This window comes from Bombina bombina, chromosome 7 (genome assembly GCF_027579735.1).
Source record: "Bombina bombina isolate aBomBom1 chromosome 7, aBomBom1.pri, whole genome shotgun sequence".
NCBI lineage: Eukaryota > Metazoa > Chordata > Amphibia > Anura > Bombinatoridae > Bombina > Bombina bombina.
Window position 1 is genome coordinate 526497930 of NC_069505.1, and position 72089 is coordinate 526570018.

At 39.8% G+C, this 72089-nt stretch overlaps 1 protein-coding gene across 1 annotated transcript; it reads left to right on the forward strand.

Annotated features, from left to right (window-relative positions):
• The first annotated feature begins 7346 nt into the window (after positions 1 to 7346).
• Positions 7347 to 54829, forward strand: LOC128636494 (uncharacterized). The gene is made up of 2 exons (XM_053689503.1): positions 7347 to 7381; positions 53443 to 54829. The coding sequence occupies exons 1-2, from the start codon at positions 7347 to 7349 to the stop codon at positions 54827 to 54829; spliced, it is 1422 nt and encodes a 473-aa protein (XP_053545478.1).
• The last annotated feature ends 17260 nt before the right edge of the window (positions 54830 to 72089 follow it).

A 72089-nucleotide genomic window follows, 5' to 3' on the forward strand; every position in this document is an offset into this window, starting at 1 on the left:
TATTTCTACCCTGGCTAAGCGTACAACTATACCTATTGAGGACAGTTGTGCTTTCAAAGATCCTATGGATAAAAAATTAGAGGGTCTGTTGAAGAAATTGTTTATTCATCAGGGTTTTCTTCTACAACCTATAGCGTGCATTGTTCCTGTAACTACTGCAGCTGCTTTTTGGTTTGAGGCTCTAGAGGAGTCTCTTAAGGTTGAGACCCCATTAGGTGATATTTTAGATAGAATTAAGGCTCTCAAGCTAGCTAATTCTTTTATTACAGATGCCGCTTTTCAAATGGGTAAATTAGCGGCAAATAATTCAGGTTTTGCCATTTTAGTGCGTAGAGCGTTATGGCTTAAGTCCTGGTCTGCTGATGTGTTATCAAAATCTAAGCTATTAGCTATTCCGTTCAAGGGTAAGACCCTATTCGGGCCTGAACTGAAGGAGATCATCTCCGACATCACTGGAGGTAAAGGCCATGCCCTTCCTCAGGATAAGACAAATAGAATGAGGGCCAAACAAAATAATTTTCATTCCTTTCGAAACTTCAAAGGTGGTCCCTCTACCCCCTCCCCTGCCACAAAGCAGGAGGGGAATTTTACTCAATGCAAGTCAGTCTGGAGACCTTACCAGACCTGGAATAAAGGTAAAAAGACCAAGAAGCCCGCTGCTGCTACCAAGACAGCATGAAGGGGCAGCCCCCAATCCGGGACTGGATCTAGTAGGGGGCAGACTTTCTCTCTTCGCTCAGGCTTGGGCAAGACACGTTCAGAATTCCTGGGCTTTAGAAATCGTGACCCAGGGGTACCATCTGGAATTCAAAGATTCTTCCCCAAGGGGTAGATTTCATCTTTCACGCTTGTCTGTAAACCAGACAAAAAGAGAGGCGTTCTTACACTGTGTAGAAGACCTATATACTATGGGTGTAATCTGCCCAGTTCCAAAAGCAGAACAGGAGCAGGGGTTTTACTCCAATCTGTTCGTGGTTCCCAAAAAGAGGGAACCTTCAGACCGATTTTAGATCTCAAAATTCTAAACAAATTTCTCAGAGTCCCATTCTTCAAGATGGAGACCATTCAGACAATTTTACCAATGATCCAGGAGGGTCAATATATGACCACAGTGGATTTGAAGGATGCGTATCTTCACATTCCTATCCACAAAGATCATCACCAGTTCCTCAGGTTCGCCTTCCTGGACAAGCATTACCAGTTTGTGGCCCTTCCTTTCGGGTTGGCCACAGCTCCCAGAATTTTCACAAAAGTGCTAGGGTCCCTTCTGGCGGTTCTAAGGCTACGGGCATAGCAGTGGCACCCTATCTGGACGATATCTTGATTCAGGCGTCACCTTACCAGCTAGCCAAATCTCACACAGACGTGCTGGCTTTTCTAAGATCTCAAGGGTGGAAGGTGAACATAAAGAAGAGTTCACTTGTCCCTCTTACAAGAGTTCCATTCCTAGGAACTCTGATAGACTCGGTAGACATGAAAATCTTCCTGATGGAGGTCAGGATATCAAAGATCTTAACCACTTGCCGAGCACTTCATTCCATTCCTCGGCCGTCAGTGGCTCAGTGTATGGAGGTAATCGGACTAATGGTAGCGGCAATGGACATAGTTCCGTTTGCTCGCTTGCATCTCAGACCACTGCAACTATGCATGCTCAGACAGTGGAATGGGGATTATGCAAATTTGTTTCCTTAGATAAATCTGGATCTAGAGACCAGAGACTTTCTTCTTTGGTGGTTTTCACAGGATCATCTGTCCCAGGGAATGTGTTTCCGCAGGCCAGCATGGGTCATAGTGATGACGGACGCCAGCCTCTTGGGCTGGGGTGCAGTCTGGAATTCCCTGAAGGCTCAGGGTGTGTGGACTCAGGAGGAGGCCCTTCTTCCAATAAATATTCTAGAACTGAGGGCGATCTTCAACGCGCTTCAGGCGTGGCTTCAGCTGGCTTCGGCCAAATTCATAAGATTCCAGTCTGACAATATCAAGACTGTAGCATATATCAATCAACAAGGGGGAACAAAGAGTTCTCTAGTGATGATAGAGGTTTCCAAAATAATTAGATGGGCAGAGACTCACTCTTGCCATCTATCAGCAATATATATCCCAGGAGTGGAGAACTGGGAAGCGGATTTTCTGAGTCGTCAGACTTTTCATCCGGGGGAGTGGGAGCTCCATCCGGAGGTGTTTGCACAATTGATTCATCAATGGGGCACACCAGAATTGGATCTGATGGCATCTCGTCAGAATGCCAAACTTCCTTGTTACGGGTCCAGGTCAAGGGATCCTCCAGCAGTACTGATAGATGCTCTAGCAGTACCGTGGTCATTCAACCTGGCTTATGTGTTTCCTCCTTTTCCTCTTCTTCCTCGTTTGATTGCCAGAATCAAACAGGAGAGGGCCTCGGTAATCTTGATAGCGCCTGCGTGGCCACGTAGGAGCTGGTGTGCAGATCTGGTGAAAATGTTGTGAAACTTTGCCCCCTCCTGGTAGGAATGTATATCCCATACGTCACTGACTCATGGACTCTTGCCACTATGAAAGAAATTAATTTATCATTTTAATTTTTTTGAAGCACAGCTGGCAACTCTGCTGTACTAGTTCCTTCAGCCTTACCTGTGGCTTGTACTAGTTCCTTGCTTGTACTAGTTCATTCAGCCTTACCTGTGGCTTGTACTAGTTCCTTGCTTGTACTAGTTCATTCAGCCTTACCTGTGGCTTGTACTAGTTCCTCCAGCCTTACCTGTGGCTTGTACTAGTTCATTCAGCCTTACCTTTGACTTGTACTAGTTCCTTGCTTGCACTAGTTCATTCAGCCTTACCTGTGGCTTGTACTAGTTCATTCAGCCTTACCTTTGACTTGTACTAGTTCCTTCAGCCTTACCTGTGGCTTGTATTGGTTCCTTCAGCCTTACCTGTGACTTGTACTAGTTCCTTCAGCCTTACCTGTGGCTTGTACTAGTTCTTTCAGCCTTACCTGTGGCCTGGACCAGTTACTGAGGCCTTACCTGTAGCCTGTACCAGATAATGTGGCATGTATTAGTTCCTGCAGCTGTGCTTGTACCAGTTCCTATGGCCTGTACTAGATACTACGGCCTTTCCCATTGCCTGTTCCAGTTTCTTTGGTCATGCTTGTGGCCTGTAGCCTTTATCAGTTTCTGAGGCCTTGTCTATGGCCTGTACTAGTTCCAGCAGTCTTGCCTGTGGCCTGTACCAGTTCCTTAGGCATTTGCTTATAGCTTGTGGCCTGTACCAGTTCCTGAGGCCATGACTGTAGCCTGTACCAGTTCCTATGGCCTGTATTAGTTCCTGCAGCCTTGCCTGTGGCCTTACCTGAGGCCTGTACAGTTCCTTCTGCCTTGCCTGTGGCCTGTACAGTTCCTTATGCCTTGCCTGTGGCCTGTACCAGTTCCTGTGGCCTGTACCAGTTCCTACAGCCTTGCCTGTTCCAGTTGTTTTGGCCTTGCTTGTGGCATATAGCCTTTACCAGTTCCCAAGGCCTTGTCTGTGGCCTGTGCTAGTTCCTGCAGCCTTGCCTGTGTGGCCTGTACCAGTTCCTTAGGCCTTGCCTTTGGATTGTGGCCTGTACCAGTTCATGATGCCATGACTGTGGCCTGTACTAGTTCCTGCATCCTTGCCTGTGGCCTGCATCAGTTCTTGAGGCCTTGCCTGTGGCATGCACCAGTTCCTGAGGCCTTTACTAGTTCCTGTGTCCTTGCCTCTTGCCTGTACTATTTCCTGCAGCCTTGCCTGTGGCCTGTACCATTTCCTGCAGCCTTGCCTGTGGCCTGTACCATTTCCTGCAGCCTTGCCGGTGGCCTGTACCATTTCCTGCAGCCTTGCCGGTGGCCTGTACCATTTCCTGCAGCCTTGCCGGGGGCCTGTACCATTTCCTACAGCCTTGCCTGTGGCCTGTACCATTTCCTACAGCCATGCCGGTGGCCTGTACCATTTCCTGCAGCCTTGCCTGTGGCCTGCACCATTTCCTGCGGCCTTGTCTGTGGCCTGTACCATTTCCTACAGCCTTGCCTGTGGCCTGTACCATTTCCTGCAGCCTTGTCTGTGGCCTGTACCATTTCCTACAGCCTTGCCTGTGGCCTGTACCATTTCCTGCAGCCTTGCCTGTGGCCTGTACCATTTCCTGCAGCCTTGCCTGTGGCCTGTACCATTTCCTGCGGCCTTGTCTGTGGCCTGTACCATTTCCTGCGGCCTTGTCTGTGGCCTGTACCAGTTCCTGTGGCCTGTACCAGTTCCTACAGCCTTGCCTGTTCCAGTTGTTTTGGCCTTGCTTGTGGCATATAGCCTTTACCAGTTCCCAAGGCCTTGTCTGTGGCCTGTGCTAGTTCCTGCAGCCTTGCCTGTGTGGCCTGTACCAGTTCCTTAGGCCTTGCCTTTGGATTGTGGCCTGTACCAGTTCATGATGCCATGACTGTGGCCTGTACTAGTTCCTGCATCCTTGCCTGTGGCCTGCATCAGTTCTTGAGGCCTTGCCTGTGGCATGCACCAGTTCCTGAGGCCTTTACTAGTTCCTGTGTCCTTGCCTCTTGCCTGTACTATTTCCTGCAGCCTTGCCTGTGGCCTGTACCATTTCCTGCAGCCTTGCCTGTACCATTTCCTGCAGCCTTGCCGGTGGCCTGTACCATTTCCTGCAGCCTTGCCGGTGGCCTGTACCATTTCCTGCAGCCTTGCCGGGGGCCTGTACCATTTCCTACAGCCTTGCCTGTGGCCTGTACCATTTCCTACAGCCATGCCGGTGGCCTGTACCATTTCCTGCAGCCTTGCCTGTGGCCTGCACCATTTCCTGCGGCCTTGTCTGTGGCCTGTACCATTTCCTACAGCCTTGCCTGTGGCCTGTACCATTTCCTGCAGCCTTGTATGTGGCCTGTACCATTTCCTGCAGCCTTGCCTGTGGCCTGTACCATTTCCTGCAGCCTTGCCTGTGGCCTGTACCATTTCCTGCGGCCTTGCCTGTGGCCTGTACCATTTCCTGCGGCCTTGTCTGTGGCCTGTACCATTTCCTGTGGCCTTGTCTGTGGCCTGTACCATTTCCTGCGGCCTTGTCTGTGGCCTGTACCATTTCCTGCGGCCTTGTCTGTGGCCTGTACCATTTCCTGCGGCCTTGTCTGTGGCCTGTACCATTTCCTGCGGCCTTGTCTGTGGCCTGTACCATTTCCTGCGGCCTTGTCTGTGGCCTGTACCATTTCCTGCGGCCTTGTCTGTGGCCTGTACCATTTCCTACAGCCTTGTCTGTGGCCTGTACCATTTCCTACAGCCTTGTCTGTGGCCTGTACCATTTCCTACAGCCTTGTCTGTGGCCTGTACCATTTCCTACAGCCTTGTCTGTGGCCTGTACCATTTCCTACAGCCTTGCCTGTGGCCTGTACCATTTCCTGCGGCCTTGTCTGTGGCCTGTACCATTTCCTGCAGCCTTGCCTGTGGCCTGTACCCTTTCCTGTAGCCTTGCCTGTGGCCTGTACCCTTTCCTGTAGCCTTGCCTGTGGCCTGTACCCTTTCCTGTAGCCTTGCCTGTGGGCTGTACCATTTCCTATAGCCTTGCCTGTCGCCTGTACCATTTCCTGTAGCCTTTGATTTATGGAGACTAAAACTTTACACTTATTTTTCCCCAAAAATTTTTAAAATCTAATATAATTTCAAAAACACAGTCTAATCTTTGCTTTGAATATATAATTATATCTAAAAAAATGTAGGCCTAGATTACAAGTGGAGCATACAAATATTAGAACTATTGTGTCTAACTCCACTCAAGAAAAATCAATAGCACTTTTTATTTTTGCTCTCATATTACAATTATTAAAGGGTGTCCAGTATTTAACTGGACAGCTTAGTGTTTTAGCAAGCTGTCCAATAAAATCTTCACAAAGATACAAGATACATAAATGTCCAATTTTGTAAAGTCCCTTAGTGTTACCTGAGTGATAACTTTATGTAAAAGTAAGGGGCAGTCAAGGGAGAATCACTACTCTTAATGTGTGTAACTGACAACCAAACAGGTAAAATAATTTATTTTTATGTTACTCACAGCCAAGGGGTACAGTGACTGCTCAGTTGTGAAAAATAAACATGGCAGGATCATATGTGATGGCTAAGGTACAGTTTTTCATGGAGGACAATGTATGAACGTTTCCTATCAACATAGCTACAGATTGCCTTATATTTTGTGGCAACCCTAGCTATTGCTCGAGTGCTAATCCTAAGGCGCAGGGCCGGATTTATAATAAGGCAGAGTAGTAGTATGTGCCTACAAGAGCCCTCCATTGAGGGGAACCTGTATCTGCCTATTATAAATACCGGTTAGCCAGTGACCAGTAAGCGCAGCATTTGGTTTCCCTGTGCATGTGCAATGCTTAAGGTGGCCTTAACAAATGGCTACCACAAACGTGTGGTGCTGTTATTTCACTGCCAGTTGCCATCTTAGTTTATGTCACCAGTACAGTGGGTGTGGAGAGCAGGTGCCCACAGCCATCTGGACTGTTAATCTGGCCCTGCTAGGGTGCGCTTATCAGAAGGAGTGCTTTAAATTAATGAAACATTCAAATATATTCACACACCACACACACACACATAAGTATAAGACACTATAAAAAATGTTGGCTGCATAACATTCTCCGGTAAACCTTTTTTATAGTCTATTTATAATAGCAGATGTTGCACTATTCTTTGTGCAGGGTCGCATACATGGATAATACACCTTGCACTATCGGATTTGCTCCTCTTGTAATCTTGACACAATTTACACATTACAAACATGCCCAAATGGTTAACGTGTTTTAGAAGCAAGCTACTGATAAATATTAAAAATATTTTGTTTCATACTGGACATTTAACAATTTGTCATTTAGCTATCAAATGAGGTAACTTCACACCTGTAACCTAGTCCATACTTAGAAAATTCTCAACTGCGTGGCCAAATCATTTCATTCCAAGATACATTACACTCTATTTCTATTATATATAATAGAAATTACCTTTACTAGAGAGTTTTAGAAAAACATTTTAAACCAAAAACAACGTCAGGGGTGCTGTGAGTCTTACGCGTTTCGATCATGAATGTTGCCTTAATCATAGCCCATAGCTACTCCAACCTGCCTACTATTTTTTAATCCATCAAAAACTCCTTCAGCTTAACCCCTAATTGGAGAATGATTGCTACAGCTTCTGGCAGGGCAAATACCTGGGCAAATGAGAGGAGTGAGAAGGGTATGGTCAGTGAAAATAGTCGTTCCTGGGAGAGGCAGCATGAGAACAGTGAAGTCTCTGGATAGGGCTGTGTGAGAGCATCAGAGGTGTGGGAGTGGCTTTCTTGGGAGAGGGAGAGTGGGTTGTGGCCAGCCATGACTGAGCTGGAGAATACTGAGGGCACAGGCTTGTAAGATAACCAAGTCCAATGAATGCAAGTGTGATAGGAGCAGATAAGGGTTAGAACACCTAGAGAAGAACTTAATAAACTTCATAAGAAGCCTATTTGGCCATGAATGCGGCATCAAAGGGAGAGATGGGAAAACAGTGGACTGTCTAGTTTAAGTGTCTTTGCTTTGTATGACTTACACAATAATGAATTAGAGTAAGTAAGTCAGGATATTTCTGAGCTGTACATAAAGGGACACTGTACCCAAAAAATTTCTTTCGTGATTCAGATAGAGCATGACATTTTAAGCAACTTTCTAATTTACTCCTATTATCAAATGTTCTTCATTCTCTTGGTATCTTTATTTGAAATGCAAGAATGTAAGTTTAGATGCCGGCCCATCTTTGGTGAACAACCTGGGTTGTCCTTGCTGATTGGTGGATAAATTCATCCACCAATAAAAAAGTTCTGACCAGAGTGCTGAAACCAAAAAAAAAAAGCTTAGATGCCTTCTTTTTCAAATAATGATAGCAAGAGAACGAAGAAAAATTGATAATAGGAGTAAATTAGATAGTTGCTTAAAATTGCATACTCTTTCTGAATTACAAAAGAAAAAAAATGTGTTCAGTGTCCCTTTAAGTTGGTATAGATGTTGGCCTGTATCCATTATCTAGCATCTGGTAGCTTTCAGTTGTCAGAATTACTTGTCAATGGAATGACCCAATTGACTTTCTCAAAGAGTTTGGCCTTATTGTTGACAGCATCATAGGTTACCATGACAGGAATCTATTTCTTTCATGTAATTAGCAAGAGTCCATGAGCTAGTGACGTATGGGATATACATTCCTACCAGGAGGGGCAAAGTTTCCCAAACCTTAAAATGCCTATAAATACACCCCTCACCACACCCACAATTCAGTTTTACAAACTTTGCCTCCGATGGAGGTGGTGAAGTAAGTTTGTGCTAGATTCTACGTTGATATGCGCTCCGCAGCAAGTTGGAGCCCGGTTTCCTCTCAGCGTGCAGTGAATGTCAGAGGGATGTGAGGAGAGTATTGCCTATTTGAATGCAGTGATCTCCTTCTACGGGGTCTATTTCATAGGTTCTCTGTTATCGGTCGTAGAGATTCATCTCTTACCTCCCTTTTCAGATCGACGATATACTCTTATATATACCATTACCTCTGCTGATTCTCGTTTCAGTACTGGTTTGGCTTTCTACAAACATGTAGATGAGTGTCCTGGGGTAAGTAAATCTTATTTTCTGTGACACTCTAAGCTATGGTTGGGCACTTTTATATAAAGTTCTAAATATATGTATTCAAACATTTATTTGCCTTGACTCAGGATGTTCAACATTCCTTATTTTCAGACAGTCAGTTTCATATTTGGGATAAATGCATTTGTTTCAATCATTTTTTCTTACCTTTAAAAATTTGACTTTTTCCCTGTGGGCTGTTAGGCTCGCGGGGGCAGAAAATGCTTCATTTTATTGCGTCATTCTTGGCGCGGACTTTTTTGGCGCAAAATTTTTTTTCTGTTTCCGGCGTCATACGTGTCGCCGGAAGTTGCGTCATTTTTTGACGTTTTTTTTGCGTCAAAAATGTCGGCGTTCCGGATGTGGCGTCATTTTTGGCGCCAAAAGCATTTAGGCGCCAAATAATGTGGGCGTCTTTTTTGGCGCTAAAAAATATGGGCGTCATTTTTGTCTCCACATTATTTAAGTCTCATTATTTATTGCTTCTGGTTGCTAGAAGCTTGTTCACTGGCATTTTTTTCCCATTCCTGAAACTGTCATTTAAGGAATTTGATCAATTTTGCTTTATATGTTGTTTTTTTCTTTTACATATTGCAAGATGTTCCACGTTGCAACTGAGTCAGAAGATACTACAGGAAAATCACTGCACAGTGCTGGAGCTACCAAGCTAAGTGTATCTGCTATAAACTTTTGGTATCTGTTTCTCCAGCTGTTATTTGTATTGCATGTCATGTCAAACTTATTAATGCAGATAAAATTTCCTTTAGTACTGTTACATTACCTGTTGCTGTTCCGTCAACATCTAATTTTCAGAGTGTTCCTGATAACATAAGAGATTTTATTTTTTAAATCCATTAAGAAGGCTATGTCTGTTATTTCTCCTTCTAGTATACATAAAAGTCTTTTAAAACTTCTCTTTTTTTCAGATGAATTTTTAAATGAACATCATCATTCTGATACTGATAATGGTTCTTCTGGTTCAGAGGTTTCTGTCTCAGAGGTTGATGCTGATAAATCTTTGTATTTGTTCAAGATGGAATTTATTCGTTCTTTACTTAAAGAAGTGTTATTTGCATTAGAAATAGAGGATTCTGGTCCTCTTGATACTAAATGTAAACGTTTAAATAAGGTTTTTAAATCTCCTGTAGTTATTCCAGAAGTGTTTTATCTCCCTGATGCTATTTCTGAAGTAATTTCCAGGGAATGGAATAATTTGGGTAATTTATTTACTCCTTCTAGACGTTTAAGCAAATTATATCCTGTGCCATCTGACAGATTAGAGTTTTTTGGGACAAAAATCCCTAAGGTTATGGGGCTGTCTCTACTCCTGCTAATGTACTACTATTCCTATGGCAGATAGTACTTCATTTAAGGATCCTTTAGATAGGAAAATTGAATCCTTTCTAAGAAAAGCTTACTTATGTTCAGGTAATCTTCTTAGACCTGCTATATTTTTAGCGGATGTTGCTGCAGCTTCAACTTTTTGGTTAGAAGCTTTAGCGCAACAAGTAACAGATCATAATTTTATAGCATTATTATTATTCTATAACATGCTAATAATTTTATTGGTGATACCATCTTTTGATATCATTAGAGTTGATGTCAGGTATATGTCTCTAGCTATTTTAGCTAGAAAAGCTTTATGGATTAAACTTGGAATGCTGACATGTCTTCTAAGTCAACTTTGCTTTCCCTTTCTTTCCAGGGTAAATAATCATTTTCGTCCCTTTCCTCACAACAAGGAACAAAAGCCTGATCCTTCATCCTCAGGAGCGGTATCAGTTTGGAAACTATTTCCAGTTTGGAATATATCCAAGCCTTATAGAAACCTATAGCCAGCTCCTAAGTACCTATGAAGGTGCGGCCCTTATTCCAGCTCAGCTGGTATGGGGCAGATTACGTTTTCTTCAAAGAAATTTGGATCAATTCCGTTCTTAATCTCTGGTTTCAGAAACATTGTTTCAGAAAGGTACAGAATTGGCTTCAAGTTAAGGCCTCCTGCTAAGAGATTCTTTTCTTTCCCGTGTCCCAGTTAACACAGCAAAGGCTCAGCATTTCTGAAATGTGTTTCAGATCTAGAGTTGGCTGGAGTATTTATGCCAGTTCCAGTTCTGGAACAGGGGCTGGGGTTTTATTTTATCTCTTCATTGTACCAAAGAAGGTCAATTCCTTCAGACCAGTTCTGGATCTATCATTATTGAATCGTTATGTTTGGATAACAACATTCAAGATGGTTACTGTAGGACTATCCTGCCTTTTGTTTAGCAAGGGCATTATATGTCTACAATAGATTTACAGGATGTGTATCTGCATATTCCGATTCATCCAGATCACTTTTAGTGTCTGAGATTCTCTTTTTAGACAAGCATTACCAGTTTTGTGGCTCTACCGTTTGGCCTAGCCTCAGTTCCAAGAATTTATTTCAAAGGTTCTCGGTGCCCTTCTTTCTGTAATCAGAGAATAGGGTTTTGGTATTTCCTTATTTGGACGATATCTTGGTACTTGCTCAGTCTTCTCATTTTCGAAGAATCTCATACGAATCGACTTGTGTTGTTTTTTTCAAGTTCATGGTTGGAGGATCAATTTACCAATCAGTTCATTGATTCCTCAGACAAGGGTAACCTTTTTAGGTTTCTAGATAAATTCAGTGTCTATGACTCTGTCCTTGTCAGACAAGAGAAGTTTAACATTGATATCAGCTTGTCAAAACCTTCAGTCACAATCATTCCCTTTGGTAGCCTTATGCATGGAAATGTTGGGTCTTAGGACTGCCGCATCAGATGCGATCTCCTTTGCTCGTTTTCACATGCGACCTCTTCAGCTCTGTATGCTGAACCAATGGTGCAGGGATTACTCAAAGATATCTCAATTAATATCTTTAAACCGATTTTACGACACTCTCTGACATGGTGGACAGATCACCATCGTTTAGTTCAGGGGGCTTCTTTGTTCTTCCGACCTGGACTATAATCTCAACAGATGCAAGTCTTACAGGTTGGGGAGCTGTGTGGGGGTATCTGACGGCACAAGGGGTTTGGGAATCTCAGGAGGTGAGATTTCCGATCAATATTTTGGAACTCCGTGCAATTTTCAGAGCTCTTCAGTCTTGGCCTCTTCTGAAGAGAGAGTTGTTCATTTGTTTTCAGATAGACAATGTCACAACTGTGGCATACATCAATCATCAAGGAGGGACTCACAGTCCTCTGGCTATGAAAGAAGTATCTCGAATTTTGGTTTGGGCGGAATCCAGCTCCTGTCTAATCTCTGCGGTTCATATCCCAGGTATGGACAATTGGAAAGCGGATTATCTCAGTCGCCAAACGTTGCATCCGGGCGAATGGTCTCTTCACCCAGAGGTATTTCTTCAGATTATTCAAATGTGGGAACTTCCAGAAATAGATCTGATGGCTTCTCATCTAAACAAGAAACTTCCCAGGTATCTGTCCAGATCCCGGGATCCTCAGGCGGAGGCAGTGGATGCATTATCACTTCCTTGGAAGTATCATCCTGCCTATATCTTTCCGCCTCTAGTTCTTCTTCCAAGAGTAATCTCCAAGATTCTGAAGGAATGCTCGTTTGTTCTGCTGGTAGCTCCGGCATGGCCTCACAGGTTTTGGTATGCGGATCTTGTCCGGATGGCCTCTTGCCAACCGTGGACTCTTCCGTTAAGACCAGACCTTTTGTCTCAAGGTCCTTTTTTCCATCAGGATCTGAAATCCTTAAATTTAAAGGTATGGAGATTGAACGCTTGATTCTTGGTCAAAGAGGTTTCTCTGACTCTGTGATTAATACTATGTTACAGGCTCGTAAATCTGTATCCAGAGAGATATATTATAGAGTCTGGAAGACTTATATTTCTTGGTGTCTTTCTCATCATTTTTCTTGGCATTCTTTTAGAATACCGAGAATATTACAGTTTCTTCAGGATGGTTTAGATAAGGGTTTGTCCGCAAGTTCCTTGAAAGGTCAAATCTCTGCTCTTTCTGTTCTTTTTCACAGAAAGATTGCTATTCTTCCTGATATTCATTGTTTTGTACAAGCTTTGGTTCGTATAAAGCCTGTCATTAAGTCAATTTCTCCTCCTTGGAGTTTGAATTTGGTTCTGGGGGCTCTTCAAGCTCCTCCATTTGAACCTATGCATTCATTGGATATTAAATTACTTTCTTGGAAAGTTTTGTTCCTTTTGGCCATCTCTTCTGCCAGAAGAGTTTCTGAATTTTCTGCTCTTTCTTGTGAGTCTCCTTTTCTGATTTTTCATCAGGATAAGGCGGTGTTGCGAACTTCTTTTGAATTTTTACCTAAGTTGTGAATTCCAACAACATTAGTAGAGACATTGTGGTTCCTTCATTATGTCCTAATCCTAAGAATTCTAAGGAGAAATCGTTGCATTCTTTGGATGTTATTAGAGCTTTGAAATATTATGTTGAAGCTACTAAGTCTTTCCGAAAGACTTCTAGTTTATTTGTTATCTTTTCCGGTTTTAGAAAGGCCAGAAAACTTCTGCCATTTCTTTGGCATCTTGGTTGAAATCTTTATTTCATCTTGCCTATGTTGAGTCGGGTAAGACTCCGCCTCATAGGATTACAGCTCATTCTACTAGGTCAGTTTCTACTTCCTGGGCGTTTAGGAATGAAGCTTCGGTTGATCAGATTTGCAAAGCGGCAACTTGGTCCTCTTTGCATACTTTTACCAAATTCTACCATTTTGTTGTATTTTCTTCTTCTGAAGCAGTTTTTGGTAGAAAAGTACTTCAGGCAGCGGTTTCAGTTTGAATCTTCTGCTTATGTTTTTCATTAAACTTTATTTTGGGTGTGGATTATTTTCAGCAGGAATTGGCTGTCTTTATTTTATCCCTCCCTCTCTAGTGACTCTTGTGTGGAAAGATCCACATCTTGGGTAGTCATTATCCCATACGTCACTAGCTCATGGACTCTTGCTAATTACATGAAAGAATAGGTATTTATGTGTAGTGTGATAGGAGCGCCTAAAGGTGGATTCCTGCTGCTAAAAAAGTTCTTCCCTCAAAGAGAACTAAATGGTGGATAAGAAGAAAAAATGGGGTTTATTTAGCAGCGCTAAAAAAAGCTAGGGAATGATGATACCAATCTAATTTATGTTTTATACAATCTATTTTATTTAAAAATTCTTATAACACATAAAAACAACAGCAAATGCTTTTCCTAATTAATAAAGGGACGTCTCCCTTATACAACACTTATAAAAACAGACTAGAACCATATAATCCTAGAATTTCAGGTATAAAGGAATTAATTCTATAGATAACATATGGCAAGCAACAAATTTCTAAGATAAATGGTGAATTAAATATTTAAAAGGCACAAATGTATCAATCCTAATAGCTTTACAGTTCTTCAGTAACAAATTCAGTTATAAAGTTACACAGTTACTTTCCTTGGACATATAATTGGCTCAGGTGTGCTGGATAGTTAAAAAGGCAAAAAACAGCCAATATTCTGATTTAGGTGCCAAAGCAATCGTGGTTAATGGAAATGGTTAATTTAACAGATGAATACCTTGATGTCTTTAAAGTTCAGTTTGCGTGTTTTAAAAAACGTAGTGCAAATTAGTGTAGAGGTACCTTAATCTGTCCTGGTTGCAACCGCTGATTATCTTCACTGTGAGGGATTCACAGACTGTTTGTTCCTGGTGCTTCTGATAAGTCACCTGACCTTCTCTTTGATTCAGAGGTCAGGGGTGATGATCCGTTCTGGTGATGTAGTTATTCTTTTTTTTTTTGTTTTCCTTTCTTCTTATAGCCCAAATATTGTTTTCATCTGGGTTCCCTCAGACTTCTTAAGGTTTGAAGAAATCTTTGGTCAGTGTTTAGCAGTAACACCGTATTCCCTGAAGTTACCAAAGGTAGATTTTAACTTGCAGGGTCAGGAGAAAAGTTTAAAGTTGCAGGGTCACACAGCTTTGTGACAGTAGTAAATGAAGTTTAGTAGAGTGTAGCAGGTCCCATTCAACGCGTTTCACCCTTCTGGGCTTCTTGATAAAGCCCAGAAGGGTGAAACGCGTTGAATGGGACCTGCTACACTCTACTAAACTTCATTTACTACTGTCACAAAGCTGTGTGACCCTGCAACTTTAAACTTTTCTCCTGACCCTGCAAGTTAAAATCTACCTTTGGTAACTTCAGGGAATACGGTGTTACTGCTAAACACTGACCAAAGATTTCTTCAAACCTTAAGAAGTCTGAGGGAACCCAGATGAAAACAATATTTGGGCTATAAGAAGAAAGGAAAACAAAAAAAAAAAAGAATAACTACATCACCAGAACGGATCATCACCCCTGACCTCTGAATCAAAGAGAAGGTCAGGTGACTTATCAGAAGCACCAGGAACAAACAGTCTGTGAATCCCTCACAGTGAAGATAATCAGCGGTTGCAACCAGGACAGATTAAGGTACCTCTACACTAATTTGCACTACGTTTTTTAAAACACGCAAACTGAACTTTAAAGACATCAAGGTATTCATCTGTTAAATTAACCATTTCCATTAACCACGATTGCTTTGGCACCTAAATCAGAATATTGGCTGTTTTTTGCCTTTTTAACTATCCAGCACACCTGAGCCAATTATATGTCCAAGGAAAGTAACTGTGTAACTTTATAACTGAATTTGTTACTGAAGAACTGTAAAGCTATTAGGATTGATACATTTGTGCCTTTTAAATATTTAATTCACCATTTATCTTAGAAATTTGTTGCTTGCCATATGTTATCTATAGAATTAATTCCTTTATACCTGAAATTCTAGGATTATATGGTTCTAGTCTGTTTTTATAAGTGTTGTATAAGGGAGACGTCCCTTTATTAATTAGGAAAAGCATTTGCTGTTGTTTTTATGTGTTATAAGAATTTTTAAATAAAATAGATTGTATAAAACATAAATTAGATTGGTATCATCATTCCCTAGCTTTTTTTAGCGCTGCTAAATAAACCCCATTTTTTCTTCTTAATTACATGAAAGAAAACATAATTTATGTAAGAACTTACCTGATAAATTCATTTCTTTCATATTAGCAAGAGTCCATGAGGCCCGCCCTTTTTTGTGGTGGTTATGATTTTTTTGTATAAAGCACAATTATTCCAATTCCTTATTTTATATGCTTTCGCACTTTTTTCTTATCACCCCACTTCTTGGCTATTCGTTAAACTGAATTGTGGGTGTGGTGAGGGGTGTATTTATAGGCATTTTAAGGTTTGGGAAACTTTGCCCCTCCTGGTAGGAATGTATATCCCATACGTCACTAGCTCATGGACTCTTGCTAATATGAAAGAAATGAATTTATCAGGTAAGTTCTTACATAAATTATGTTTTTTTTCCCACTACTCTTGAGAGATGACACAGTTTGAGAAACTTTTATTCATAAAGAAAGATACCCTGTACTCCGTAGATTGCTCTCAGGACACCCCAAGATAATAGAAATGTAAACTGTTTAACACTGTCAGTGTACAAATAGTTTGTTATCATTCCATGCATATTATACATGTGTATGGAGCAGACATGGTTTTGTATAAAATATATAAATTATTGAAATAAATACACTTTCAAACACTTTGTTTTGAATGTTTTCGTAAGTAAAGTTATGGACCTAGTTTAGCACAACCAATGTTAAAGGGACAGTCTAATCAAAATTAAACTTCCATGATTCAGATAGGGTATGTAATTTTAAACAATTTTTCAATTTACTTTTATCATCAAATTTGCTTTGTTCTATTGGTATTCTTAGTTGAAAGCTAAACCTAGAGAGGCTCATATGCTAATTTGTAAGACCTTGAAGGCCACCTCTTACATGGATGCATTTGATAGTTGTGTACTGCTAGAGGGCGTTAGTTCATTTGTACCTTATAGATAACATTGTGCTCATGCCCGTGGAGTTACCTAGGTGTCAGCACTGATTGGCTAAAATGCAAGTCTGTCAAAAGAACTGAAATAAGGGGGCAGTCTGCAGAGTCTTAGATACAAGGTAATCACAGAGGTTAAAAGTGTATTAATATAACTGTGTTGGTTATGCAAAACTTGGGAATGGGTAATAAAGGGATTATCTATCTTTTTAAACAATAACAATTCGGGAGTACACTGTCCCTTTAAATCCCATTACTTGGCAAGATAGTTGAAGATGTGGAAAGCAGAATATGTTAAAGGTGCTTTTTGAAAAACTATAATTTCATAAACATAGAATTAAGAGTAACCAATATTTTTTTATTAAAAACAAACATTAAAAAAGATAAATATAACGTAGAGAATGAAAAGGGGTAAGCACATTTAAAGTGATATTCCAATTCCATTATTCACTCTACTTACTATAGCTTAGATTACAAGCGGAGCACATAAAAATAATAATAAATAATAAATAAATAAAAAACACCAGTCAAGTTAAATCAAAAGGGGGGCGGAGCCAGCTGAACAACTGAGCAGACGTGTTTTTTCACAGCTTCGGCTCTAAGCCGACAAATTTTATGATTCTAACTGCTCAAGATCATCTAAATTGCGATATGGCTGCAGCTACAACTGCACCCTGACAAAAGGATAAACCTAATCCTAAAGAAATAACCTAAAGTACGCTAAATGTCGTTTGCTTCCACATCACAGCCAGCCGTTTGGAGTACTGGAGAGTGGCCATCTTAATATCTAAGCAGTACCTACTATATAGCGATCCCCTACAACGGTGGGAATTGGTTGAAGGCTATCCACACATGGAACCAACTACTTTCCTCAGAGCTCTGGAGGGTCTTCTACGCAAGCATTTTCACAAGATGGAAAGACACATGGCAGCGACTTTCAGCTTCAGCCCAGATCCCTTATCAGCGACCCTCTTGAAGCCGGGTGCTGGCAACGGAGACCCACCTGAAGGTCTCAAATATCCTAGCGACTGTGTGACACCCAAGGCCACCCAGGACATAACAACAGTGGACTCTCAGGTACACAGAACGGCTCCACTGCGCACTCATCTTAAAGGGACACTGTACCCAAAGATTTTCTTTCGTGATTCAGATTGAGCATGACATTTTAAGCAACTTTCTAATTTACTCCTATTATCAAATTTTCTTCTTTCTCTTTGCATCTTTATTTGAAATGCAAGAATGTAAGTTTAGATGCCGGCCCATTTTTGGTGAACAACCTGGGTTGTCCTTGCTGATTGGTGGATAAATTCATCCACCAATAAAAAAGTGCTGTCCAAAGTACTGAAACCAAAAAGAAGCTTAGATGCCTTCTTTTTCAAATAATGATAGCAAGAGAACGAAGAAAAATTGATAATAGGAGTAAATTAGAAAGTTGCTTAAAATTGCATGCTCTATCTGAATTACAAAAGAAAAGTTTTGGGTACAGTGTCCCTTTAAGGAACATATTAGATGCTCACGCTCAGCTGATGGACGCGAGCCGACACAATGTTCCTTGCTAGCTACGCACCTGAAATCGACCCTCAATCTACTCACCATCCTACTTGGAAGCCTTGCCCGCGTGGGTGACGAGGCACAACTGTCACAGTCGCCCGCCCAGCAACCCTGCTGCCACTGCCGCTAAGTCCATTTCTTCGATCGGCAGTGGGACCCTGGAGGCACTTTTTTGGGGTTAACCTGAGTGGTTGATAGCTCTACAAGAAACATTGACAGACTGGCACATTTCTTTTTAACCCTACACAAGATTTGGGACGCTTTCACATCTGGCGAGCAGATGTAGGATGAGACCGTACAGCCGGTGAAATTTTGTGCCGCTATACTATTGAACTTTCTTACTACATTTCTTCCCAGTGAACTTTATAGATATATTCCACGGGTCTCTGCAGCTAGCTCATGTTAGATACTGGTTATTACGTTCTGCAGTTATGCCTAGTTAAATGTTTTGCTGTGCTTAGTACTTCTGTGTGTTTTTAGTTACAAGTGAGCGATTTTGACATAAACTATTACTGTTCTGGGAATTAATGGCGGTCACTGACCTAAGCTGAGAACGCATTTAGTCTGCACCTCGGGTTGCAGACTTACACTATACTGCTTCCCATCTTTTATGCTTGTATTATAATCGACTCCGCAAATGTTGTTAAGTTAATTATGTGCTTTGTCCTGTTTCAAGGTTTGTTGAGCGTTGTGTTTAATTCTCTCCTGCTCATATGATTAATCTTACATACTGGCCACACACTAGTATATATTTCTGGTATAGGATCCTCTCATGTGACTACCATACCGCTCTCTTTATTAGGATCCTAGAACGCAGATATAGGGCACTCATGTAGGTCTCCACTATTGATCTGTTGTTGAATATACTCCTACACCACACATATAGCTAATTTCTATTGGCACCTTTTATACATAGTTTTCCTGTATCAATGTCACACTCTGCCTCATATTATTATTGGTCAATATAGATGTTTTAGAGAGAAAATTTAATTTACCTTAGTTGTTAAGATAGCTACATTACAGAGAAAACTGATTGGGAATTGAATTTATATTCTTAGTATATTTATGTATGGATTGAAGACCCCACGCACTCCATTCTTTGCAACTTTGCAGATTTGTGGACTGTGGAGCGGCTGCCAGCGGCCGAGGCGGCGCTCTGTATTCCCTTTTATCTGCTAGCATAACTAACATAAAATATTGCTCCCCTCATGTAGACTATTTCCAATTCCCATTCACACCTATACTCATTACAGTACCCCATACAAGCCATATATCCATAGAATCCAGAGGGACTTAGGTATATTTGGTTTAGCACGTTCTGGTTTATTACTACTATACATTCCCTACACATAATCCTCAGGGTGTATAATGCTAAGCCTGGCTCTTTCTAAATAGTTGATAGGAGTGCACTATAGTTTTGCTCTTCAGCCCTCCTCTGTTCCCATGTTGTTATTACATTATATTATCAGATATGGTAATCCCAGTCCTTATATCTGTTATGTTTGAGACAATGTCATCTATAACTACCATACTTACGTTTTTTGTTTGCCTAAAAAGCCAGTTTGTATGCTTTTCTTTATTACTTGCAAGTTATGATCTGCAAACCTATTAACCTGACGATGCGGCCTCTATTGGGGTGAAGCGTGGCACAGCAATGCAACATTAGCTATGACATCATGGTGGGCTGGACCCACGCTGATATCCACATTCATGGTTTCCCTACCTTCTACATTATATTTATTATTTGCTGTCCATCCAGTTGTTATACTCCCCCGAGCAACTCTTTGACACACTACAACTTAAATGCCTCTTCAGCTACATACCCTATTTATCGCATTCAACTTCCCCCCCCCATCCCCATAATGAACCTCCTAATCTAGAAGGTCTAATTACGCGGCTTCTTTTGCCTATGCCGCAAACTACCTATACTTATACATTTCACCATATTATCTACATAGTAGAACCATATTCTCACATAAATTGAACATGCTAAATGGTTTTTCTCTCCCACCTTGAGTTAATGTTACAGTTTGGTCCAATAGTGGCCTATTGAGTTAGACTAATTTGAAAAGCATAAAATAGAGGTTGTTCAGTTGGGGCCCATGAGTGACCCTTCCACATCAATGTTTACCCACATTATATCAGGTTTATTGTAACTCTGTGGCCCAAGAGTGGCCACTTAACTGTCAGGGTGGGTATATGGTTTGAGCAGCATTTATTACCATGTAACGAAATGCTAAATTGTCAATTACCTATATTATGTACTCATTTATATGATTTGCTTTGGTAGCCTGTTTTGTACCAGCTTATTTTCCTATATACTGTGTATTGACATTTATTGACTGTGTGTTTTGCAAAGAACCTCAATAAAAAATATTTTAAAAAAAGTTAAATCAAAAACTTTTTTATTTTTGCTCTCATATTACAAGATTTAAGTAGTATGTTAGCGGACTAGGAAAAGCATGTCGGCTATCTAGAGTTGCCAGGTGTCCTGTATTCAACTGGACAGTTAAATGGACAGTATACACTAATTTTCATTTAACTGCATGTAATAGACACTACTATAAAGAATAATATGCACAGATACTGATCTAAAAATCCAGTATAAAGCCGTTTAAAAACTTACTTAGAAGCTCACAGTTTAGAACTGTTGAAAAGGTTAACTGGAACATCCACTGCAAATTGGTTCTAATGCAAAAAAGCAGACCCCTCTCCCTTCCTCTGCATATGAAAAGACCCTTTACACAAACAGGAGCAAGCTGGAGTAGCTATACGTCAGTATTCTCCTAAAACTTTGGGGCTTGGTTAGGAGTTTGAAAATCAGCGCAATGTTATTTAAAAATAAGCAAAACTATATAGCTGTATAGGCTATATAAATGGATCATCTACAAAACATTTATGCAAAGAAAAATCTAGTGTATTATGTCCCTTTAAGTATTTTGGCAAGCTGTCCAGTAAAATCTTCACAATAATACTGTACACATAAATGTCCAGTTTTTAAATGTCCACGAGTGTTAGCTAAATGTGAGGGGCAGTAGCGGACCTACTCAAAGGGGGCCCTGGTTGCAAAAAATGTTTTGGGGTAGAAAGTAATAACAATAGACATGCAGGGCCGATTCAGCCCTTAATCCTTCCGAGGTCGATAAAATGAGTACCATTAAATTGGGTAATAATAACAACTATTACTATTCAGCTTCTGATTTGCTTAATTCCGAGAGCAAGCGCTGAAAAAAAATGCTTTGAGTCCCACTGGGAGAAAGGCGCTATATAAATACTACTTATTATTATTATTATTATTACATGCTGCACTAATAAAAGGCTCTCCTGCATTAGGATTGTAAACATTCTACACACACCTATGTATAGACTTGCTGCTATGGCCTTCCCCCCCAGTACTTGGACCCTTCCACCCCTGGTGAGGGACAGTCAAGGGAGTCAAATCATTATTTTTTACGTGTTACTTACAACCAAACAGGTAAAATGATTGATTTTTAAATGTAGCCACCAATCAGCAAGTGCTAACCAGGGTTCTGAACTAAAAATGGGCCGGCTCTTAAGCTTACATTCCTGCTTTTTCAAATAAAAATGCCAAGAGAACGAAGAAAAACTTGATAATAGGAGTAAATTAGAAAGCTTAAAATTGCATCTAAATCATGAAAGAATTTTTTTTTGTTTCATATCCCTTTAATATTAAGTGTCTATCGGCTAAATTACAAGTTGAGCGGTACGGCAATTCCGCTCAAAAATTGAATTTTTGAGCGGAATGGAAGGTCATCTGTATTACAAGTTGCGGCGGTATGGCTAAACCACAAGCGTTTTAGACTGTACCGCAACTCTCCATTCTGCACTCAAAAAAAAAAATGGCTTTTGAGTGCAGGATTTTCATAGCTTATACCGCCACGATCCATTCCGCAAAAAAAATATATAATAGTTATGGATTTTGTGAAACAGAAAAGATTCACAAAACTCATAACAAAAATGTTACAAAGTACACAAATACCCCAGAAACACTATCCCCCGCATCGCAAATACCCCTAATCCGCCGCCCACCCACATCGTGGCTACTAAATAAACCTATTAACCCCTAATTCGCCGTCCACCCACATTGTGACTACTAAATAAACCTATGAACCCCTAAACCGCCGCCCCCGCATCGCAGACACGAAATAAACCTATTAACCCCTAAACCGCCAGCCCCCCACATTGCTACTAATAAATTAAACCTATTAATCCCTAAACCTAACCCGCCCCCCCCTATTTTTAAATTAAACCTACAATAAAACTACCTTAAAATAAATAAAAACTTACCTGTGAAATAAAAAAAAATACTAAACTTACATTTTTTAAACCTAATCTAATACCCCAATTAAAAAACAAAAAACAAACATCAATAGCCCTTAAAAGGGCTTTTTGTAGGTCATTGCCCTAAAGAAATCAGCTCTTTTACCTGAAAAAAAAATACAATTTACCCCCTAACAGTACAACCCCCCGCCCATCCAACCCCCAAAATAAAAAAAACTAAGTCTAAAAAATCCTAAGCTGCCCATTGCCCTGAAAAGGGCATTTGTATGGACATTGCCCTTAAAAGGGCATTCAGCTCTTTTACAGCCCATTTAAAAAAAAAAGATCTAATAAAAAAATAAAAAAAATTAAAAAACCTAAATCTAACCCCGAAATAGGTACTCACCATTCCTTAAGTCCGGCAGTAAAGGTCTTCTTCTATGCGGCGACATCTTCTATCTTCATCTGGAGTGAAGGCGGCACGGAGTGGAGATGGCCGTGGAGCAGGACCGGCGTCTGTGGAGCCATCTACCACAGAGGATCCTCCATGCACACTGAAGATTGAATGCAAGGTACCCGTTTTATATTTGGGGTACCTTGCATTCCTATTGGCTGAAATTTTAAAATAAGCCAATAGGATGAGAGCTACTGAAATCCTATTGGCTGATTTACTAAAGCGAATCATGTCCGCTCGACCTCGTTAGGAGGTTTATATGCTAATTTCTTAGACCTTGAAGGCCGCCTCTTTTCTGAATGCATTTTGAATTTTTTTTTTACCACTAGAGGGTGTTAGTTAATTTGTGTCATATAGATAACATTGTGCTCATGCATGTTGAGTTACCTAGGAGCCAGCACTTGTCGGCTTAAATGCAAGTCTGTCAAAAGAACTGAAATAAGGGGGCAGTCTGCAGAGGCGTAGATACAAGATAATCACAGAGGTAAAAGTGTATTAATATAACTGTGTTGGTTATGCAAAACTAGGTAATGGGTAATAAAGGGATTATCTATCTTTTGAAACAATAAAACTTCTGGTGTAGTCTGTCCCTTTAAATATAGAATGTCACCTGATGTTTCTATTGTTGAGGCGCAATATGTTCACTGTCTTCTGAAGAAGTTCTTTGTATCTTCTTGGGAATTTTTGTTGTGAGACTCTTTTGAGGAATAAACCATCTGGAATACACAGACAAAAGTAAGTCTAACAATTAACCTGTATCTGTGTGTACCTGTCAAGCGAGAAATGTTAAATAGACAAGTATACCGTCAGTGTTTTTCCATGTGCTTCTCTAGCTTCTTTAGGTTCTTGTTGGTGTCCTTCTGGGATGGCTGTCATGCCTTGTTGTGCCCTTATGTGCAAGTGTACGCAAAGCTGTAAACCGTTATCAATAAGGTGTTGCTGGTTGCGTAATTCCCAGTACGTCAGGCGTTTATGCAGTTGCCTTCTAGTGGTGTCATAACAAGGCCTATAAATGCTCACTATGCTTATTCCTCTGTGCTTGGTGATACTATTTCCTCATTATCAATTACCCTAGCTCCATATGACCCATCGTGGTTCTGTTGGCCTCTTCTGCTTCAACATCCCTTCTGAGCTGTATCTCCTGTTGTCTCCCAGATGTTTGACTTCTGGACTGTTCTGAGACTAGGGGGCATATGTATCAAGGTCTGGCAGACCTGATCCGACACTGCGGATCAGGTCCGCCAGACCTCGCTGAATCCGGCGAGCAATACGCTCGCCGTATTCAGCGTTGCACCAGCAGCTCACAAGAGCTGCTGGTGCAACGCCGCCCCCTGCAGACTCGTGGCCAATCAGCCGCCAGCAGGGGGGTGTCAATCAACCCGATCGTACTCGATCAGGTTGTATTGTGGCAATGTCTGTCTGCCTGCTCAGAGCAGGCGGACAGGTTATGGAGCAGCGGTCTTTGTGACCGCTGCTTCATAACTGCTGTTTCTGGCGAGCCTGCAGGCTCACCAGAAACACGGGGCATCAAGCTCCATTCGGAGCTTGAGACATATGCCCCTAGAGGTCGATTTATCAACCTCTTCGGCAGACTTTCACCTGCCTACGACTGCAGGTTCTCACAAGAGAACCTGCACGCCATATTTAACAAGCAGCGGTCATCAGACCGCTGCTTCGCTACCCTTTCCTCACCTCTTAGGTGGCGAATTTCAATCTCCCCCGTCTCGTCCAACAGGGGAGATTGACAGCTCCTGCCCGCACGTGATTGGCTGTGCGTGGGCAGGGGGTGGGATTGCACGCAAGCGTAAAATAGAGCTAAATTTCACCAGGGGAATTGAGCCCGCCAGAGGCGAGCTGCGGCAGACACGGGGGCGCGTATATGATTGATAAATTGACCTTTGCTTCCTGCTTACCCTTGGTCATTATTATTATTGCACTGATTCTCTGGCTTTAATCACTCCTGACCTGATTCCTGCACACTCCTGTTTAGTCTGATTCCCAGTTTGGCCTTAGCTGTTCCTAACCATTACTTTATTTAGAATCTGTGTCCCCATCTGGATCTTTCTGGAGAAGGTTTATGCAAGGGTTTGCTAATATCTGCCTACTGGGTTCCAGCTCTTAAAGGGACACTAAACCCAATTTTTTTCTTTCATGATTCAGATAGAGCATGAGATTTTAAGCACCTTTCTAATTCACTCCTATTATCATTTTTTCCTTGTTCTCATGCTATCTTGATTTGAAAAAGCAGTACTGTAAGCTTTAGAGCCGGACCATTTTTTGTTCAGCACCTGGGTAGCACTTGCTGATTTGTGGCTAAATGTAGCAAACCAATTAGCAAGCACTACCCAGGTGCTGAACTAAAAATGGGACAGCTCCTAACCTTTTATTACTGTATTTTCAAATAAAGATAACATGAGAACAAAGAAAAATTGATAATTGGAATAAATTAGAAAGTTGCTTAAAATTTCATGCTCTATCTGAATCATGAAAGAAAAAAATTTGGGGTTAGTAACCCTTTAACGAAAGGTAATCTAACAGCCAATAATCTCCTTTCTCACAGACCATTTATACACTTGAGAATCAAAACAAATCTTTTTTTTTTTTATTGAGGAATTGTACAATACAATTATTATACAGTCATAATTGAAAGCAAAAGAAAAATACAAACATTGCTCAAAAAACATTTTGCACATCTTAAGTAACAATCCTCATTTTCTGATTTTATTATCCCCGAATACTTCAGTTCGGCCCACTTTTGGATCCATAATTTTTTATACAGAAAAAGATAAGTAGGGATATAATAGTTGAAACATTCCAATAACTATATGAACCGAATATTATGAAGTTTTCATCTTAAGGGTCAAAACCAAAACTTTTACCATCCATGTTCAATCTATTTATACAGTACCCTGTACTAACCTATTTTGGGTGGGAAGAGGGAGCATACACAAAGCTAGAGGTAGGTGCTACAAAATGTTTTCTAATGTGAGGGGCTAAAGACTATTTTATTATTTGATAAAGATTCCCCATTTAGTGTTTAGGGTCAGTAAACTGTAGAGGACAATATTAGCTATGGCGATAAGTAACTGCTAGTGACATCATTTTCTAGGTCTCCAGAAGGTATATACTTATATGGGTAGATTTTGTCTACAGTGGATTTTTACCTCATGCTGTGGTTTAATTATTTCCCTTCCTCCACCCTATTCTTTTCGTATCCTCTCCTGTGGCTCCGGCCGCTAGCCACGTGGAGAGGAACATTTTAATACTGTGTACTTATGGTAAAGGAATGATAGAACATATGAGGGGTAGATAAATCTTGCTAATGTGAGGGCAACATATGAGCATAAGCCATTTAATTAATGCAGCTTGTCCTAGGGTTAATAGCTAGCCTTTTTCCTCAGTAGGGTGTGTATAACAGTTTAATGTATAAAATATATCAAAAATATGGAATATTAATGGGTTAAATAATAGGTCTGAGAAAAAAAGATAATATACTCAATACAGCACATCCTACATTTATATCCCAGCAGGGCATAACTGTTATTATAGAGTAGGAAGCCATGAAGGCAAACTGATTTTGTGCTATTATATTCATCTCCTCCATGTTCAATGTCATCTGTCTTATAGAGATTATTTCACTTTTCCCCCGCTAGAAGACTAGTTGCAAAACCATATTACATATTAAGAACAATATAACATATGTGAATGTTCCAACAGTGTCTTCACTATTATTGTATGACAGAAGACGATAAGTACTATGGAGTGTTAGTGATGAGATGTTGACAGCGTTCTTCAAATCTGGCCATGTGGGTGTCTATGTTATTTTGTGGCGTTGCTTACCATGCGGGGGCCATTTTAGCTACAGGAAAGTAAGAGTCTCTTGCGTTGAATCCCTTTGTTTTTACCAGTTGTCTTCTTCGTAACAGATATATTCCCTCTTGTGAGAAAGCTTTATAATTAGGGTCTATACCGAGATGTTTGGTGTTGGCTGAGTACCCCTGTGTACCGAGGGGGGTAACGTCACATGTTATGAGCCGCCGCTCCAGGCCTCTTCTGTCTTGTCCCATGCTCCGTTGTCAAGTATACAGTGTAATTGAAGATATATAATGTGCCACTGTGTGCTGGTGCCCAGTGGTGATCAAAGCAGATAATTATATACTCTATATATTATAGAGTATCAACAGGAGCTCTAGGAGTGTGAGGCCAACCAGGATCTCTGCTAAGACACGCCCCCCAAAACAAATAAAGTCAAAATTATCTGAGATCACAAAAGTAAATTTTTATATGAACAAACAGAATTTCATCCTATAACCGTCTGAGTCTGTGGTTTAAGGGGGGGGGGGTGTGGAGTCGGAGGGTCTCCTAAATTTGTCAGTTATGTAAGAGTCCCATAGGATTTTGATTTCAAAATACACTTCTTTACGTCTGGTTTTCATATAATGGTATTCCTCTAGATCTAAAACATTTTGACATTGGTCTATCCATTGCGCTAGGGAGGGAGTTGTAGATGTTTTCCAATTTTTGACTATCAGTGATTTTTCACTATTAATTAGAATATGTAGTAACTTAGTTTGGGCGGTTGTAAGTTTTTTAGGGGTGAGGTTAAAAAGCCATAGGAGGGGGTTTTCAGTAATTTTGGGGCCTAGAATAGTGGTTGTTTCCTTTATTACTTTTGTCCAGAAGGAGGCGATCGCTGGGCATTGCCACCAAATGTGTGACATTGTTCCTATCTGGGAATGGCATCTCCAGCATTGGTTGCTAATTTTGCTAAATAGTTTATGGCATCTGGCTGGGGTAAGGTACCATCTGTGCATTAGTTTGATATTCAATTCGAGCATTCTACTGGAGATGGAGGTCTTAGTAATGTTGGCAAATATCTGTTTGACTTCTGGAGGGGTAATATCTAGCCTAAGTTCACTTTCCCATCTATCCATATAGTAAGGGGATTGACCCAGTGATTGATTTTGTAACAGGGCGTACATGTGTGATAAAGTGTGGTTTATTGGGGCATGTTTACTGCATAAAGATTCAAATTGGGTAAATGGTCTCATTATGTTTTTCCTGTCTGGGTGATTAGAAATGTAGGAGTGACACTGGTACAACTTGAACCAGTCTTGTAGAAAGCCGAGCCCGCTTTCTTTTAGTTCATCCACAGTGAACCATCTTTGGTCATTGCCTAATTGGTATGCCATTAGTGATCTGTGTTTTTTTTTTGGTTAAGTATCCTATATGTCCCAAACCAGGGATAAAATCTTGGTTATCGGTAAAAGGGGTTAGTGGAGAGGGTTTACTAGAGAGGAGGGGGTATGCCTTTAGTATTTTTTCCCACATGTTGTAAGTTTCATGTATGATTGCATTATAAGTTGGGAAAATTAGTTTATTAGTTTTCGGTCCCTAGCATAGCGCGCCAAGATGTGTATAGCCCGTTAGGTCATGTTCCAAACGAACCCAAGCCTTTTGGTTGTAATTGGAGAACCAGTCCATTATCCTTTGTAGGAAAATTGACTGTCTATATCTAGTTACCCACCTTGTTTAAAAGTTAGGCACATAATGTGCTTATTAATTCTTGCATGTTTTTTATTCCATATATAGTCTAGTATTTGTTTCTGTAGGGTGTTGAGAAAAAGTGGAGGGAGAGGGATTGGTAGGGTTTGTAGGAGATATAGAATTTTTGGAAGAATATTCATTTTGAAAGCATTTTTTCTCCCTAGCCATGATATATTTCGGGAGCGCCACGAGGACATTTCAGCTATCAGGGTTTTTTGTAATGGTTTAAAATTGGACTAAAAGATATCATTTAAGGAAGGTGTCAGGAAAATACCTAAGTATTTCATTTTTTTTACTTGCCACTTAAAAGGGCAGATTTGTTTTATCAGACGTATGTTATCAGGGGGTAACGAGACGTTGAGAATTTCTGACTTGGATTAATTGATTAGAAAGTTTGAAACTGAGCTGAACTCCGAAAAAGAATGCAAGAGTGGGGGGATGGAGGCTGCTGGATTTGAAAGAAAAAATATGATGTCATCAGCGTAGAGCATTATCTTATGTGTAGTATTTTGTATCTGTATTCCCTTAATATCTTGTTGGGCACATATCTGTATGGCAAAAGCCTCCATCAGGCAAGCAAAAAGTAAGGGAAAAAGGGGGCACCCTTATCTGGTGCCATTTGAAATAATAAACGAGTGGGAGAGTGTTCCGTTTAATTTAACTTTGGCACTTGGATTAACGTATAGGGCAAATATTTTAGAGATGATAGGCTCCCCGAGCCCAAATTTTATCAATACCGATTTAAGGAAGTGCCAACAGATGCGGTCAAAAGCTTTTTCCGCGTCCATTGACACTATGGCTAGGGGAAGTTTTTTAGATGATGCATATTCAATAAGGTGGAGGGCCCTGATCGTATTGTCCCTTGCTTCTCTAGTGGGAATAAAACCCACTTGGTCGTTAACAGTAATATCTAGGAGGATTTGGTTCAATCGGATAGCTAGAAGTTTTGCGTATATCTTCACATCAGAATTCAGTAAAGATATAGGCCTATAATTTTCTACCCTATTGGGACTCTTTCCGGGCTTTGGAATGATGGATATAAGTGCTTGTTTAGGGAATGGGTTATTTTCTGAGATTGAATTAAAAATGGGTAAGAGGTGTGGGATTAGTGTTCTTTTAGTTTTTTTGTAATAATTATTGGTGAAACCATCTGGGCCTGGGGATTTGCCAGTTGGTAGGTCTTTATTGACCTTTTCTAGCTCCTCGTTGGTAAAGGTTTTATTAAGGGAGTCGGATTGTTCATTAGAAATTTGGGGAAACTTTAGTTTATCTAGGTAGGCATTTATTATCTGTTGGTTAGTCTGAGATATATGTTCTGAAGCTGTGTCTGGAGGTGTTAGATTTTATAACGATTCATAGTAGGATCTAAAGGCTTTTGGCTATTTGTTCGGTTGTAGAGCATTTTCTTTGGTCTTTGCCCTTTATCTCCAGTATGAAGGCTTTATATGTTTTACATTTCAATTTACGTGCAAACAAGTGACTACATTTGTTATCCCCATCGTAATAGGATTGCTGTAGTTTAAGAGCTTGGGTTTTATATTCGTAAGCTAAAATGGTTTTAACTTTGTTCCTTTGAATTTCCACGTTTTCTTTGATGATGGAGTTATTAGGGTCTTTTATTTGGTCTGATTCTAAGTCTGCAAATTCATCTAGAGTTTTCTTTAAGTTTGTATTATTCACTTTAGAATAACCTTTGGAAACTGGTGTCTGGGTGTAGTGGCAATAGACTATTTAGACAGGTAAAGTATCTTGTAACAAAGATAACTAGAAGGTAACTGGAGAGATATTCTAGACCTGTAAGATTACAGACTAAAGGGTAATCATGCTACATGTTCATACGGGGCAAACGTGATGTGGCTTGCTAGAGGTATACTATAATATTTATTCCGCTGTAGGAATTGAAAGGCCTAGCGGATGGCTATACTCGTAGGTCATTTGTTAGGGATTACTAACCCCAACAGAATCTATTCTGATGAAACTAGAAAGGTAAGTTATGCAGGAGCAGAATTACACTGTTACAAACCCATACAACAGATATATTAACTAAATAATACAATGTAACCAAGTAGTAGAGGTGCTGGATATGTAGTGGTTCAGCTACTGCAATTCTCTCCAGGGCAAAAGTTCTAGAGGCCTTTAGTTGGCCTGAGTATAGACAAAGTTTGTTATATTAAACAAAAAGTTATTATCTCACCACTTCTCCAAGTTGGAAAAATCAAGAGAGTCCATCTTCTGGATTCAGTAGAGGGGATGGAGAAGTTCTATCTTTGCGTCTTCTGAAGGGAACCTTATGCCAGAGTTCTTTATTTTTATGATGTTCACTTGGTAGGGACCCAGAATGGCTCTCAGCTGTACTCATCTGGTGGTCTTTCACAGATATGCCTAGGCCACAAACATCTTTTTATGTTCGTAAAATATGTTTAAAATGATTAAAGGGACAGTCTACACCAGAATTTTTATTGTTTAAAAAGATAGATACCCTTTTTTACCCATTCCCCAGTTTTGCATAACCAACACAGTTTTAAAAATATATTGTATAGATCTGTGATTACCTTGTAGCTAAGCCTCTGCAGACTGCCCCTTATCTCAGTGCTTTTGACAGGCATGCAGTTTAGCCAATCAGTGCAGACTCCTAAATAACTCCACAGGAGTGAGCACAGTGTTATCTATATGACACATATGAACTAGTACTGTTTAACTGTCAAAAACGTTCAAAATGCTCTGAGCTAAGAGGCGGTTTTCAATGGTTTAGCAGTCAGTTTGAGCCTACCTCGGTTTAAAATACCACCAAAGGAACAAAGCAAATTTGATGATACAATTAAATTTGAAAGTTGTTTAAAATTACATGCCCTATCTGAATCATGCAAGTTTAATTTTGACTAGACTGTCCCTTTAAAGGGACAATCAACTCAAAATGTTGTATTGCTTAGAAAGAAGATAATCCCTTTAATACCCATTCCCCAGTTTTGCACAGAAAACATAGTTATATTAATACACTTTTTGGGCTCCATGTACTAAGCAGTCAGCGAGCTACCCGCAACAAATCTCGCGTCAAAACTCGCAAACTGATATGTACAAAGCCGTCAATTGTGTTAAAACTCGCATCTTTAAAATTGCGAGCGTACTTATCCGCCAAACCTCGCTACTGCTCCATTTTTCACTGTAATTAGACACATTTGACCACCAACTCGCCAAAAAACGAATGTACTAAAAAATCTATTTGTCCGCTCGCTACAATTTCCGCTCCCACCTCGCTATTTTTGCCTCGCCACCTTTTAGGTGGCGGGCAAGGTACAAAACAATAGGAAAGTCAATCTAGACGCCAGTCTAGACATATATAAAAGGCAGTAATATCAGCATTGTACTTACAGCATAACTGGCGTCTAATTTGTCTCTCATTTCCATGTACATAAATTGCGCCCAATTTGTCGACTGTAATTAAAGAGTAATCTATTTAAATTTGTATTGTTAGTTGTCAATCTTTATAATTATTTTTATATTAATATTTATATATTATCAGATCCAGATGAAGCCATATCCAAATTGTAAATAAATATTACAAAAATAACGCTCTGTTATCACTCTTCAAAAAATTTTGAACAATAATAAAGTTGTTTAGATAAGTTGAACTTTTATAGGAGCAAAATTCTATTCCCGCGACTACTATGATGTTCGTGACACCTTGCATGTCACGTGTTAATAATTGGCCAGACAATTCAACTAAAAGTTAAGTACCATCAGCTTAGTCGCGGCGAGCGAGGCGTCAAATTTATCAACAATCCGCAACTGCTCGCGGCGGGCTAGACTTGTCTATTTATTGGGGGAATATTAGTACATAGCGACAGCGGACACCATTTCGCCCGCGGCGAGTAACGGCGAGTTTATCCGCGTCTACAATGACGGATGAATTGACGGCTTAGTACATGGAGCCCTTTATCTCTGTGATTACCTTATATCTAAGCATCTTCTGACAGCCTCCTGATTATATGATTTTTATTTATTATCTATTGACTTGCATTTAAGCTAATTAGTGCTGTGTTTTTAGAACCCACAGGTGTGAGCACAATGTTATCTATATGGCTCACATGAACTAGCACTTCTCTGCTGTGAAAAGCTAATACAAAAGCATGTGATCATCCATATTCACACCGCCTAGGATATCATACACCACAGCTATTGCTACAGATTGGCTAACATCTCTTCCCATTTAAGGTATGTGATTTAAAAAGACATAGCAGCTAGTCCTTATCAGTCTTCTTTGACTTTTTGCTTAATGTCAATTTTTGTAGGCTTGCAGTTACAATTCTGTGTTTATACTTTGTTTTTGTATTTTTTATTTTATTCAAGATATTTTTTGCTTTTGAATATTTTTGGTGTTTTTTTTGTTTGTTCACGTTTGGATTTTCTGTGACTCCCATCTTCTTCTTTGATGTTGCCTGGTCTGTTGCTTTCTCTTTTCATTGACTCATCTCACTCAATCAAGTTATTACTCCACTAGGTGATAAGACTACCCAGAGGGCAGTCTGTGTTTAAAAAGAAAAAAAAAACAAGCTAAAGTTACAAACAATAAAAAAATAAAATTAAAGAAAAAATAAACAAAGGTATCCAAAATAAAAAAATATAAACCTAAACGAATACCCCTATAAAAATAAAAAAATCGCCCCCTAAATAAAAACACCCTCTAATCTAATACTAAATTACCAATAGCCCTTAAAAGGGCCTTTTGTAGGGCATTGCCTTAAAGGGACATAATACTCATATGCTAAATCACTTGAAACTGATGCAGTATAACTGTAAAAAGCTGACAGGAAAATATCACCTGAGCATCTCTATGTAAAAAAGGAAGATATTTTACCTCACAATCTTCTCAGCTCAGCAGAGTAAGTTCTGTGTAAAAAGTTATACTCAGCTGCTCCCAGCTGCAGGTAAAAAAATTAAAAAAAATGAAGAAATGAACAGCAACCAATCAGCATCAGCAGTGCTGAGGTCATGAACTCTTGCTGTGATCTCATGATATTTGACTTAACTCTCATGAGATTTCATAGTAAGCTTCCTTTACCTGATTGGTGAAATAATATGAGAGTGCACGATGCTAGTCCCTTCAGATGTCCCAGGACAAACACACTAAAATGCTGCTTAGAAATCCTTTACAATGGGAGGTGGCTACTGAGGAACTTTTGAGGTAAAATATCTTTCTTTTTTACATAGAGATGTTCAAGTGATATTTTCTAATCAGCTTTTTACAGCTATGCTGCATCACTTTCAAGTGTTTAAACATTTGGGTATTATGGCCCTTTAAGTTAAACAGCTCTTTTACTTCTAAAAAATACTATATCCCCCCTAACAGTAAAAAAACCCTACCCACCAAACCCCCCAAAATAAAAAAACTAACACAAAAAAACTAAACTGCCTATTGCCCTTAAAGGGGCATTTGTATGGGCAGTGCCCTGAAAAGGGCATTCAGCTCTTTTACTGCCCTTAAAAGGGCAATCAGCTCTTTTTCAAGCCCCAAAAAACCCTAATCTAAAAAAAAAAAACACTCCAAAAATTAAAATAAAAAAACCTAAACCTAAGCCCCAAATAGGTACTCACTGTCCGGCGGAGAAGGTCTTCTTCCATACAAATCCATCATCTTCTATCTTCATCCGGAGTGAAGGAGGCACGGAGAGGAGGTGCGGAGCTGTGTTCCCGATGCGTGGATCCTCAGTGACGGTCCTCAATGGAGGCGGTCCTTGGAGGCGTGGAGGTTCTACTTCATCCGATGTTCATCGTAGACTGAAGATTGAATGCAAGGTACCGCAATCAAATTTTAAAATCTGCCAATAGGATTAGAGCTACTGAAATCCTATTGGCTGTAAAAATCAGCCAATAAGATTTCATTAGCTCTCATCCTATTGTCTGATTTTAAAATATCAGCCGATAGGAATGCAAGATACCTCAATAAATATGGGGTACCTTGCATTCAATTTTCAGTGTGTGGCAGATGATCGCATAAAGAGGAGCCTCCACGCCGCGGAGGATCACCACATCTGGGAAGACCGTTTAGGGGTTAATACATTTATTAGGTTCATTAGTGATGTGGGTTAATGGCAGTTTAGGGGTTAATAGATGTATTAGGTAGTTTGCGATGTTGGGGTTGGCGGATTTAGGGGTTAATAATTTTCGGCTAGATTACGAGTTTTGCGGTGAGAGCTGCTCGGTACTAACCTGCACGTTATTGTCACCGCTCACTTCCCTACAGCTCCGTAACGCAGCCCCGTTGATTCCTATTGGGAAACAAAATTTATGTTTACACCTAACACCCTAACATGAACCCCAAGTCTAAACACCCCTAATCTTACACTTATTAACCCCTAATCTGCCGCCCCCGACATCTACATAATGTTATTAACCCCCTAATCTGCCGCTCCGGACATTTCTGCCACTATAATAAACATATTAACCCCTAAACCGCTGCACTTCCGCATCACAAACACTAGTTACATATTATTAACCCCTAATCTGCCGCCCCTAAAATCGCCACCACCTACCTACATTTATTAACCCCTAATCTTCTGCCCCAACGTCGTCGCCACTACTATACTAAATGTGAAGAAGAATAGAAAGAGGGCGCCACAATAGCGTGATATCGTCTGGAATGCAGGTACAGATATATGTAGATATTATGCTTACCAGATGGTGTGGCACTGTGCTGTGACCAGTGCAAGAGAGCAGGCTAGCACTTAACAGTGGCTAGTACACTGTAGGAGCCAGGCTCCAAAGGCACTTGTTCTAGTTGCAACTTGGTATCTATCTCCTGCTATCTGGACTTCAGGTTCTGCAGAGGAGTGATCTTATGTGTGTTGTTCAATAGGCATATATGAACCACAACACAGACAACTTCAAATAAAAAAATTTGACTTTTATTTTATGACGCGTTTCTCAACCTGCAAGGGTTGTTTCATCAGATAAAAAGTGAATGTCATCCTTAACAATTGTTGGCAATTTATACACATTTGTTTAAAAAGAGGAAGTTGTCATCAGAAATGTAATCCAATAGAAAAACATTGGTGTGCATTCAGCTGTGGAACCAGCACAGGATCCCAGCTGTTACAATTTAAAAAATTGGACTGATTTGCAAGGTTGTACATATGTGAGAATCTAAACTTTAACCTTTTAATTGCAAAATGAAAATGAGTGAAAATAAAACAATCTTGTCACTTTGTATTTACTGCCATTTGTTACATATATAACTTCACTGAATTGTTTGTTATCACAGATGCTATTCTTATGCATTTGAAAAATAGTATATTTAGTTAATAAATGTTGACAGATAAAATATGTGTGCATTGGAAGTGAAGTAATTCATAATCCAATTCTGAATGAAAGACAGAGTTTTGAACCTGTTGTTTATATTTAAGCCTATGGTAAATGTTAGAATAGAAAATGTGTATGTGAGAGGTATAATAATTTGTGATCAAAGTCTGAATGGGAAACTAAGTTTTGAACCTGTTGTTTGCATTTGAACATGTGAAAATTGTTGAATTCTTATAAAAGATGGATACTTGTATGAAATATCACTTTGTTTACTTTAATAGTTATTATATAAACCCATATTGATTTGTGTGGTATACATTATTCTTTGTATATTAGGCAAGGAAGAAGATAGATGTGTGTATGTCAAAAATAAAAATAAAAATAAAAATAAATGTATAACAAAAAATACATGTAAAAATTAAAATGAAAAAATGTCAGAAAAGATGAAAAAAAGTGATGTAAAAAATGATGATAGGTTGAATGATCAGAATCCAAATGGGAATCTGATCATCCAACCTGTTGCGAATATAAGAATTAAAAATTGTATTGGAAATAGCTATTTGTGTAGCCCCAAAGTGATTAATTGTAGTGGATTGGTGCATGAAATGTTTTGGTGTAATGAAAATTCTGAATCTAAAAGATAAATATCTTTGTACATCAGGAAACCTATACACAAAATAAATTGTTCAAATGAACAAAGAATTGGAGTGCATGTGTATCCATACACACATAATTATAGGAAATAAACCCTTCTCCTTGTGTGAATAAACTGTGTGTATGTGTTTGTATATATACCCATGTGTATGTTTGTGTGGGTACAAAGTGTGTGTATGTGTATGTGTGTATGTGTGCTGTATGTATATATGTATATGTGTGTATGTATATATGCATATGTGCGTGTACACCCACACACACACAAAAAACACACGTGTGTCCGTGTGTGTGTGTGTACACTAGAAACGTAAAATATTCAAGAATTAAAAATAAGTGCTTGCTCTCGCTTTCTTCATATCATGTAGGAACAATGGTAATTTTATTTGGGAGTGTAGTTTTAACCTGTTTGCCAATAGTGCCTCTGACTAATGGATATTATAGAGTGTAATGAAAGAACCATAGTGATGCCATTTGGGAGTGTTGTTTTAATCTATTTGTCAATAGTGTGTCTGACTTGTGGATGTTGTAAAGTATATTAATATTTTGTATCAGACAAAATAACGGCTGTGAGTATCTATCAATTGAAGGCTGCTAGATCCAGGTTGGCATTCAACCCTTGGGGATGAAGGGTCTTCAGTCGATAGATCCAGTATGTTTCACGCTGTCTGAGTCTAATAAGTCTATTGTAATCAGGACTCTTTGGGATAAAATCAATGGGAATGTATGTATAAGTGTATGGATTTCCATTGTGTTTAGTTAGACAGTGATTTGGTATGCTATGCTTAATTTTGTTTTTTCTACAGTTCTTACAGTTGCGGTGATGTTCACCCCATCTGTTTCTCAGTTTTCTGGAGGTGCGGCCTACATATTGGAGGCCGCATATGCACTCCATATGATAAACGATGAAAGATGAGTTACAATTGAAAAAAAATGTATTAACCCCCTAAACCTAACACCCCCTAACTTAAATATAATTAAAATAAATCTAAATATAAATTACTAACATTACCTAAATAATTCCTAAATACTTACCTTTAAAATAAACCCTAAGATAGCTACAATATAACTAATAGTTAATTTGTAGATAGCTTATTTTTATTTTACAGGTAAGTTTGTATTTATTTTAACTTTGTAGATTTAGGCTATGTTTTTTTTAATTTTGGGGGGCTTTTTTATTTTGATAGGGCTATTAGATTAGGTGTAATTAGTTTAAATATCTTGTAATTTGTTTTTTTATTTTGTGTAAATTAGTGGGTGTTTTTTTTTTGCAATTTAGGTATTTAATTTAGGTAATTGTATTTAATTTAGGTAATTTATTTAACTGTAGCATAAGGTTAGGTGTTAGTGTAAGACAGGTTAGGTTTTATTTTACAGGTAAATTTGTATTTATTTGAGCTAGGTAGTTATTAAATAGTTCATAACTATTTAGTAACTATTCTACCTAGTTAAAATAAATACAAACTTGCCTGTAAAATAAAAATAAACCCTAAGCTAGATACAATGTAACTATTAGTTATATTGTAGCTAGCTTAGGGTTTATTTTACAGGTAAGTATTTAGTTTTAAATAGGAATTATTTAGGTAATGATAGTAGGTTTTCTTTAGATTTATTTTAATTATATTTGTTAGGTGGTGTTAGGGTTAGGGTTAGGTTTAGGGGTTAATACATTTAGTATAGTGGCGGTGACTTTGGGGGTGGCAGATTAGGGGTTAATAAATGTAGGTAGGTGGCGGCGATGTTAGGGACAGCAGATTAGGGGTTAATAATATTTAACTAGTGTTTGCGGGAGTGCAGCGGTTTAGGGGTTAATATGATTATTATAGTGGCGGCGATGTCCGGAGCGGCAGATTAGGGGTTCATATTTTTATTTTAGTGTTTGCGATGCGTGAGGGCCTCGGTTTAGGGGTTAATATGTAGTTTATGGGTGTTAGTGTACTTTTTAGCCCTTTAGTTATGAGTTTTATGCTTCGGCTTTGTAGTGTAAAACTCATAACTACTGACTTTAGATTGCGTTACGAATCTTGCGGGATAGGCTGTACCGCTCACTTTTTGGCCTAAAAAAAAAGCTTGTAATACCGGCGCAATGGAAGTCCCATTGAAAAAGACTTTATGAAAATTGCGTAAGTTAATTTGCGGTACGGCCAAAAAAGTGTGCGGGGCAGCTGTACCTACAAGACTCGTAATAGCAGCGGTAGTGAAAAAGGGCGTTATGAGGCTTAACGCTGCTTTTTTACTCATAATGCAAAACTCGTAATCTAGCTGTTAGTGTTTGTTTGTTTTTGTAACTTAGTTTTTTTTTGTGGTAATTTACGGCTAGATTACGTGTTTTGCGGTATGAGTGAAAAAGCAGCGTTAAGGCTCTTTTTCACTACCGCTGGTATTACGAGTTTTACAGGTTTAGCTGCACCGCACACTTTTTTGGCCGTAACGCAACTTAACTACCGCAGCTTTCAAAAACTCCTTTTTCAATGGGACTTCCATAGCGCCGGTATTACGAGTTTGCCTGGAAGGCCAAAAAGTGAGCGGTACAGCCAATACCGTCAAGATCCATACCGTAAACTGAAAGTCAGTAGTTATGGGTTTTATGCTACAACGCCGTAACATAAAACTCATAACTAAAGTGCTAAAAAGTACACTAACAACCATAAACTACCTATTAACCCCTAAACCGAGGCCCTCCCGCATCGCAAATAATAAAATAAAATTATTAACCCCTAATCTGCCGCTCCCGACATCACCACCACTAGAATAAACATATTAACCCCTAAACCGCCATACTCTTGCATCTCAAACACTAGTTAAATATTATTAACCACTAATCTGCTGCCCCTAACATTACTGCCACTCTACCTACATTTATTAACCCCTAATCTTCCGCCCGAACGTTGCCGCAACTATACTAAAGTTATTGACCCCTAACCCTAAGTCTAACCCTAACACCCACTAACTTTAATGTAATTAAAATAAATCTAAATAAAACCTACTATTAATAACTAAATAATTCCTATTTAAAACTAAATACTTACCTGTAAAATAAACCCTATGCTAGCTACAATATAACTAATAGTTACATTGTATCTATCTTAGGTTTTATTTTTATTTCACAGTTAAGTTTGTATTTATTTTAACTAGGTAGACTAGTTAGTAAATAGTTATTAACTATTTACTAGCTACCTAGCTAAAATAAATACAAATTTACCTGTAAAATAAAATCTAACCTGAGTTACACTAAAACCTAACCTTAGACTACAATTAAATAAATTACATTTATTAAATATAATTAACTAAATTACAAAAAACAAACACTAAATTACACAAAATAAAAAAGAAATAATCAAATATTTAAACTAATTACACCTAATCTAATAGCCCTATCAAAATAAAAAGCCCCCCCCCCCAAATAAAAAAAAAAACCTAGCCTAAACTAAACTGCCAATAGCCCTTAAAAGGGCCTTTTGCGGGCATTGCCCCAAAGAAATCGGCTCTTTTACCTGTAAAAAAAAATACAAACACCCCCCCAACAGTAAAACCCACCACCCACACAACCAAAACCCCCAAATAAAATCCTAACTAAAAAAACCCAAGCTCCCCATTGCCCTAAAAAGGGCATTTGTATGGGCATTGCACTTAAAAGGGCATTTAGCTCTTCTTCTGCCCAAACCCTAAGCTAAAAATAAAACCCACCCAATAAACCCTTAAAAAAAAACTAACACTAACCCCCGAAGATCCACTTACAGTTTTTTAAGACCCAACATCCATCCTCAATGAAGCCAGAAGTCTTCATCCGGGCGGCATCTTCTATCTTCATCCATCCGGCGCGGAGCGGCTGCCTCTTCAAAACATCCAGCGCGGAGCATCCTCTTCTTTCCACGGCTCTTCTGGAATGAAGGTTCCTTTAAGTGACGTTATCCAAGATGGCGTCCCTTGAATTCCGATTGGCTGATAGAATTCTATCAGCCAATCGCAATTAAAGGTGAAAAAATCCTATTGGCAAAAGCAATCAGCCAATAGGATTGAGCTTCATTCTAATAGATTGCATTCTAATAGGATGCGATTGCATTAAATTGGCTGATTGAATCGGCCAATAGGATGAAGATAGAAGATGCCGTCTGCCCGTCTGGAGGACCACTTCTTGCCGCTTGGATGAAGACTCTCCCGGCTTCGTTGAGGACTTTTTGCCGCTTGGATGAAGACTTCTCCCGGCTTCGTTGAGGATGGATGTTGGGTCTTAAAAAACTGTAAGTGGATCTTCGGGGGTTAGTGTTAGGTTTTTTTAAGGGTTTATTGGGTGGGTTTTATTTTTAGCTTAGGGTTTGGGCGGAAAAAGAGCTAAATGCCCTTTTAAGTGCAATGCCCATACAAATGCCCTTTTCAGTTTTTTTTTAGTTAGGATTTTATTTTGGGGGTTTGGTTGTGTGGGTGGTGGATTTTACTGTTGGGGGGTTGTTGTTTTTTTTTACAGGTTAAAGAGCTGATTTCTTTGGGGCATTTTTTTTTGTAATTTAGTTAATTGTATTTAATAAATGTAATTTATTTAATTGTAGTCTAAGGTTAGGTTTTAGTGTAACTCAGGTTAGGTTTTATTTTACAGGTAAATTTGTATTTATTTTAGCTAGGTAGCTAGTAAATAGTTAATAACTATTTACTAACTAGTCTACCTAGTTATAATAAATACAAACTTAACTGTGAAATAAAAATAAAATCTAAGCTTGATACAATGTAACTATTAGTTATATTGTAGCTAGCTTAGGGTTTATTAATAGTAGGTTTTATTTAGATTTATTTTAATTACATTAAAGTTAGTGGGTGTTAGGGTTAGACTTAGGGTTAGGGGTTAATAACTTTAGTATAGTGGCGGCGACGTTGGGGCGGAAGATTAGGGGTTAATAAATGTAGATAGGTGGCGGCGATGTTAGGGGCGGCAGATTAGGGTTTAATAAGTGTAATGTAGGTGTTTGCGGTGTTGGGGCGGCCGATTAGGGGTTAATAAGTGTAATGTAGGTGGCAGCGACATTGGGGGCGCCAGATTAGGGGTTAATAAGTGTAATGTAGGTGGCAGCAACATTGGGGGCGGCAGATTACGGGTTAATAAGTGTAATGTAGGTGGCAGCGACATTGGGGCGGCAGATTAGGGGTTAATAAGTGTAATGTAGGTGGGGGCGGCAGATTAGGTGTTAATAAAAATAATGTAATGGGGGCGGCAGATTAAGGGTTGATAAGGGGTTGATAAGTGTAGGTAGGTGTCGGCGGTGTCAGTGGTGGCAGATTAGGGGTTAATAAGTGTAGGTAGGTGTCGGTGACATTGGGCGTGGTGACATTGGGCGCAGCGACATTGGGGGGCGGCAGATTAGGTTTTAATAAAAATAATGTAGGTGGCGGCGACATTGGGGGCGACAGATTAGGGGTTGATAAGGGGTTGATAAGTGTAGGTAGGTGGTGGCGTTGGCGGCAGATTAGGGGTTAATAAGTGTAGGTAGGTGGTGGCGGTGGCGGCAGATTAGGAGTTAATAAGTGTAATGTAGGTGTTGGTGATGTCGGGGGCATCAGATTAGGGGTGTTTAGACTCAGGGTTCATGTTAGGGTGTTAGGTGTAAACATAAATTTAGTTTCCCCATAGGAATCAATGGGGCTGCATTACGGAGCTTTACGCTCCTTTATTGCAGTTGTTAGGCTTTTTTTCTGCTGGCTCTCCCCATTGATGTCTATGGGGAAATCGTGCACGAGCACATAAAACCAGCTCACCGCTGACTTATATGGTACTGGTATTGGAGTGCGGTATGGAGATCAATTTTGCTTTACGCTGCCATATTGCCTGCTTACGCCGGGGTTTTTGCAAACCTGTAATACCAGCACTGTAGGTAGGTGAGTGGTGACAATAACTTGCAAGTTAGTACTAAGCAGCTCTTACGGAAAAACTCGTAATCTTGCTGTTTGTAATTTCTTATTGTAGTTTTAAATAATTTGAGTAGGGTTAGGGTTTTTTAATATGTAATTTAGTTAATTTAATTGCTAGTTTAATGTAATTTTAGTATAATAGTTAGGGTAGGTTAATTAATAGTTTAATTTAATTCTACAGGTAAGTTTTTTAATTTATTATAAGATAGGGATGTTCTAATTTTAATGTAAAGTTAGCGGGTTGTTAGGTTTAGGGGATAATAGCTTAATTTAGTTTATGTCGATGTGGGGGGCTGGCGGTTTAGGGGTTAATAGGTTTAGTTAGTGGTAGTAATGTGGGAGGCCAGAGGTTTAGGGTTAATACTTTTATTTAGTTATGGTGGGGTCCGGGTGCGGCGGAATAGGAGTTACTACATTTATTTTGTTGCGGCGGGGTTGGAGAGTGGCGGGATAGGGGTTAATAACATTATGTAGGTGGCGACGATGTCGGGACGGCAGATTAAGGGTGTTTAGACTCGGGGCTTATGTTAGGGTGTTAGGTGTAAACGTTACTGGTTTTCTACCATTGAAATCAATGGGATATCTGGCAGCATCGCACTTAAAGGGATACTGAACCCAAATTTTTTCTTTCGTGATTCAGATAGAGCATGCAATTTTAAGCAACTTTCTAATTTACTACTATTATCAATTTGTCTTCGTTCTCTTGCTATCTTTATATGAAAAAGAAAGTTCAGAAAACTGGACAGCACTTGTTTATTGGTGGATTAATTTATCCACCAATCAGCAAGAACAACCCAGATTGTTCATCAAAATTGGCCCGGCATCTAAACTTACATTCTTGCTTTTCAAATAAAAATACCAAGAGAATGAAGAACATTTGATAATAGGAGTAAATTAGAAAGTTGCTTAAAATTGCATGCTCTATCTAAATCACAAAAGAAAAAAATTGGGTTCAGTGTCCCTTTAAGCTTTCACTGCTTTCAGACTCCCATTGATTACTATGGCATCCGCGGCATCCAGGGTGGCGGATTGAAAACCAGTTACGCTGAGCCAGAAGAGCCGCATGCATACCGGTTAACTATTTGATAACTTTAATAAAGTGTCAAATAGTGCCGAATGTTTATTCAGAACATCTGTAATGACGTAAGCATCGATCTGTGTCGGATTGAGACCAGCGGATCGTATGTTACATCACAGATTTCAACTTTTGCCAGTCTGTAGGCTTTGATAACTAGGCCAAATCAAGCTCGCCACAATTACGCTGCGGAATTCCAGCATATTTGCGGTTGACGGCTTGATAAATATCCCCCTATTTCTCCTCTTGTCTGTGTCCCTCTTACTATTTTTTCTCCTGGCTGTGCTCCCTCATTATCTCTGTGTCCCTTTCACAATCTCTGTCCCAGTCTGTGTCCCTCTCACTATTTCTGTCCCTGTCTATATTCCTCCTATTATCTCTGCTCTTGTCTATATCCCTCCCGGTATCTCTGCTCTTGTCTATATCCCTCCTGCTTTCTCTGCTCCTGTCTATATCCCTCATGATATCTCTGGTCCTATCTGTATCCCTCCTGCTATCTCTGCTCCTGTCTATATCCCTCATGCTATCTCTGCTCCTGTCTATATCCCTCATGCTATCTCTGCTCCTGTCTATATCCCTCCTGCTATCTCTGCTGTTGTCTATATCCCTCATGATATCTCTGGTCCTATCTGTATCCCTTCTGCTATCTCTGGTCCTGTCTATATCCCTCATGCTATCTCTGCTCCTGTCTATATCCCTCCTGCTATCTCTGGTCCTGTCTATATCCCTCATGCTATCTCTGCACCTGTCTATATCCCTCCTGCTATCTCTGCTCCTGTCTATATCCCTCCTGCTATCTCTGCTCCTGTCTATATCCCTCCTGCTGTCTCTGTTCCTGTCTATATCCCTCCTGCTATCTTTGCACCTGTCTATATCCCTCTGTGAGGATTTATTATATAATTAATGTGAACCCAGTTGTATCTACTCCACTCAGTCTCACACCAAACCTAGGTACCTTGATAAACTAGGAACCTTATTCTGCTCATTGACTGAGGGTGACCTGTTTAGGTCAAAAGTAAATTACAACTATCTTTAGTTGCTGGAGATATGCACAACAATGTGAATGTGCTAATACTCTCCTAAATAATATAATAGCATTTGCTAAACAATAGATAATCTCTTTGGATATAGAATAAATTATAACTTTATGTAATTGAAGCTCTGTTAGTATCTCTTTAAATAGAATGTAGCTTATCACTCAGGTACAATGCTTGAATGTTCAGGTTAGTAAAGTTCATATGCAACCTTATTTATGAATGCAGCAGGATTGTTATGGCAATGTATTGTATGCAGAAATAACCAGGATATATGCAGAAGATGTTAAATATGCAAACTTTCCATTAGTAACGTATATGTATAAGCTTGAATTGTTAGTATATACAGTCTTTGGAACATATGAAATTAGCGTAACTTCAGCAATAACTTTATGTTTAGTACGATACCCAACACTTCATGACCAGCGAGTACTTGTGAAGACTTTGCTAGCTAGCAATAAGTTGTCCTGAGAAGCAGTGTAGAATCCGGCAACAGAGAGGAGCTGCGACACTGACTCCCGGAGTGCTGATGACGTCAGACGCCGAACCACTGCAGACACGCTGTATGTCAGTTAGCGTTTCAGAATGAAGTATGCTGTCCTGTGATTGAAAAGAACTTTGCAGATATAAAGTTAGAAAACAACTTGACGAAAATAGAGAGAGCTTCTTGAAAGTTGTGATCACTCCTCATGCGAATCAAATTACCAAGCATCGTTGAATTAGAGAGGAGGGCTTATAAAGGCATAACGGTCATGTGATATTATGTTTAAAGGGACAGTGAAACGTGGAAAACATGAAGTATAGAGATTGAGAATTACTGTGATATGACAGGACACCCCCCTTAACGATCTGCTCCGCAGATCAGGGTTTGGGACGGTCTGGATGTCTGCGATGAAACAGAGATACCAATCTAGGGGCTGATAAGTTAGTGGATGGTTCCCAAGAATCCTCTTCTGATGAATAATTTTTCCACCGAACTAAATACTGTAGAGAATTCTTATAGAATCTAGAATCCAAAATGGAATCAACTTCATATGATACTTCATCCTCAATGAGTGTCCTAACTTGAGTTGTCAAGACTTGATCTCTGACTGGAACATAAGGTTTCAAAAGGGATACATGAAATGTTGGATGTATCTTAAAAGAATTTGGTAGTTGTAAAGTGACAGCATTAGCATTAACAATCCTAATAATTTTGTAAGGACCAATAAACAGAGAACCAAGCTTTTTACTGGGAATGTGAAGCTTCAAGTGTTTAGAAGACAACCAAACTAGATCTCCCACCTTATACTCAGGAGGTTTCGTTCTCCTTAAGTCATAATAACGTTTTTGCCTTTCTTGAGATTGTAGTAAAATCTGTTTTAGTTGAATGAATCCATCAGCAATTGTATTCACAGTGTCATTTACCAAGGGACAAGAACTTTCTGATCTTTGAAGAAGATGATAAGAGGGATGAAACCCATAGTTAATGAAAAATGGAGTTGTATTGGTAGATGAATTAATGGTGTTATTATAGGAGAATTCAGCAGTAGGTAGAAGAGAAGACCAGTTGTCTTGCTGAAATGTACAGTAGCATCTTAGATATTGCTCTAAACTCTGATTAGTCCTTTCGGTCTGACCGTTTGTTTGAGGATGGTAAGCTGAACTCAAACGGCGATCAATATGCAAACTAGAACAGAGTTGTGTCCAAAATCGAGAGGTAAATTGTGTACCCCTGTCAGTCGTAATAGACTTAGGTAACCCATGCAATTTGACAATATGTTTGATGAACAAATCTGCTGTTTCTGAAGCTGTTGGCAAAGTGTGAATAGGTATAAAATGTGCCATTTTTGAAAAGAGATCCACAACAACCAGGATGACTGTGTTGTTAGAAGAGGGAGGTAGATCGACAATGAAGTCTAGGGCAATATCTTGCCAAGGTCTGTCAGCGATTGGAAGAGATAAAAGTAAACCATAAGGGTGAATTCTTTGAGATTTACATTTGGTACATACAGCACACCCTTGTATGTACTGTTTTACAGACTGAATCATATGCGGCCACCAGAAATCCCTTTGATTTAAATGAAGAGTTTTCTTGAAACCAGGATGTCCTGAAAGTGGAATATCATGTGCCATAGCTAAAATGTCATTCCTAAGAGATTCTGGAACATACAGTGCATGACCATGGTAGAAAAATCCATCATTACCTTTATGAATCCTAGAATCATTAATCAATGGATCATTCTGTTGTTGTTCTTTGAGAATAGATGTTTTCCCCACCAAGAGGCCAATGAATTTTTCTGGTGGTATTATTGAGTTTAGTTCAGAACTCTCAGTTAATGGAGTTGAATATCTAGATAGAGCATCTGCCTTTGTATTTCTTACTCCTGGACGATAAGTGATTATAAAATCAAATCTAGTAAAGAATAAACTCCATCTGACTTGTCTGGAAGAAAGACTTTTGTTAGTTTTTAGATATTGTAGATTACGATGATCTGTAAATATGATGATTGGAAATCTTGCCCCTTCTAATAGATGTCTCCAAAATTCTAATGCAGCCTTGATGGCTAGAAGTTCTTTTTCCCCAATTGGGTAATTAATTTCGGCCGAATTCATAACCCGAGAATAATATGCGACAGGATGAAGCATGTTGGTAGAAGAATCTCTTTGAGACAGAATGGCTCCTATTGCAAATTCGGATGCATCTACTTCTAATGTATATTGTTTCGATGGATCTGGGAATTGTAGGATTGGAGCGGTAATGAAACTATGTTTGAGAGCGTTAAAAGAATCATCTGCCTGTTGGTTCCAGTGGTATTTGTTATTCTTTCGGGTGAGTAGTGTGAGAGGTTTTGCGATAGTAGAGAAACCTTTAATAAATTTTCTATAAAAATTTGAGAATCCTAAGAATCTCTGGAGCTCTTTCTTATTTTTTGGAATAGGCCAGTTAGTGATAGCTTGTACTTTGTTGTCCTCCATGGATATTCCTTTTGGTGAAATATGATACCCCAGGAAAGAAATAGTATCAGAATTGAATATACATTTTTCTGCCTTAACATATAAGTTGTTCTGTCTTAATCTTGAAAGAACTGTTCTGACATGTTGTATGTGATCCTCTTTGGAATTTGAATAAATGAGAATATCGTCCAAATAAATGACAATGTATGTGTCAAGTAAATCTTTGAAAACATCATTAATGAAAAACTGAAAAGTTGCAGGTGCATTGCACAAACCAAAAGGCATGACACAATATTCATAGAGACCATACCTAGTACGAAAGGCAGTTAACCATTCATCACCTTTGCGAATTCTAATTAAATTATATGCAACTCTTAAATCCAGTTTGGTGAAAATGGTAGCACCCTGTAACCTCTCTATGAGTTCTGGAATAAGAGGTAAAGGATATCTATTTTTTATTGTACAGTTGTTCAGTTGTCTATAGTCAATTATAGGCCTGAGACTGTCATCTTTATTCTTCACGAAAAAGATCCCGGCACCAGCTGAAGATGTAGAAGGCCGAATAAAACCTTTCTTTAGATTTTCCTCAAGATATCCTTTGAGATGAAGCAGTTCTGGTTCAGAGAGTGGATATATACGACCATAAGGAATTTTACTGTTTGGTTTTAAATCGATAGGACAGTCGTAAGGTCTGTGGGGAGGTAGAGATTGAGCCTCAACCTTATCAAAAACATCATAAAAATCTGAGTACTCTGTTGGTATATTTATCATATCAACCTGTAATATAGTTTGTGATTGTGTACAGTGTTTTTTACAATATGGTGAGTCGAAGGAAATAGTACCACTATTCCATGAGATGGTTGGTTGATGTTTCTTTAGCCATGAAAGTCCTAGAATTATGGGGTACAAAGGAGAATGAATAACCTCAAAGGTACACAATTCAGAGTGACCTGATGAAAATGTTAATGATAATGGATCTGTATGATGGGTAACAGGACCTGAATTGATAAAAGAACCATCAACGACTCGAATAGGTAATGCAATTAATTTTTTAATTATAGGAATCTTGTGATTTTCAAAAAAAGATGAATGAATGAAATTATTAGTTGCTCCTGAATCGATTACCACCTGGGCTTTAAGTTGATGTTGATCCCACTGTAGACAAACAGAAAGAGTAAAGTGAGATGAGTTTTTTATAACAGTCTCATTTAAATGAGCTATCTCTTGCTTACCCTTTTTTGATTTTAACAGAATTGGACACTCCTTTACTCCGTGGTCCTTAGCAGCACAATATAAACAAAGATTATGTTGTCTTCGTCTAGCCTTTTCTTCAGGTTTAAGAGGACCTTTGACAAAACCTATCTCCATAGGCTCATCTGTTGAACGGACAGTGGAAACTGAATGAGAGCTATAGGCTTTCTTGGTAGATAATTCTGATGACCCTCTTTCAATCTTCCTTTCCCTCAAACGACGATCAATAGATATAGACAAGGTCATAAGATTTTCTAAGTCCTTAGGAATAACCACACGTGCCAATTCATCTTTTAGAGCATCCGCTAATCCAATACGGAATTGATTTGTCAAAGCTGGGTTATTCCACTGTGTGTCAGGTGCCCATCTTTTGAAATCAGTTATATATTCTTCTACAGGGCGTCTACCTTGTCGCAAATGTCTGATAGAATTTTCTGCTGAAGCTTGTTTGTCGTGATCTTCATATAGTAAGGACATGGCATTAAAAAATGATTCTAATGAGTTTAAGATAGGATCTTCTTTCTCATAGTATGCATTAGCCCATGCCTTGGCTTCACCAGTGAGATAAGAAATTACCGTTAGAACTTTAACCCTTTCGATAAGATAGGTTCTTGGTTTCAATGAAAATAATAAAGTACATGAATTTTTGAAGTCTCTAAATTGAGTTCTGTCTCCAGAAAATCTCTCAGGTGGACATATTTGTGGCTCAGGAGAAACAAGAGGGGATGGTAAAGTTTGAGCAGGTACATGATCCCTAATATATTTTCGTAATTCCTGATTTTCAACTTGGAGGTCCCTAAGACCCTGGATCATTCTATCCATATTTTGAGAAAGGGTTCCAACACGGTTGGACAAATCAGTAACATCCATTATAGATACAAGTGGGTTAAGGGTGGCTTGGTAATATGTGAGGATTTATTATATAATTAATGTGAACCCAGTTGTATCTACTCCACTCAGTCTCACACCAAACCTAGGTACCTTGATAAACTAGGAACCTTATTCTGCTCATTGACTGAGGGTGACCTGTTTAGGTCAAAAGTAAATTACAACTATCTTTAGTTGCTGGAGATATGCACAACAATGTGAATGTGCTAATACTCTCCTAAATAATATAATAGCATTTGCTAAACAATAGATAATCTCTTTGGATATAGAATAAATTATAACTTTATGTAATTGAAGCTCTGTTAGTATCTCTTTAAATAGAATGTAGCTTATCACTCAGGTACAATGCTTGAATGTTCAGGTTAGTAAAGTTCATATGCAACCTTATTTATGAATGCAGCAGGATTGTTATGGCAATGTATTGTATGCAGAAATAACCAGGATATATGCAGAAGATGTTAAATATGCAAACTTTCCATTAGTAACGTATATGTATAAGCTTGAATTGTTAGTATATACAGTCTTTGGAACATATGAAATTAGCGTAACTTCAGCAATAACTTTATGTTTAGTACGATACCCAACACTTCATGACCAGCGTGTACTTGTGAAGACTTTGCTAGCTAGCAATAAGTTGTCCTGAGAAGCAGTGTAGAATCCGGCAACAGAGAGGAGCTGCGACACTGACTCCCGGAGTGCTGATGACGTCAGACGCCGAACCACTGCAGACACGCTGTATGTCAGTTAGCGTTTCAGAATGAAGTATGCTGTCCTGTGATTGAAAAGAACTTTGCAGATATAAAGTTAGAAAACAACTTGACGAAAATAGAGAGAGCTTCTTGAAAGTTGTGATCACTCCTCATGCGAATCAAATTACCAAGCATCGTTGAATTAGAGAGGAGGGCTTATAAAGGCATAACGGTCATGTGATATTATGTTTAAAGGGACAGTGAAACGTGGAAAACATGAAGTATAGAGATTGAGAATTACTGTGATATGACACCCTCCTGCTATCTCTGCACCTGTCTATATCCCTCCTGCTATCTCTGCTCCTGTCTATATCCCTCCTGCTATCTCTGCTCCTGTCTATATCCCTCCTGCTATCTCTGCTCCTGTCTATATCCCTCCTGCTGTCTCTGTTCCTGTCTATATCCCTCCTGCTATCTTTGCACCTGTCTATATCCCTCATGCTATCTCTGCTCCTGTCTATATCTCTCATGCTATCTCTGCTCCTGTCTATATCCCTCCTGCTATCTCTGCTGTTGTCTATATCCCTCCTATTATCTCTACTACTGTCTGTATCCCTCCTGCTATCTCTGCACCTGTCTATATGCCTCCTGCTATCTCTGCTGTTGTCTATATCCCTCATATCATCTCTGGTCCTATCTGTATCCCTCCTGCTATCTCTGGTCCTGTCTATATCCCTCCTGCTATCTCTGCACCTGTCTATATCCCTCCTGCTATCTCTGCACCTGTCTATATCCCTCCTGCTATCTTTGCACCTGTCTATATCCCTCCTGCTATCTCTGCTCCTGTCTATATCCCTCCTGCTATCTCTGCTCCTGTCTATATCCCTCATGATATCTCTGGTCCTATCTGTATCCCTCCTGCTATCTCTGGTCCTGTCTATATCCCTCATGCTATCTCTGCTCCTGTCTATATCCCTCCTGCTATCTCTGGTCCTGTCTATATCCCTCATGCTATCTCTGCTCCTGTCTATATCCCTCCTGCTATCTCTGCACCTGTCTATATCCCTCCTGCTATCTCTGCTGTTGTCTATATCCCTCATGATATCTCTGGTCCTATCTGTATCCCTCCTGCTATCTCTGGTCCTGTCTATATCCCTCCTGCTATCTTTGCACCTGTCTATATCCCTCCTGCTATCTCTGCTCCTGTCTATATCCCTCATGATATCTCTGGTCCTATCTGTATCCCTCCTGCTATCTCTGGTCCTGTCTATATCCCTCCTGCTATCTCTGCTGTTGTCTATATCCCTCCTGTTATCTCTACTACTGTCTGTATCCCTCCTGCTATCTCTGCACCTGTCTATATCCCTCATGATATCTCTGGTCCTGTCTGTATCCCTCCTGCTATCTCTGCTCCTGTCTATATTCCTTCTGCTATCTCTGCTCCTGTCTATATACCTCCTGTTATCTCTGCTCCTGTCTATATACCTCCTGTTATCTCTGCTACTGTCTATATACCTCCTGTTATCTCTGCTACTGTCTATATACCTCCTGTTATCTCTGCTACTGTCTATATACCTCCTGTTATCTCTGCTACTGTCTATATCCCTTCTGCTATCTCTGTTCTTGTTTATATCCTTCCTGCTATCTCTGCTCCTGTCTATATCTTTCCTGCTATCTCTGCTCCTGTCTATATCTTTCCTGCTATCTCTGCTCCTGTCTATATCCCTCCTGCTATCTCTGCTTTTGTCTATATCCCTCCTGTTAGCTCTGCCCTTGTCTATAACCCTCATTCTATCTCTGCTCCTGTCTATATCCCTCCTGCTATCTCTGCTCCTGTCTATATCCCTCCTGTTAGCTCTGCCCTTGTCTATAACCCTCATTCTATCTCTGCTCCTGTCTATATCCCTCCTGCTATCTCTGCTCCTGTCTATATCCCTCCTGTTAGCTCTGCTCTTGTCTATATCCCTCCTGCTATCTCTGCTCCTGTCTATATCCCTCCTGCTATCTCTGTTCCTGTCTATATCCCTCCTGCTATCTCTGCACCTGTCTATATCCCTCCTGCTATCTCTGCACCTGTCTATATCCCTCCTGTTAGCTCTGCTCTTGTCTATCACCCTCCTACTATATCTGCTCTTGTCTGCATCCCTCCTATCATCTCTGCTCTTGTCTATATCACTCCTGATATATCTGTTCTTGTCTATATCCCTCCTGCTATCTCTTCTCCTGCCTATATCCTTTCTGCTATCTTTGCTCCTGTCTATATATTTCCTGCTATCTCTGCCCCTGTCTATATAATTTCTGGTATATCTGCTCCTGTCTATATCCATCCTGCTATATCTGCTTTTGTCTATATTCTTCATACTATCTCTGCTTTTGTCTACATGCACCTGTCTGTATCCCTCCTGCTATCTCTGCACCTGTCTATATCCCTCCTGCTATATCTGCTCTTGTCTATATACCTCATGATATCTCTGGTCCTATCTGTATCCCTCCTGCTATCTCTGATCCTGTCTATATCCCTCATGCTATCTCTGCTCCTGTCTATATCCCTCCTGCTATCTCTGCTCCTGTCTATATCCCTCCTGCTATCTCTGCTCCTGTCTATATCCCTCCTGCTATCTGTGGTCCTGTCTATATCCCTCATGCTATCTCTGCACCTGTCTATATCCCTCCTGCTATATCTGCTCTTGTCTATATACCTCATGATATCTCTGGTCCTATCTGTATCCCTCCTGCTATCTCTGATCCTGTCTATATCCCTCATGCTATCTCTGCTCCTGTCTATATCCCTCCTGCTATCTCTGCTCCTGTCTATATCCCTCCTGCTATCTGTGGTCCTGTCTATATCCCTCCTGCTATCTCTGCTCTTGTCTAAATCCTTCTTGCTATCTCTGCTCTTGTCTATATCCCTCCTGCTATATCTGCTCTTGTCTATATCCCTCCTGCTATCTCTGGTCCTGTCTATATCCCTCCTGCTATATCTGCTCCTGTCTATATCCCTCCTTCTATCTCTGCTCCTGTCTATATACCTCCTGTTATCTCTGCTACTGTCTATATTCCTTCTGCTATCTCTGTTCTTGTCTATATCACTCCTGCTATCTCTGTTCTTGTCTATATCACTCCTGATATATCTGTTCTTGTCTGTATCCCTCCTGCTATCTCTCCTCCTGCCTATATCCTTCCTGCTATCTCTGCTCCTGTCTATATCTTTCCTGCTATCTCTGCCCCTGTCTATATCTTTCTTGGTATATCTGCTCCTGTCTATATCCCTCCTGCTATCTCTGCTTTTGTCCATATCCCTCCTGTTAGCTCTGCCCTTGTCTATAACCCTCATTCTATCTCTGCTCCTGTCTATATCCCTCCTGTTATCTCTGCTCATGTCTATATCCCTCCTGTTAGCTCTGCTCTTGTCTATAACCCTCCTAATATATCTGCTCTTGTCTGCATCCCTCCTGTCATCTCTGCTGTTGTCTATATCACTCCTGTTATCTCTGCTCCTGTCTATATCCCTCCTGTTATCTCTGCTCCTGTCTATATCCCTCCTGCTATCTCTGCACCTGTCTATATCCCTCCTGCTATCTCTGCACCTGTCTATATCCCTCCTGTTATCTCTGCTCCTGTCTATATCCCTCCTGTCATCTCTGCTCCTGTCTATATCCCTCCTGTCATCTCTGCTCTTGTCTATATCACTCATGATATCTCTGTTCTTGTCTATATCCCTCCTGCTATCTCTTCTCCTGCATATATCCTTTCTGCTATCTCTGCTCCTGTCTATATATTTCCTGCTATCTCTGCCCCTGTCTATATAATTTCTGGTATATCTGCTACTGTCTATATCCATCCTGCTATATCTGCTTTTGTCTATATCCCTCCTGTTATCTCTGCTCTTGTCTATTTCCCTCCTGCTATCTCTGCTCCTGTCTATATCCCTCCTGCTATCTCTGTTCCTGTCTATATCCCTCCTGCTGTCTCTGTTCCTGTCTATATCCCTCCTGCTGTCTCTGTTCCTGTCTATATCCCTCCTGCTATCTCTGCACCTGTCTATATCCCTCCTGCTATCTCTGCTACTGTCTATATCCCTCCTGCTGTCTCTGTTCCTGTCTATATCCCTCCTGCTGTCTCTGTTCCTGTCTATATCCCTCCTGCTATCTCTGCACCTGTCTATATCCCTCCTGCTATCTCTGCTGTTGTCTGTATCCCTCCTGCTATCTCTGCTACTGTCTATATCCCTCCTGCTATCTCTGCACCTGTCTATATCCCTCCTGCTATCTCTGCACCTGTCTATATCCCTCCTGCTATCTCAGCACCTGTCTGTATCCCTCCTGCTATCTCAGCACCTGTCTGTATCCCTCCTGCTATCTCTGCACCTGCCTATATCCCTCCTGCTATCTCTGCACCTGCCTATATCCCTCCTGCTATCTCTGCTCCTGTCTATATCCCTCCTGCTATCTCTGCTACTGTCTATATCCCTCCTGCTATCTCTGCACCTGCCTATATCCCTCCTGCTATCTCTGCACCTGCCTATATCCCTCCTGCTATTTCTGCACCTGCCTATATCCCTCCTGCTATTTCTGCACCTGCCTATATCCCTCCTGCTATCTCTGCACCTGCCTATATCCCTCCTGCTATTTCTGCACCTGTCTGTATCCCTCCTGCTATCTCTGCCCCTGTCTATATCCCTCCTGCTATCTCTGCTCCTGTCTATATCTTTCCTGCTATCTCTGCACCTGCCTATATCCCTCCTGCTATCTCTGCACCTGTCTATATCCCTCCTGCTAGAGAATGATGCAAATTTATTAATAAAATTAATTGGAAAGTTGTTTAAAAATGTATGGTCTATCTGAACCGTGAAAAAACATGTGTTTCATGTCCCTATAATCACACCCAATCTCAGAAAGCATGATATTTTTATATTAAGGACACATATGAATTAAATGTACCTCTGTGTGCTTGAATAAAATATTAATAATAGTCATCTGTTTCTCCTGTAATAAAAGCAGTGGTACTGGGATATTCTTTTGCACTTCTTAAAGGAAAACGTGATCTGGATTTAATGTGCGTTCATTAATAAGCTCATGTTCCCGGCACTTGCAGGATTCACACAGAAGGATGTTGCCCATCTGCTTAGTGGCCTCAGAATTTTCTTCACGTAATGAGGGGGAGTAATTCGGCCTTGGGGAGGTCATAAATCCAGTTGTAATCAGAATACGAAAGAGATGTGAACTTATGGGATGGAACAGCCTCAGGGCCAAAATTAACTCAGTGATTCGGCTAATGGAGACATGAAACACTGCAGATGGTGTGGCTGGATATTCAGATGGGAGCAAAGTGACCTAATGACAGGGTCAGTCACATGTAGGAACAAACACCTAGATTACGAGCTTGGCGTTATGAGTGAAAAAGCAGCATTATGGCCCATAACGCTTCATTTTCCCTAACGCTGTTATTACAAGTGTTTTAGCCAGTCACGCAACGTCAGTACCGCACTTTTAAAAATGTCCTTTTTCAATGGGACTTCCATAACGCCAGTATTACGAATTTGCCTGGGAGGCTAAAAAGTGATCGGTACACCCTATACCGACAAGATCTGTACCGCCATCTGAAAGTCAGTAGTTATGAGTTTTACGTTACAAAGTTGTAACATAAAACTCATGACTAAAGTGTTACAAAGTACACTAACACCCATAAACTGCCTATTAACCCCTAAACCGAGGCCCTCCTGCATCACAAACACTATAATATACTTATTAACCCCTAATCTGCTGCTCCGGACATCACCGCCACTATTAAAGTGTATTAACCCCTATTCCTCTGCTCCCCAACATCGTATATAAACCTATTAATCCCTAAACCGTCGCCCTCCCGAATCGCAAACACTATTTAAATATTATTAACCCCTAATCTGTCATCCGCCCACACCGCCGCTATAAAAAACCTATTAAACCCTAAACTGCAAGCCCCCACAACGAAATATACTTAAATAAACTATTAACCCCTAAACCTAACGACCCCCTAACGTTATATTAAAATTACAAATTCCCTATCTTAAATTAAATTAAAACTTACCTGTCAAATTACAATAATTAATTTTAAACTAAAAATTAAACTAATATAATTATGAAACTACAATTAAACTAACTACCAATTAAAAAAACCTAAACTACATATTAAACAAATCCTAACACTACTCTAAAATTTACAAAGTAACTAATTAAAAAAAATAAAAAAAAATAAATTGCGAAAAATAAGAAACAAATTATCAAAAATAAAACGAATTACACCTAATGTAATAGCCCTATCAAAATAAAAAAGCCCCCCAAAATAAAAAAACCCTAGCCTACAATAAACTACCAATAGCCCTTAAAAGGTCCTTTTGTGGGGCATTGCCCCAAAGATATCAGCTCTTGTACCTGTATAAAAATACAAACACCCCCCCAACACTAAAACCCACCACCCCCCCAACCAACCCCCCCCCCAAATAAAATAACCTAAGCTAACCATTGCCATGAAAAGGGCATTTGTATGGGCATTGCCCTTAAAAAAGCATTTAGCTCTTTTGCCATGCCCTGAAAAGGGCAATCAGCTCTTTTATAAAAAGCACAAACACTAAAATAAAATAAAAACCCACCCAAAAAACCCTTTAAAAAACCTAACACTAAGCCCCGACGATGCACTTAAAGTTATTGAAGTCCCGCTTGAAGGATCCATCCAGCCGGCAAAGTCCTCATCCAGGCGGCAAGAAGTCTTCATCCAGGCGGCCTCTTCGATCTTCATCCAGCCGGCGAAGTCCTCATCCAGGCGGCAAGAAGTCTTCATCCAGACGGCATCTTCTATCTTCATCCATACGGCGCGTAGCGGGTCCATTCTGAAGACATCCGGTGCGGAGCATCCTCTTCATATGGTCTCCACCGTACACTGGAACTTCAATGCAAGTGACGCCATCAATGATGGCGTCCCTTGCATTCCTATTGGCTGAAAGATTTCTGTCAGCCAAAAGGAATTAAAGCTGCTAAAATCCTATTGGCTGTTCCAATCATCCAATAGGATTGAGCTCTCATCCTATTGGCTGTTCCAATCAGCCAATAGGATTGAACTCTCATTCTATTGGCTGATTTGAATAGCCAATAGGATGAGAGCTCAATCCTTTTGGCTGATTGGAACAGCCAATAGGATTTTAGCAGCTGTAATTCCTATTGGCTGATAGAAATCTTTCAGCCAATAGGAATGCAAGGGATGCCATCTTTGATGGCGTCACTTGCATTAAAGTTCCAGTGTATGGCGGAGACCGTATGAAGAGGATGCTCCGCACTGGATGTCTTCAGGATGGACCCGCTCTGCACCGGATAGATGAAGATAGAAGATGCCGTCTGGATGAAGACTTCTTGCTGCCTGGATGAGGACTTCGCCGGCTGGATGGATCCTTCAAGCGGGACTTCAATAACTGTAAGTGGATCGTCGGGGGTTAGTGTTAGGTTTTTTTTAAGGTTTTTTTGGGTGGGTTTTTATTTTAGCTTAGGGTTTGGTCTTTTCCTAAAAGAGCTGATTGCCTTTTTCAGGGCAATGGTTAGCTTAGGTTATTTTAGATAGTTATTTTATTTGGGGGGGTTGGTTGGGTGGGTGATGGGTTTTACTGTTGGGGGGATGTTTGTAATTTTTTTTACAGGTAAAAGAGCTGATATCTTTGGGGCAATGCCCCACAAAAGGCCCTTTTAAGGGCTATTGGTAGTTTATTGTAAGCTAGGGTTTTTTTTTATTTTGGGGGGACTTTTTATTTTGATAGGGCTATTAGATTAGGTGTAATTCGTTTTTATTTTTGATAATTTGTTTCTTATTTTTGTGTAATTTTTTAATTTTTTATTTTTTGTAATTTATTAATTTTAATTTTAGTAATTTTAGTGTTTTTTTTAATATTAGGTTTTAGTGTAAGGCATTTTAGGTTTTATTTCACAGGTAAGTTTGTATTTATTTTAACTAGGTAGTTAATAAATAGTTAATAACTATTTACTAACTGCAGGGAGTGCAGAATTATTAGGCAAGTTGTATTAATTTTATTATTGAACAACAACCATGTTCTCAATGAACCCAAAAAAACTCATTAATATCAAAGCTGAATATTTTTGGAAGTAGTTTTTAGTTTGTTTTTAGTTTTAGCTATTTTAGGGGGATATCTGTTTGTGCAGGTGACTATTACTGTGCATAATTATTAGGCAACTTAGCAAAAAACAAATATATACCCATTTCAATTATTTATTTTTACCAGTGAAACCAATATAACATCTCAACATTCACAAATATACATTTCTGACATTCAAAAACAAAACAAAAACAAATCAGTGACCAATATAGCCACCTTTCTTTGCAAGGACACTCAAAAGCCTGCCATCCATGGATTCTGTCAGTGTTTTGATCTGTTCACCATCAACATTGCGTGCAGCAGCAACCACAGCCTCCCAGACACTGTTCAGAGAGGTGTACTGTTTTCCCTCCTTGTAAATCTCACATTTGATGATGGACCACAGGTTCTCAATGGGGTTCAGATCAGGTGAACAAGGAGGCCATGTCATTAGATTTTCTTCTTTTATACCCTTTCTTGCCAGCCATGCTGTGGAGTACTTGGACGCGTGTTATGGAGCATTGTCCTGCATGAAAATCATGTTTTTCTTGAAGGATGCAGACTTCTTCCTGTACCACTGCTTGAAGAAGGTGTCTTCCAGAAACTGGCAGTAGGACTGGGAGTTGAGCTTGACTCCATCCTCAACCCGAAAAGGCCCCACAAGCTCATCTTTGATGATACCAGCCCAAACCAGTACTTCACCTCCACCTTGCTGGCATCTGAGTCGGACTGGAGCTCTCTGCCCTTTACCAATCCAGCCACGGGCCCATCCATCTGGCCCATCAAGACTCACTCTCATTTCATCAGTCCATAAAACCTTAGAAAAATCAGTCTTGAGATATTTCTTGGCACAGTCTTGACGTTTCAGCTTGTGTGTCTTGTTCAGTGGTGGTAGTCTTTCAGCCTTTCTTACCTTGGCCATGTCTCTGAGTATTGCACACCTTGTGCTTTTGGGCACTCCAGTGATGTTGCAGCTCTGAAATATGGCCAAACTGGTGGCAAGTGGCATCTTGGCAGCTGCACGCTTGACTTTTCTCAGTTCATGGGCAGTTATTTTGCGCCTTGGGTTTTCCACACGCTTCTTGCGACCCTGTTGACTATTTTGAATGAAACGCTTGATTGTTCGATGATCACGCTTCAGAAGCTTTGCAATTTTAAGAGTGCTGCATCCCTCTGCAAGATATCTCACTATTTTTTACTTTTCTGAGCCTGTCAAGTCCTTCTTTTGACCCATTTTGCCAAAGGAAAGGAAGTTGCCTAATAATAATGCACACCTGATATAGGGTGTTGATGTCATTAACCCCTTAATGACAACTGACGTACCAGGTACGTCATGCATTAACAACCAGTTAATGACAATAGACGTACCTGGTACGTCAGTTGTCTAACAGAGTGCTGGAAGCGATCGCAATCACTTCCAGCAGCTCTCAGGGTATTGCAGTGATGCCTCCATATGGAGGCATCCTGCAATACCTTTTTAGAAGACTCCGATGCAGAGAGAGCCACTCTGTGGCCCTCTCTGCACCGGTAGCGATGTTGCCGTTCGTTGGTGGGTGGGAGCATAACAGGGAGGCGGGTGGGCGGCCCATCGCTACCCGGCATCCGGTTCCTGTAAGTGCAATGTGCACGCCGGGTGCCGGGAGCGTGCGGGGGCGTGTGTGCGTGGGGACGCGCGTGATTAGCTGGCCACTGACACCAATGAGGAGGGAAGAGGGGGGAAAAAAGATTAAAAAAAATAAATATATAAGGATCTGGGAGGGGGAGGGGGTTGGGGTATTGTGGGGGGCTGCTACACTACAGAAAACATTAATAATGGCAAAAAGACAAAAAAATACTTTTGTTTTTGGGGCAAATTGGGTACTGGCAGACAGCTGCCAGTACCCAAGATGGCGGCAATTAGGTAGGGGAGAGGGTTAGAGAGCTGGGGGGGGGGGATCATGGAGGTTGGGGCTAAGGCAGTGGTCCATCACAGCTAAAACGTTTTATTTTTTTTTTATTAAAAAAAAGAAAAACTCCTTTTATTTAGTACTGGCAGACTTTCTGCCAGTACTTAAGATGGCGGGGACAATTGTGGGGTGGGGGAGGGAAGAGAGCTGTTTGGGAGGGATCAGGGGGTGGGATGTGTCAGGTGGGAGGCTGATCTCTACCCTAAAGCTAAAATTAACCCTGCAAGCTCCCTACAACCTACCTAATTAACCCCTTCAGTGCTGGGCATAATTTATGTGTGGTGCGCAGCAGCATTTAGCGGCCTTCTAATTACCAAAAAGCAATGCCAAAGCCATATAAGTCTGCTATTTCTGAACAAAGGGGATCCCAAAGAAGCTTTTACAACAATTTGTGCCATAATAGCACAAGCCGTTTGTAAATACTTTCAGTGAGAAACCTAAAATTGTGAAAAATGAATTTTTTTTTAATTGTTTGCTCGCATTTGGCGGTGAAATAGTGGCATAAAATATATCAAAATGGGCCTAGATCAATACTTGGGGTTGTCTACTACACTACACTAAAGCTAAAATTAACCATGCAAGCTCCCTACAACCTACCTAATTAACCCCTTCACTGCTGGGCATAATTTACGTGTGGTGTGCAGCAGCATTTAGCGGCCTTCTAATTACCAAAAATCAACCCCAAAGCCATATAAGTCTGCTATTTCTGAACAAAGGGGATCCCAAAGAAGCATTTACAACCATTTGTGCCTTAATTGCAGAAGCTGTTTGTAAATAATTTCAGTGGGAAACCTAAAGTTTGTGACAAAATTTGTGAAAAAGTGAACTTTTTTTTTTATTTGATGACATTTGGCGGTGAAATGGTGGCATGAAATATACCAAAATGGACCTAGATCAATACTTTGGGTTGTCTTCTAAAAAAATATATATATATACATGTCAAGGGATATTCAGGTTTTCCTGACAGATATCAGGGTTCCAATGTAACTAGCGCTAATTTTGAAAAAAAGGGGTTTGGAAATAGCAAAGTGCTACTTGTATTTATGGCCCTATAACTTGCAAAAAAAGTAAAGAACATGTAAACATTGGGTATTTCTAAACTCAGGACAAAATTTAGAAACTATTTAGCATGGGTGTTTTTTGGTGATTGTAGATGTGTAACAGATTTTGGGGGTCAAAGTTAGAAAAAGTGTGGTTTTTTTTCAATTTTTTCCTCATATTTTATATTTTTTTATAGGAAATTATAAGATATGATGAAAATAATGGTATCTTTAGAAAGTCCATTTAATGGCGAGAAAATCGGTATATAATATGTGTGGGTACAGTAAATGTGTAAGAGGAAAATTACAGCTAAACGCAAACACTGCAGAAATGTAAAAATAGCCTTTGTCATTAAGGGTAAGAAAATTGAAAAATGGTCTGGTCATTAAGGGGTTAAACCACACCCCTTCTCATTACAGAGATGCACATCACCTAATATGCTTAATTGGTAGTAGGCTTTCGAGCCTATACAGCTTGGAGTAAGACAACATGCATAAAGAGGATGATGTGGTCAAAATACTCATTTGCCTAATAATTCTGCACTTCCTGTAGCCTACCTAGGTAAAATAAATACAAACTTACCTGTGAAATACAAATAAAACCTAAGCTAGCTACATTATAACTTCCAGTTACATTGTAGCTAGCTTAGATTTTATTTCACAGGTAAGTATGTATTTAGTTTAAAATAGTTATTATTTAGTTAATAATTGTAACTTTAATTTAGCTGTATTTAAATTATGTTAAAGTTAGGGGATGTTAGGCTTAGGTTTAGGGGTTAATATATTTATTTAGTGGTAGTGATGTGGGAGGCCAGAGGTTTAGGGGTTAATAGTGTTATGTAGGGGGCGGCAATGTTAGGGGCAGCAGATTAGGGGTTAATAACTGTATGTAGGTGGTGGCGATGTTAGGGACAGCAGATTAGGGGTGTTTAGACATGGGGTTTATGTTAGGGTGTTAGGTTTTTATATTAAATGTATTTTCCCCATAGACATCAATGGGGCTGCGTTATGGAGCTTTTCATTCCGCGATCGCAGGTGTTAGACTTTTTTTTGGCCGGCTCTCCCCATTGATGTCTATGGGGAAATCGTGCACGAGCACGTAACAGCAGCGCTTGTTTTCGGTGCGGTATGGAGTTCAATGCTACCATATCGCCTGCACAAGCCTGCTTTTTTTAAACTCGTAATACCAGCGCTATAGGGGGTTGAAATAACACCGCTTTTGTGGCGGTCGTTAAAAACCCTATAGCGCTCAAAACTCATAATCTAGCTGAAAGTGAGCTAATGACTGTAACATGTTTAAGGGTTTAAAGTGTCAATCACATGAAGGAGCAAAGTGACCTAATGACAGTGACATGTTTAATGGGTTAAAGGGTCAGTCACATGTAGGAGCAAAGTGACCTAATGACAGTGACATGTTTAATGGGTTAAAGGGTCAGTCACATGTAGGAGCAAAGTGACCTAATGACAGTGACATGTTTAATGGGTTAAAGGGTCAGTCACATGTACGAGCAAAGTGACCTAATGACAGTGACATGTTTAATGGGTTAAAGGGTCAGTCTCATGTAGGAACAAAGTGACCTAATGGCAGTGACATGTTTAATGGGTTAAAGTGTCAGTCATATGTAGGAGCAAAGTGACCTAATGACAGTGACATGTTTAATGGGTTAAAGGGTCAGTCACATGTAGGAGTAAAGTGATCTAATGACAGTGACATGTTTAATGGGTTAAAGGGTCAGTCACATGTAGGAGCAAAGTGACCTAATGACAGTGACATGTTTAATGGGTTAAAGGGTCAGTTACATGTAGGAGTAACGTGACCTAAAGACAGGGACATGTTTAATGGTTAAAAGGGTCAGTCACATGTAGGAACAAAGTGACCTAATGACAGTGACATGTTTAATGGGTTTAAGAGTCAGTCACATGAAGGAACAATTGTGACCTAATGACAGTGACATGTTTAATGGTTTAAAGGGTCAGTCCCATGTAGGGATAAAGTGACCTAATGACAGTGAGATGTTTAGTGGTTTAAAGGGTATGTCCTGTGTATGGTCATAGGTGGCTAATAAGAATGACATGCTTTAGTGACAAGCTAGTTTGGAGACAACAGTGAAGTTAAATTTACTTTTTTCACAATTTACCTGTCTCAAACAAGAGAGATGGATCATGGGGACAGATGGCGTATAACACATATATATGCTATTTTCTCTACAGGGATTCTGACCTGTGCCTGAAAGTACAATTTCAATCAATGTCTTTAGAAGAATGTTCTGTCAAGGCAAGTGGACTGATTGCTAAGTCACAAAGTATTTGGGTCCTTCTCCTGCTTGTAATCAAGAAATTGCAGAGCAAAATAAAGAGATGATGTAGGAGGGAATCTTAAAAGTAGCAGAAGAGGGAGTGAGAGTGACAAAGGAAGAGGCACAGTTAAATAGCCAGAGACAAAGAGAGTTGTTAATATATAAAGAGGGAGAGATAGAGAGAAAATCATAGACCGAGATAGATACATTAATAGATTTGATTTTCAGGAAAATGAGAGAGAATTTTAATAATTCAGAGAGAAAGTGAATTCTATGTGAGAATGTGAGAGAGAGTGGAGAGAGAGAAAAGAGAGAGAAAAAGAGGGAGAGAGAGAAAAAGAGGGAGAGAGAGAAAAGAGGGCGAGAGAGAAAAGAGAGAGGGGGAGAGAGAAAAAGAGAGAGGGGGAGAGAGAAAAGAGAAAGAAATAGAAAAGAGAAAGAGATAAAAGAGAGAGAGAGAGAGAGAGAGGGAAAAGAGAGAGAGAAGAGAGAGAGAGTAAAGAGAGAAAGAAAAGAGGGAGAAAGAGAAAAGAGCGAGAGGGGGAGAGAGAGAAAGAGAGTAAAGAGAGAGAGATAGTAAAGAGAAAGAGATAAGAGAGAGAGAGGGAAAAGAGAGAGAGAAGAGAGAGAGAAGAGTGAGAGAGGGGGAGAGGAAGAGATGGTGAGGGAGAGGAGGTGCATCAAAGAGAGGGACAGGAGATATCATAAGATATATGGAGAGGGTGAGACAGGAGAGAGTGGTGAAACGAGAGAGAGGAATGACAGAGAGTAAAAAGAGAGAAATGAGAAGATAGATAGATAGATGGACAGACATCCAGCGCTACGGAAATTTGCACCACTATACAAATAAATTATATTTATAATAATAATGGACAGATAGGTAGATCAAAAGATATAGATAGATTGATAGATTGTGATAAAGTGATATAGACAGCTCAACAGATAGATAGAGACATAGATAGAAACATCTAGATAGGTGGATTAAAAGATAGTTAGAAACATCTATATAGATAGAAACATCTAGATAGATAGATAAATAGATAGAAACATCTAGATACATAGATAGAAAGAAAGACATATTTAGATAAAGAGATATAGATATACAGACCATTAGATAGACAGATAAATAGAAGGAAACATCTAAATAGATAGACACATCTAGATATATAGATAGAGATAAACATCAAGATAGATAGATAGATGATAGATAGAAAGATAGACAGGTGTAGATACAGAGATATAGGTATACAGATCAATAGATAGACAGATATATATATATATAACATCTAGACAGATATAAACATATAGATAGATAGATAGATAGATAGATAGATAGATAGATAGATAGATAAAATATAGACTGAGAGATATAGATATAGACAGATATATCTATATAGATAGACACGATAGATAGATAGATAGATAGATAGATAGATGATAGATAGATAGATAGATAGATAGATAAAGGAAAAGATAAAAAAGATAGAGTTAGTGAGATATAGACCTATACACTCACACACATAAATAGAGAAAGAGAAGACAGAATGAGAAAGTGATAAAGTAGAGCAAGGAGAGGGAAATTGGTAAATGGCTTTTGACACATTTAATGGTCACTGTAAATTGTATGAATTTTTTTTTTTTTTTAAAGAAAAATGCAATTTTCAAAGCAGAATCAGGGCAATGTATACTTCGTATTATGTATTTCCTCTCCTGTGACGCTAAAAATGTCTTAAGTCCCAGGACGTGACAATATGTGGGATGGAAGGCTTATCGGAGCGGTGTTTACAGAGCTACCATGAAGTACCATGACACCACTTTCCCTGAATGAAGTAGGATTATTTCTCCTTGAAACCTGATTTCTGCATGGCCAAGGGGATTAAACTTGACAGATGATATATTGTAGGGTCCTTCAAAAAAAAAAAAATCTCCATAAGGTTAAGAGGAAAGATGAGTTTGAGTGTTTTTATTCTGAAAAGATTAAAAAAAATATGTTGCTGTTTGTTAATTAATGCATAACTTGCCTTTAAAGAAAACTGAAATTTTAAACCCATTACACAGTACAGTCATTATGTTACTTTGCTTGTTGATGAGTCTTTATCATTAAAGGGACAGTCTACTCCAGAAATGTTTCAAATGATAGACAATCCCTTTATTAGCCATTCCCCAGTTTTGCATAACCAACACTGTAATAATACACTTTTTCCCTCTGTGATTACCTTGTATCTAAGCCTCTGAAGACTGCCCCTTTATCTCAGTTCTTTTGACAGACTTGCAGTTTAGCCAATCAGTGCAGGCTCTTAAATAACCCCACTGGAGTGAGCACAATGTTATCTATATGGCACATATGAACACGCAGAGTCTAACTGTCGAAATTCACTGTGATAAGAGGCAGCCTTTAAGGGCTTAGAAATTAGCACATGAGCCTAGCTAGGTTTAGCTTTCCAAAAAAAGCAAAGCAATTTTGATGATAAAAGTAAATTGGAAAGTTGTTTAAAAATTGCATACCCTGTTGGAATCATGAAAGTTTAATTTTGACTAGACTGCCCCTTTAAGGGCTTAATCACCGCTCTGCAGGTCTGTGTCTTGTGGAAGGAGTTAATCATTGCTGTGCATTTCTGTTTATCAGGGAAGGATTGATGACCCCTTTTCAGGTCTCTGTATTATGAAAGGAGTTAATCAATGGTCTTCTTGTCTGTGTATCAGGAAGAGTGTTAATCACTGCAGTACAACGTTGTATCAGAAAAAGAAGGGATATTATTATGCTCATTGTATACGGAAGGGGTTATTTACTACTGTAGCAGGTTTTAACTTTGTACCGAAAAAAATAAGAACAATAGGGGACATTTTATCTCCATCCCTTTATTTTATTTCCCTTCCTTCTGCCTCCTCAAAAAAAGTCTAATATGTGGTTAACAAAGAAAAAGGTTACACACAAATGCTATAAGAAGAGATGTGGCATATGTACATACATCAAGACGGGTGATATATTCACCTCAAGCATAACACATAAAGAATACATGATCAGGTATTTTTCTACGTGTAGCACTACACATGTAGTATATCTTATCACATGTAAATCATGTTTTGTACAGTATGTAGGGAAAACCAAAAGGACCTTATGAGAACATACGTGACATAAAAAATCCAGATGTAAATACATCTGTTACAAACCATTTTAAAAATGTTTCATTCTTCGGATATAACTCAGGTTATGGTACAAGTAATAGCTCATGTCCCAATCCCAACTAGAGGGGGAGATAGGGAACAGATCTTAAATAAAAAAAGAAGTCAAGTGGATCTTTAACTTAGATGCTAGGGTTCCAGATGGTTTGAACATACAAAATGATGTAAATGTATTTATAAAATGAAACAAACAATGGAGCTCTCAGTGCTTGTACATAGTTTCTAAATGTCTTCTCATCAATTTGTTACAATCACAGGTACATTGTTGCTCAATAAGATATAAATAACTGTTTCCTTGTGGGATCATTCTTTGTTATTTGATACATACACATTTGGATGAAAATGTCATAAAATCTAGTCATCAAAATAAAGAATTAAGAATATACTTATTGAAAATGGATACATGTTTAAATAACTATTGGCTAGATAACGAGTTTTGCGTTATGAGCCGCTCGGTACTAACTTGCAGGTTATTTCCACCGCTCACCTCCCTATAGCGCTGCTATTACAGGTTTGCAAAAACCCGGCGTTAGCAGGCAATATGGCAACGTTGAGCTCCATACCGCACCCAAATACCAGCGCTGCTTTGAGCTGGTTTTACATGCTCATGCACAATTTCCCCATAGACATCAATGGAGAGAGCCGACTAAAAAAAAAGCCTAACACCTGCAATAAAGGAGCGTAAAGCTCCGTAACGCAGCACCATTGATTCCTATGGGGAAAGAAAATTTATGTTTACACCTAACACCCTAACATAAACCCCTGAGTCTAAACACCCCTAATATGCTGCCCCCGACATTGCCGACACCTACATTACACTTATTAACCCCTAATCTGCCGTCCCTGACATCTCCGACACCTACATTATACTTATTAACCCCTAATCTGCCGCCCCGACATCGCCAACACCTTCCTACACTTATTAACCCCTAATCTGCCATCTATACTGCCTGATACCAAGTTGCCAAACTCTGCCTGCCTATGTTGTTGCTTAACCCTATAGTGCCTGATACCAAGTTGCCTAACTCTGCCTGCCTGACTACGTTGTTGCTTAACCCTATATTGCCTGATACCAAGTTGCCAGACTCTGCCTGCCTGCCTGACTACACTGTTTCTTGACCCTTTACTGCCTGATACCAAGTTGTCTAGATCTGCTGGTCTAACTACTCTTCAGTTTGCTCCACAACCTGTGGTCTGTCTACTTTCCAGCTATTGTGGGAGTACCTTATATGCAGAAGCTGTTGTGGGTCACGTCCTAGTTTACACTCAGTGTGCTAGCGTGTTAATCTGCCGCCCCTAACATCGCCGCCACCTACATTACACTTATAGACCCCTAATCTGCCTCCCCCAATGTCTTCGCTACCTACCTAAACTTATTAACCCCTAATCTGCCGCCCCAACTTCGCCGCCACTATAATAAAGTTATTAACCCCTAAACCTAACCCTAAGTCTAACCCTAACACTAACTAACTTTAATATAATTAAAATAAATCTAAATAAAAATTACTATCATTAACTAAGTAATTCCTTTTAAAACTAAATACTTACCTGTAAAATAAACCATAAGCTAGCTACAATATAACTAATAGTTACATTGTAGCTATCTTAGGTTTTATTTGTATTTCACAGGCAAGTTTGTATTTATTTTAACCAGGTAGACTAGTCAGTAAATAGTTATTAACTATTTACTAGCTACCTAGTTAAAATAAATACAAATTTACCTGTAAAATAAAACCTAACCTGTCTTACACTAACACCTAACCTTACACTACAATTAAATAAATTACATTCATTAAATACAATTAACCTAAATTACAAAAAAAAACAACACTAAATTACACAAAATAATAAATAAATTATCAAATATTTAAACTAATTACACCTAATCTAATAGCCCTATCAAAATAAAAAAAACTTGCTAAATACTCCTGCAGCTCCGGAGTCAATGAAGACTTGAGTTTGGAACTTGATACTTCCGAAACAGAGAGTAACCGGAACAAAGAGTTTGGGTTTGAGAGAAGCAAAGGGTTTTGGCTTAACTCTGTCCCTCGATCAGTAGTTAAGCCCTGGCTTTTACTGGCTGGGTAGGACAGTCTTTCAACAAATTACCTTTAATTCCACAGTACAGACACATTCCTAAAGTGCACCTTCGAAGGCGTTCAGCTTCGGTCAACTTGATAGCTCCCACTTTCATGGGTTCTATCTCAGAGGTGTTGGAACTGGAGGTAAACAGATTAGGATAACGAGGAGTTAGACAAATAGTTGTCTTAGGATGAGGTCTCCTGTTCTGGTCTCTTTCTTGAAGAGGCTCTATGTACCGGGCGTCAAGTTTAATACACAAGTTGATAAGGTCTTCAAGAGAATCCGGAGAATCCCAAAATACGAGTTAATCTTTTAAACGTTCACAAAGTTCTTTGCAAAAGGCAGCTCGTAAGGCCCCATTGTTCCAGCGGCTAAAGTCTGGAATTCTATAGCATACTGGGCCACTGTAAGGGAACCTTGACTTAAATCCAACAACCCAGCCTCGGCTGCCGCAGACCTTCCTGGTTTATCAAAAACGGAAGAAAATGTGGACACAAAGGATTCCACATCATTAAGTAGAGGTCATCTTTTTCCAAAAGAGGTGAGACCCAAGCCAACGCTTTACCTTTCATAAGGGAGATCAAAAAGATGATTTTGTAAGATGAATTGAAAAACATTTGAGGATTATTTCTGAAGTGTAGGCGACACTGGTTCAAGAATCCGCGGCAGTCTTCAGGCTTGCCGTCGTATTTGTCAGGGAGTGGGATTCTAGGAATCAACTTTTCTACAGATTGAGGTGGAATGTAGACAGCATCAGAACTGGCAGCAACTGCAGCGTCAGAGGTAGGAGTAGCTTGAACAGGAGAGGTGAGATTATGCTGTAGTGCTGTAATCCGATCAAGTTTGGAATCCAAGGATTGCAGATGTGCAGAGTGAGTTCAAAGGAGCTGTCCTTGGAGGGTCACGGCCCTGGACAACTCAGCGGGGTCCATCTTTGGCCCGTTTGTAATGTCAGGATTAGGTAAAGTCCAGGATCTCAATTAACACGCTAGCACACTGAGTGTAAACTAGGATGTGACCCACAACAGCTTCTGCATATAAGGTACTCACACAATAGCTGGAAAGTAGACAGACCACAGGTTGTGGAGCAAACTGAAGAGTAGTTAGACTGGCAGATCTAGACAACTTGGTATCAGGCAGTAAAAGGGTCAAGAAACAGCGTAGTCAGGCAGGCAGAGTTAGGCAACTTGGTATCAGGCACTATAGGGTTAAGCAACAACATAGGCAGGCAGAGTTTGGCAACTTGGTATCAGGCAGTATAGGGTTAAGCAACAACCTAGTCAGGCAGGCAGAGTTAGGCAACTTGGTATCAGACACTATAGGGTTAAGCAACAACATAGGCAGGCAGAGTTTGGCAACTTGGTATCAGGCAGTATAGGGTTAAGCAACAATGTAGTCAGGCTGGCAGAGTTATGCAACTTGGTATCAGGTAGTATAGGGCTTAGCAACAACGTAGTCAGGCAGGCAGAATTTGGCAACAGTCAGTGTAGGATTAAGCAATACCGTAGCCAGGCTGGCAGGGTTTGGCAACTTGCAAACAGGCAGATAGTTTAGCAGCAGGAGCGTACTCACAGAACAAGCCACAGTCATGAGGAAAAACAAACGGGCACCAGAAGATCAAGCCACCGGAATAAGAAACCCGCCTGACGTCAGCAGAATGGGACGGCTCAGCATGTGCATCACCTTGCTAGGCAACGTAGCGCCGAAGGAAGAGAGAAGCAAGCCACAGGAAACTGGAAGTGAAATTTACCCAAGTAGTAGTGCATGGAAAAATTGATGCGGTCAAATTAATAATTGACCTAATAAACAAGGGAGGGCCAGATTAAACTATTTTGAGGGCCCCATATGGTGCCAGAGCCGGTACTTTGAGACCACTGAGAAACACTGCATATACAAGAAACTGGAAGTGACATTTACCCACGTAGTACTTTGAAACATTGATGGGGTCAAATTAATAATTTACCTATTAAAAAAGAGAGGGCCAGATTAATTCCTTGGTGAACGAGGACGTGTCAGACACATCCTACAAAAAAATACAGTTAAGGACCAAGGATGTGCCCGACACGTCCTCTGGTAATCTGAGTGCTCGCTTGCAGCTGCTCAAACAGTATTGCTGCGATGCCTCGATGTTGAGGCATTCTGCAATACTGTTCCTGACTGCCAGATTCCATTTTGATCTCTCCCACTGAGCGTTCACTTCTCGTTTCGCTCCACGTGGGCAGGCTTCTGATGCTCTGACAGTGTGCTAAGTGCCTCATGGGTCGAAGCACTCAGTAAAATATTAAATAATAAAAAAACAAAAACTATTTGTATTATAATAAAACCCCATATAGCCCCCTCCCCATGTGACTTCAAAGATGGTGCATTATGGGGCTTCTGGGGGTGTCCCTCATCATAGGGGCAGGCTGGGGTCATCCAATCTGAGCTTGCCCCTATAATTAAATTTATAATAATAAAAAATCCCATTTGTTTGATCATGTCAATATTAGTAAATATTGACACTGACCAGTGTGAATCTCCCTCCCTCTCCTCACTTGCGTTTTTGTGGGAGAGAGAGAGATTTAGTTATTAATATTAGTTTAAAAATTGTGAGACCCAAAGATTCTTTTCAGAGCTCTTAACCCCCTAGCAGTGATCACTTTTTTGCTCTCTGTGTATTTTTTACGGGTTCATTTTTTTTAATGAATTTTTTTGTGAGACCCAAAGGCTCTTTTCAGAGCCATTTAGCTAGTTTAAATTCAGTTTTGTAACAAATTGTGAGACCCAAAAGCCATTTTCAGAGCTATTAACCCCCTAGCTTGCCAGTGATCACTATAAAGCACTGGCTCTTGCACAACAGCACTTTCTTTCATGTAAGTGGCAAGAGTCCATGAGCAAGTGACGTATGGGATATACATTCCTACCTGGAGGGGGCAAAGTTTCCCAAACCTCAACATGTCTATAAATACACCTCCCACTCCACTCATACTTCATTATTTAAAAACTTTGCCTTTGTTGGAGGAAGGTGAATCAAGTCGTGCTTGATTTCTTCTGTGAAAGGTGCTTCTAATCATTTTGAAGCCCAGTTCCTCTCTAAGTACAGTGTTTGAGGGATGTGAAGGGAGTATTTGCCTAATGATGCAATTTTTTCACCTATGGGAAATCTATTCTAAGGCTCTCTGTAAATTCGGTCATGGGGATACATCTGCCACCTCCCTTTACAGATCGACATTATACTCCTCTACCATTACCTCTGCTTCAGTACTGGTTTGGCTGTCTGCTATATGTGGATGGGTGTCTTCAGGTAAGTATATATCTTTTTTTAAGACACTCTCAGCTATGTTTGGCACTTTATATTTTAAAGTTTTAAATATATATATTGCATATATTTGCGATGAGTCAGGTC

Coding starts and splice junctions, on each gene's coding strand:
- LOC128636494 (XM_053689503.1), top strand. CDS start 7,347: ATGACTGAGCTGGAGAATACTGAGGGCACAGGCTT. Junction 7,382..53,442: donor AATACTGAGGGCACAGGCTT/GTAAGATAACCA, acceptor CCCTCCTGTTAG/CTCTGCTCTTGTCTATAACC.